Source organism: Arvicola amphibius, chromosome 10 (assembly GCF_903992535.2).
Source record: "Arvicola amphibius chromosome 10, mArvAmp1.2, whole genome shotgun sequence".
NCBI classification, from domain to species: domain Eukaryota; kingdom Metazoa; phylum Chordata; class Mammalia; order Rodentia; family Cricetidae; genus Arvicola; species Arvicola amphibius.
The window spans coordinates 40,390,180-40,462,268 of NC_052056.1; the positions used below are offsets into that span (position 1 = coordinate 40,390,180).

At 41.8% G+C, this 72,089-nt stretch overlaps 1 protein-coding gene across 1 annotated transcript; it reads left to right on the forward strand.

Moving 5' to 3' along the window:
- The first annotated feature begins 29,101 nt into the window (after window positions 1-29,101).
- Igsf11 (immunoglobulin superfamily member 11) lies at window positions 29,102-50,516 on the forward strand. Its single transcript, XM_042055810.1, has 8 exons — window positions 29,102-29,195; window positions 31,703-31,816; window positions 33,303-33,466; window positions 35,097-35,304; window positions 37,402-37,557; window positions 47,759-47,881; window positions 48,602-48,752; window positions 49,990-50,516. Exons 1-8 carry the CDS (start codon window positions 29,102-29,104, stop codon window positions 50,420-50,422), a joined length of 1,443 nt encoding a protein of 480 aa, XP_041911744.1. The 3' UTR covers window positions 50,423-50,516.
- The last annotated feature ends 21,573 nt before the right edge of the window (window positions 50,517-72,089 follow it).

The window sequence follows — 72,089 nt, forward strand, 5'->3', positions numbered from 1 at the left end:
ACAAGATTGCTGTAGGGTTTTATAACCTAATTTTATCAACTATTTTACAACATGATCAGTCGCGCTTTTCCCTAAGTGTTCTTTAAAAGCAGGATAAATAATAATCATGTGTTTATTTGTTTAATTCTTTTTGTTGCTGTTAGGTTATCTAAAATTTTTCATTTTGAAAAATGCTGTTATTATATATATGTTTATTTGTAATCCTGATGTGTTTGAGAATTTTCTTGGGATAAATTGAATGGAGTAGAATTACTAGGACAAAATATTACTGGAATATTTCCAATGTTCTTTTTAATTTTAGTGATCCTTTAGAAGCCTTGATTAAGGACTGAGGTATATTATCTGGAATTAATCTTTCTGTTCTTCAGTTTTTCATTTCCCCAAATCCACAGCAGGGCTGGGCAAATGGCTCAGTGGGTAAAGAGCTTGTTGTTCTATGGTGAGGCCCTCAGGTTTGATCCCAAGTGCCCAGGTGTGGCAGAGTGTTTTCACCCCAGTGCTGGGCGACAGAGACAGGCAGATCCTGGGGTTTAACTGGCCAGCCAGCCTAGTAGAAACAGCAGGCGTCAGGTTCAGGAAGAGACACTGCCTCAAAAATTAAAGAAGATATGCTAAAGACACCTGGCACTGACTGTAGCCTGCAGCATTGATGTTTCTCCCTGGATTGATTATTGCTGGCTCCTCCGTCAGGGGTGTGGTTCTGTGTCCTTATGGCTTGATTATCATTCTTCCTGGCTCTCCAGGTCTTACCCAGGCTTGGACCATCTGAAGTCTTGCTTTTGAACCAAGCCTGTCAAGCTCCTTCCTCTGTGACACCCAGCAGCATATGTAATCAGATTAGGCATCCTACTTATGAGCGTGTGTCTTTTCTAATCAAAGAGTTATAACTTACAGTTCCTTTAAAGGAACACCACAGTTGACTCCTACTTGCAGGAAGGTAGGGATCCTATTCGCGCTCCTTGCCCAGTCCAAATAATACCTCCAATAAATCCTTAATGTCTCACGCAACATGCTTTGTCTGGCTTGAGTTTTACCAAAACTACGAATATGTGCTAGAAGCCTTGAGCACATCAAATTAACTATAGGAAAAAAAAAAGATAGCCGTATGAAAAAAAAGGGAGAGCTATCACTTGGAATTAATTAAGATGACATTTCAGCTGGCAGGATGGCTCAGTGGATAAGGCACATGCCTCTGCACCTGCTAACCTGAGTTGGATATGGTGGAAAGAAGAGGCCCAACTCCTTTAAACAGTCCTCTGAGTGCCATGTTGTACTGTGGTACATGCACCACCCCACCACCACACAAGTTAATAAATAAGGGAATTTCTATCAGCTTTGATTATAAAGTCCAGAATCTCCTTTGCTGCTTTTGGGTTCCCTGTGATGCTTAACTCCGGGCTGTGGACAGAATATGCCCGTAGTAGCTTTCTGTGTTCATCTGCACTCCTGTTTCGTTATTATTGGGAGGTAATTAAATGTTGGAGAACATCCATCCGGGCATGCACAGATTAACCCTTCATGTTACAGGCCGACCTTGCCTTCTACTCACTGCAGTTGGGTCCAGTGTGCTTCAGATCTGAATCCGCTCCGACGGTCGCAGAAACAAGCATAGTTAACTACCAGATGTCACTACAGCGACCACACATGCATCATTTTGTCCCCCTTGTTTACACCATTGCCTGGAGCGAGCTGCAGATGAACACAGTGCATGAGAAGAATCCCACTGTCGCATGTGAGCCACTTTCGAGCCCAATGTGAGAGAGTAAGAAAGGGGGAATTCAGCTGTCAAGGATCACTATAAAAATGCCAGCCGTCCCCCCCCCCCCCCAAGCTGGAGTGGCAGCGGGTATCAGGCATGAAGCAGTGATGGTGGTACCCACACTTTTCTTTGTCATTCCCTCGTTTGTGAGCTCTCTCTCACTCCTGTTTTTCACAAAGGGACGGTAATGATGCTCATTAGTAGCAAGTTTCATTGTGACCTTTGACCTTTCCATCAAGGCAGTTGTGAATGTTCCTCATCTCCTGTGAAATGTCATGGAGAAAACTGAAGCACTAATGATGATTCTGAGCAATAAGGAAAGAGAGGGTCTGTGAGTGACTGCAGATAAGCCTCACAAATGGTTTGTCTTCTGCAATTCCTCTTCTGTGTTTTGGCACTCCTGAGTTTAGGAGGAAGACCCCTGCAGGTTTTGTAACCTAGTAGGTTGCTAATGCTTCTCGTTATAGTTTAACTGTGGAAAGGCCCCAATAAACCAATGTGTTTGAACACTGGTTCCCCAGCTGGTTGTGCCTGCTCAAACCTTTAGATGGAGTCTGGGGGGGGGGCAGGCTTTGAGAATTATAGGTGGGTCCCCCTTCTGGTCTAGTTTTCAGCTCCCTAACTGTGATGTAACCAGTGATCTCCAGGCCCTGGTGTCTGCTCCCTGCCACCGTGCCTTCCCTGCCACAGGGAACTGCACCTTCTCATCCCCTTAGCCAGAATCAATCCTTTCTCCTTTAAATTGCATCTTTGATGGATTTTTATCAGTGGCTAGCAAGGTAACTGATGTATGTCCAGTCAAAGTGAAAACACGTAACAGGCTGAGGAGCCTGGAGAAAGTAGGAAAGATAAAAGTTTGGTGACCAATGACCAAAAGAAGGAAATTCTGCTTACTCAACTGTTGTTCAAGTTGGGAGGAAAACCAGCTAGGTATTTCCTCAGTTTAGCCTGTAGATGAAGCACCTCTCCCTGAAGCTTGGGCTGGCATGTAGATGCTGTTTCCCAAGAGAAACTTGCCCTCCCTAGGACAAGGGTGAAGGAGTGATGGGTAATGGCATTGGGAAAACCATGTTTGCTGTGTGTTGCTTTTGAGAGTGATGACCATGGACATACGGCAGCCAAATGGAGGAGGAAGCGCCGGGACTAAAACACAGGGACCTCTGGAACCAGACTTCTCATACTTGAAATTTGGCTCCAATGAGGCATCACTAGGAAAGACTTTCGAAAACTTTAATCAGTTAATTTGAAGCATGAATTTCTTAACCTGCCAAACTTATATAAGAAATAGATATTATGAATAAGCTTATTCCTGATAATTAAATAAAAAACAATATTAGTAACTGATGGTTGATGTTATGTGTAAAGTTGAAAGTTGATTGAGCTTTGAGTACTCTTACTCTTACTTAGATTTATTTATTGTGTGTGTATTAGTGTTTTGTGTGTGTATATGTGTGTATAGTGTTTATGTATTAGTGCATGCGTGCCGTGTATGCCTGATGGCCATGGAGGTCAAAAGAGGGCATTGGGTCCCCTGAAACAGGACTTGAAGATGGTTGCCAGCCAACATGTGGGTCCTCTGCAAGAGCAGCAGGTCTCTTAAGCCATCTCTCCAGCCTCTGTATTGTTTTTCTGCATGTATGTATCTATGAGACTATTTCTAGATGAGATTGACATTTGAATTGATACCTCTTGTAGATCACCCTTTCCAGTGCAAGGAGGCATCCTCTGAACATTCATCGAGGGCCCAGATGAACAAGAGGAGGAGGAGGAGGAAGAGGGAGGGAAGGAAGGAGGGATTTGCCCTCCCATTTCCTTTCCTTATAGCCAGCGCTGGAACAGTTTATGTTCTGCCCTTGAACTTGGATGTACATAATCATTCCGGCTTCTCAGGCAAGTAGATGCGAAGTGAAAGACATCACCAGCTTTCTGGAGTCTCCAAATGGCAGCTGGAGAATCATGCTCCTCACCCTCTGTCAATCAGCTGAGCCAGTTCCTCACCCCACCACCACCTCTGTGTGCATGGATAGTGCCATGTGCTGAAAACAGAAGGTTCCAGGCCCAGGTGGATTCACTAGTAGAGTTCACCAAACATTTAAAGCATTTATAGCGATCACACACCATTTCTTTCAGAAGACACAAGCAGAAGAGTGCCGCGGTTCACTTTGGGAAGCCTGTCACTGTGACAGTAAAATGAGACAAGTTTAGAAGAAATAACGCTAACAGCTGATATCTCTCGTGGACATCTGTGTGAAATATAGAACCACTGAAAACTCCAACAGCGAATGAAAAGAATTGCATGCCATGGCCAAGTGAGGTTCATCCCTGCTGTGGGTAACTGACTTGGCATTTAAAAACCAGTTCACAGAATCACAGGAACAGACCAAATATGAAAACCGATGGCATATGAAACCTGCATGTGGCTGAGCTTATCTGTTATCGCAGGACTTCGGAAGCTGAAGCAGGAGAATTGCATGTTTGAGGTCAATTTGAGCCACATTGTGAGTACAGATCAGCTTGGGCTATCTGACGAGATTTTATCTCAAAGCTAAACCAACCAAACACAAGCATCAGAGGTGCTGGAGGAGCATTTGACTTCTCAGTTCTGTCATCTGTGAGCAGTTTTATTTCGGCCTTTCCAATCAATATTCACCTAAAGTCCTAATCTTATTTCACGGTGTTCTCTTTTACTGCCAGTTTAGTGTGGAAAGAAGTTGTAATCAGAGGAAAAAAAGATTCTTATTCATCCAAGCTTTAGTACATTTAGCGTTTGTGTAGAAAAATTTAAATGAATCCATAAAAGAATCCCTCCAGACACAAGTATAGGAAAGTTTCAGGAAACACAAAAGTCAGTTGTTCATTATGCACCAGCAAGGAAGAAGTGAATTATTACAGGAAGAATACACTAGATCAATATTAGTACCGTTAAAGTAAAACCTAAACAGTGTTAAAGAAGAAAACTATAGAATCGTAATAAAAGAAGTCAAAACCAAAGTAAGTGGAGGACTCTTCCCCAAACTCCTGGTTGGGAGATCAGGCGTTGCCAAGGCTACTCATACTCAATTTCAGCGAGACATTCAGTGCAGTCCCAATCCAAATCCTAGCAGGTTATTTTATGGGGGTTGAAAAACTCTTTTTGACATTTACATTGGAAGGCAAAGGACTCAGAATGGCCAGTGTAGTGTTGAAGAAGAAAAGCAAAACTGGGGGATTGATGCTCCTTGGCTTTGATTCAGTATGAAGTGCTCTTGGAAGAAAAGACTTGCTAGTGGAGCAGAATAGAGGACCAGAAACAAACCCATCTAAAAGAGCAGAGGAGTTCAGTGGGGAGAGGACATGTAACAGATGATACTGGGAACTCCACTTCCCCAGGAACAAAGCTAAGTAGACACGAGCCCAATACTGTTTAGTAAAATTAGCTCAGAGTGGGCCATTGGTAAAAGTTTAAAATGTCCTGGAAAATGACACAGGAGCACTAACTAGATGACTTTGGGTCTAACAGTGTCTCTTTAGACATGGCATCAAAAATCGATGAAATATCTGCCAAGTTTGGCATAGTTGAAAGTAAAATGTTTAGGGGTGGGGTGTGCCTCAGCAGTAGAACCTTTGCTGAGCTCCGGGGCTCAGGATTCTACCTTGACACTGAGAAAACAAAAACAACAATTTCTTCTCTGAAAGACTGTCAAGACTGTAAGGTGAGGGCAACAAGCTGAAGGGAGATGTTTCTTAAAAGCACCTCTAATAAACAACTGATATCCAAAAGGTGCAAAGAACCCCTAAACCTCAAAAGCAAATTGTTACCTGATGGAAAAATTGGCCAAAGGCATTAGACAGATGCTTCACTAAAGAACACACAGATGTCAAAAAGAAATATATGAAAACATTCTTGTGTTAACACAAGAAATGGAAGTAAAAGTGACCATGAGATCTCAGTATACACCTGTGTCAGGACACGGATAACCTCAGTTGCAGAACCAGATGCTTGCCTGAGTGTGGGGAAGCAGGAAATCTTGCCACTGCTGGTAGGAAATGCAGATGGCTGGCAATCTCTTACAAGATAACACACTCTTACTGTAGAATGAGCAGTCATAGGGGCTGAAAATGTACCCACAAAATGTGCACACATATTTGTAGTATCTTTGTTCATAATTGCTAAAACTTGCAAGAAGCCATATAGCCCTCAGGAGATGAGTAGGTAAATAGCTGAGATACTGCAAACAATCTACTATTTCTTTGGCTTACAGAGAAATGAGCCACCTTGCTGTGTGACTAGCCTGGCAGCCATTAGCCTCCTGTAGATATTTAAATAAAAAGGAATAAAAATTTAGTTTCTTAGTGACACTAACTACAATTCAGGTTCAGAATATCTATCTAGTAGATAGCATCTGGGCAGATTGGATAGTAGGGCATTACCATTTTCACAGAAAATTCTTATTGGCTTGAGTTAATCCACTGGTATATAAAACTATTCTTTAGTGTCTACTCTCATATCTCACCTTGGTGAGAAATAGTCAAGCCAGGGCCAATAGCCATGTGTCACACAGCTCTGTGAGTGGTTACAGTCCACTCATTTGGAGCAGTTTGTAAGTTTGAAAAAAAGATTGTTTATTTGAAGATTCATGGACATTTGACATTAGGTGACTTGCCAGTTTGAAGCAGCAAAGGCAGAGTGATTTTTATCCCAACAACATCAGAAGACACTTTATTTGTGCCTTTTCATGCTTGAGGGCAAAGTAGTCTGGGATATATGTTTATGCGTTTGCTTGCGTGTGTATTTTTTACCAACTAAGAAAAATAATAAATTGAGAAACCCAAACCTTCATTATTTGTTAACGAATATGCTTGCTTCCTTGGGCTGCTCTTTGAAAGTCTAACGGTGAACCTCATGGGGGCAATCAGTTCTTGCAATCCCTAGACATGTCACACTTAAATTCTGGGTGCACGCCTTTAATCCCAGCACTCAGAAGGCAGAGGCAGGCAGATCTCCAGGAGTTCGAGGGCAGCCTGGTCTACAGAACAAGTTCCAGGACTGCCAAGGCTATATAGAAAAAGTCTGTCTCTATATATTAACAATGATCTTTCCTCCCTCCGACTGAATGTAATTGTAGACTTTGGGCTGAAGGATGTACAGTTTCACTGGTGAATTGTTTCACACATTGCTTCCACATTAGAGTGAAGGCAGCCCTTTTCCTGAAAGGAAACCTACCTTGGACTGCTCTCTGCTGATTCCTTCCTCTTAGGATTGTGTGCTACAGTGGATAGAGAATGGATAGGATGAGGCTTGGATTGTAGTCTTGGTTTTGATGAATTTCTTGAATTACTTTATGTAAGCTCTTTAAGCCCTATGTCTTACTTTCTGAGTGTACAAAATGAAAAAAAGCTAGTACCAATGTCCATCTAACTCATAAAAGTATTGAAGATAGTGTATGAAAAACTGCCCAGAGTCTTTAAGAACAAAAATCGCAGATAAAAGATTCATTGTCCACATCTCAGCTACAGTTAGGGCATTGGAAAAGCCTTGGAGATTTATACACAGCTACAGTCTGCTTAGATCTCAGGAGACTCTTTCTTGCTCTTCAGTGGTATCTGCATCTGTGTAAATTGATTGATTGCCATCTTAGCTTTTTAAGCTTCTGACCAACTCAGGGTGCAATACTTTCCCTCCTGTGACTAAAGCAGTTCCAGCAAAGTTTTTGTTTGTTTGGTTGTTGTTGTTGTTGTGTATGTGTGTGTGTTTTCTTGCAATAGAATGTTAAAAAAATCTTTGTTCTTTTCCTTGTGGTAATTTAACAGATAGTTCTGGTTGATATTTTCCATTGACTCTGGTGGCCTGTGTGATCTACCTTACTTGAATGGGTACCAGAGGTTAGCCTCTTACCTACAAGTAATTTTGTAAGATTTTTCAGGGCATCTTTCCTTTTATTAATGTTCTCTATACCTAAAAATAAATGCATTGCATAACTAGCATCTTATGGTAAAAAAAAAAAAAAACACTTGATAGCCTCATTACATTTTTTTTTTCAAGAATACAGCATGTCTTCACTGACTGTAGTTACTCTGTTATACAGCACATCTCTTTCTTCTTCTTAACTGGGTCAGTGTTTCCTTTGACTAACATATTCTCAATCTTCTTCTTGACTTAGCTGTGTAGTAACTCTCTACTGATGTGGGAGTCCCCTCTGTGTGTGGTGATTACCATAAATGGATAAAGAAACTGCCTTGGCATGTTGATAGGGCAGAACAGCAGCGATGACAATATCTTAGTTTTAGTTCAAAAGACATCTACCTAGGCCCAGAACGTTGTCTTGCAAGCAAGAGATCATTTTCAACGTGCATAGAAAAAGTGTCAGTAAAGTACTTACCACAAATGAGGTATCTGCTTACCCAGTCCTCCAGGGCTCAGGAACAGAAGGATTATAAGAGCCAGTTGTTGAAGAGGACTTTTGGACATGACAGGACCTCTGTGCTCATCAGCTCATAGCAGTTGTGGTAGTCTGCACAAGACCTATACAAGAGCAAGCCAGTCAGCATACGAGCACTGACGGAAAGGGAGCTCATGAGCCCTAACCCCTCACTGAGGAGCTGTGAACACTGATGGAGAGAATGAGAAAATGATTGAGGGTAGGGCCTGGGTAGGTTGACAACACACCAGTGAGTGTCACCATACACAGGAGTGTATGGGCAGTACAAAGTAGACATAGTAGGTCATTTAAAACAACATCAAAGAGGACATGGATTTGGGTGGTGGGGAGGTGGGCAGACCTGGGAAGGGTTAGGGTGAAGAGTGTGGGTGAATATTATCAAAATACATTGTATGAAATTCTCAAGGAATTTTTGAAAATGTACAAAAAGATATTAATAACATACTTTACATTTTACCTCTAGTAAAGTAATTATTCCTTTGTTTTTACATTCACACACATGTGCATACATACACATGTATGCACACACACTTGCCAGGGTCTTCAAAGGACTTGCTGGTTGATAGTATTTGGATATATTTTCAAACCATATACGTGTTTTAGAGAAAGAAGGTACTTTGCCCTAGAGTTTACTTAGAAGTGTAAAACCCATTGGGTAGTGTTACAGTTCACACCTCCTATCCCCTCTGAGCACTAATTTGGATGGCTTCTCTTGTTCTGTCTTCAAGTTCGTTGGCTTTTATTTTTTTCTTCTGTAGTGTCAAACCTTCCCATAAGCCTATGCGGGGAATTTTTATTAGTGGTTTCATACTTTTTATTTCTTGATTTTCTAGCTTATTCCTTTTGTATGGGAACAACTGTCTGTTAAAAATCACATCACTCATTTAGTCTATTTTTCCCCATTGACTCCTATGCATATTTAAAATAGCTGTTGCGGAGCGCCTGTCTGTTAGCGCTAACTCATTTGCCGTCTACGCACGGGAATCTATTGATTTCCTCACACCCTTATTTTAGGTCACATTTGCTTGTCCTTGTAAGTCTGATAGTTTTTATTAAATGCAGACACCGTTGATACTGTTCCTGGGAGACCAGATTTAAATGTCAAAGTGCTGCGTTTTATTGCAGCAGAAAGATAATTAGCTGGAACATAAGCCTGATTGATTTGAAACTTGGTAGCTTTAGGTTATGTTAGGATTTGGAATCTGGTGGTTTTAGGTTATAGTATGGCAGTGCCCAGAGCTGCCTTTACTCTAGGGCTATAGACACTATTACTCAGACTGGGGCTTAATTAAACTTTTAGGGTTTTTCGGTGAGGCCCCTCCACTCTGCCGGCTCTGTTTCTTCCAGCAGTAGGAACCGCAGACCTGTCCATCTATCTCACAGTTCTCTCCCAGCTCGTCTGCACTGAGCTGCAATGGAAGCCTTGCCCTTTGCGCATGCCCAGTCTCCAGTCAGACCCAAGGGGAGCTTCATGTCCATTTCTGAAACTCCTTCCACACGTCCTACCTGAGTCCTTTATAGCTCACTCCATAGAGTCTGTGGACCTCACTTGTCCTAAAATTGAACCCCCTCCTGTCTTTGTTTCCGTGCCCCCTCGTCCTCCAGGAATGAAGCATGCCTCAGGGCCGATGGCTGGGGCAGAACTTCTGTTCACTTTGTGGTACTGCCTAGCCTTTTCTGTCTTCAGTCGCTTTGTGTGTTTTGCTCAGTTTCATAGCCATTTGCAATGGCAGGGATAGACTGAAGTCATCTGCTGGTGGCGGGCATTATAGTATACTTTTTACTAATATTTAGCAGTAATGTCAGTTTTGCTGACATTTAATAGTATCTTAGACTTAGCTTCATCTATATCCTCTTGAATAATTAATATTTTATCATGATCATATTTTAATTTTCATTTCTTAAATAGGAAGTTACTGTACATTTTCTACACAGTTCATACTTCATACTACCAGCTTTAATTATCTGTGGGTATAGTACATTTGCATATTCTTGCATTTTACTTATTTAATTCTACTATGTAACATTTCACTAATTAAAAGTCATATATGAGATTTTTGTATCATATAACTAGATGACCAGATAAAACCACTCTGGCAATAGTTGAAGCCAGATACTCTTAACACTTTATATAGGCATGGTGGTCAAGGTGAGGTGTGTCTTTTGAAGCTCTTATATTTTATTTAATACTAACATTTGACTTTCTGATGAGGCAATATTTGTTGAATTTTTACAGAGACTGTGGCCTAGTATGGTAGAAACTGGAGAGAGCATGAAATAAAAAAAAATAGGTAGCTGTAAAATTCCCCAGTTGCAATTTTTTTCCCATAAAATTGCAGCCCCACTTCATGCCCAGGCTTCAGAACAGCTGTCCTTTCTAGAAATCATTAGATGGATTGATTTCTGGGTCAGTGTCTTTCCCGTCTGGGGAACGACCGGACGAGTAGTGGCCCAAATCCCAGCGGACACAGAGAGAAGCGGAGACGTCAGCTTTCCTATGGAGACACTCCTGTGCTTTGCTCCCGTGTGTCTGAGTGCCAGTCCTCGGTGCAGTCAACCCGATAGCAGGGAAATCACACTCCACGGAAAATGAGGGCACAGCACTGGCATTTTATACACGTGACTGTTCCCTGTGGGGCCAAGGTTCTCATTTAAAAATGATCAGAGTTTTCTAACTTCATATTATGCGATTTGAAAATGTAATATATGCATATTAAAATGATACCCAAAGTATAGGGTTTACCTTAAGTGTTTATTTTTACATGAAAGAATATATATAATTGGTTCTGTAAGGAAACTCAAGGGTGATACATAAAACCATCCAAAACAATACCTCCAAAGAAACTTTGCAAACTCTGAAGTTGGTGGAAGTGGGGCAGGAGAGCAGCAGCTAGAGTGCCATCTGGCCGCCGTCTTGCTTTCTGGAGAGTTGGGTAACTGAGCCCTTTGTGACTGGCCTCTCATCGGAGGCGGAAACACTGTTCCCAGGGCACCCTGAAGTGGGTTTATCTTGGCAGTGAAAACTCCGATTAAAGTAAGATTTGTACAGTCAATAGACGGTGTGGTCTTTATAAACATTTCAGTCTGTAAGGTTGAGAAGCAGGGTAGTTACAGGATACTCTTTTAACTTATTTTATTTTATTTGAAAACTAACTCACTGAATATCCCCATTACCCTACATTGGTGATTAAATACCACTTTTAATTTCTGCTAACACTGGTGGATGACACCCCAATTGGTTGCTCATTCTGTTTATTTCCCCCCTCAAGCACACTCCTCTTTCCATTACAGATCCAGCCCAGATACACAGTTCGCTTAATGGTACTTGCCACTAGATATTGATGTGTGACCAACCATAGAAGGCTATTTTTATCAAATCCTAATTAAAACATTGGAAGTGACTATTTTTAAAGAAACAACTGCTGAATTTTAAAATGAGTGACTTTCTCGACTCAGCTAATGTTCTTAAAGTGTTTTAACTGTTAGTGTTATATATAAATATTATTGCATACATATATAACAAAATATACAGAGCATACATATTATGTATATATGTGCACACATTTTACTACACACATTAACTCATGGTTTAGAATGTCCATAAATACTATACGATCACTGGCCTGTCATTTCCTTGCTTATTGGTCAACTCTGGTCCTCCTTGGAGACTGCCTTCCAAGGAGAGGTGGGGGTGATCATGAAATGGGGATGGAAAGACCTGGCCTGTGATCTCCCATGTCTTAGGTTTCCTTTGTCAGTCTTATTGTCACAACCCTCCCTTTGAGACCTACTGTAAAATTTTATTTCAGTTTTCATTTCTGTGTATGCATATATGTGACCTTCTAAGTGGATTACACAGGTTTACCTGGGCATTGGGGCCTGTGCATGTGCAGAGGCCAGACAAGGGACTCCTGGAGCTGGTGTTACGGGTGTTTGGTGATCTGCTTGTTGTTGTTGTTCAGACACTGGGATTTGAACTCTGATCCTCATAAATATGCATCGAGCGCTCTTCACTACTAGGCAATTTCTGTGGCGCCAAGAACTGCCATGGACCTGTGTTCGTGCTCCTGTTCCATTGGTATCTAACCTAAGTAGCTGGCTGCTCTCTGCATTCTCAGACTGCACATCTGTACTTTTATTGGATGCTTCATGATTGTTAATTAATTGTAAGGTATTTTGTACCCAGTAGTATCTTTCTGGCTAAATCTCTTAAACTTGAGACAATTCTGAGGAGCTGTGGAACTGGGGAAGAATTGCACTGGAGTGTGGTGACGCTGTCCCGAGTTGGGTCAGGGTATCTCATGGTACACACAGAGGAAAGGTTCCATTGATGTCTGAGACATCCACTGTGTTCAATCTAACTAGCAAATGTCTGTTGAGCAGAGGAAAAAGAGAGAAGACATTCAGATTGCACGGAGGGAACATATTAAGTCATCATGGTACACTGGATCTGGTGGCGTTCTGCCATTTTCCTCCTAATTGGTGGACTCATTTTGATGCACCATGCATTTTCATCGTGAATTGGACAGTTCACAGTTATGGGATTATTCTTACTTTTAAATCATCACCTATATTGCTACTAAATTTCTGAGAAAAATACATGAACAACTATGTAGAAAGTTCTGTCTGTCCAGCCTGCTGCCTCCAGTTCTTCTCCTCCTCTTTTTCTTCTTTTTTTATGCCAAAGGAAATACCTCTCCCCCAGCTCTCTGCAGCAGTCTGAACTCTCTTGCATGGCTGAGGCAGTGTTGGCGGGGCTGGATAACTAGAATGCAAGCCCACAGACCCTGGTGCCAGGGATCACAGAGTCAGTGGACCCTAGGGGAGGGTTGACTCTGCTACGCCAGCTTAACTCAGGTTTCAGTGCTTTGTCTTTGCAGTATAGGGGAGTCTTGCTGGAAATGTGTGATTTCTTCTAAACCATTGGCTGAATTCAGTTTTGTAAGGTCTTTACCCCTACAAGTGTACATACACATTAGTCCCCTCCCTCCCTGGACCTGAAAAGAATCGAGTATATTCAAAACTTGAGTGCAAAGAAAAAAATAGAAAAGAAACATTAAAAAATGTTAGCAGGAAATACAAAAATTTAAATCTCTTACATATTTATTATATAAATTCATGGGACATACACATTTTTGATCTTTCCACCTATTTCTTGCCTCTGTGGTTGGTTCTATAGTTGCTATGGCGAAGGGAGGTCAGAACAGGGTTGCAAGTTCTCTGCAGCTGAGACAGAATTAACAGCCCCTAGCTGCAGGATGCATCATTCCATGCTCTCTGCCCTCGCAGGCAGATTGGCCTTGGATTGGCCTCTGCCCTGCTGGGCTGATGGCTAAGGGGAGGATGCTCGATGCTGCATTTGAAAACCTACAGAGAGGAACCGGTCCTCTTCATTTTACTTCTCTCAAGCCTGATCACTGTCATTTTAGTGGCCCTTCTACAGGATGGGAGGATACAAGAATGAACTTTCCATCTGGGCCATTTTTGCTTCACGTGGGTGTTTGGTTCCTTCTGTTTTATTTGTGTGCTTAAATTTTTATTTTTTTTCATGGATATGAGGGAGGAAGAGCTTAGAGACAGGACCTGATGTAGAACAGTTGGGATTTGGTTAATCTGCTTAGCAGCAATAGCACTAATCGGGGTACCAGACGCTGTGGATAACAGTGCCCCCACCTGCTTCTCCCGCAGGCACTTCTTGTCTTTTGATTTCATGGAGAGTTGTTGATTTCTTTCTGACTCAATTTTTGCTTTCTAATACTTTTCTCTTTTTGTGTATGCATTTCATTTTGAATTTTACTACTGCTGAAAGTAGTATTTAGCCTTTGACGTCTTTCTCAGGTGGGCCGAGGGCATAGGAATCTATTCAGTCATGAACCAAAGTGAGCTTTTCCTTAACATAATTAAGGGCAATTTTGTATTCCTTTTAGTAATTACAGTAAAACATATCTAAAGATTTTCATCAGAATGAGACTATGGCCATATTTTTTTTTTTGAGGGATCTTTTGCCATTAGGGCAGTTAGGGGGTGCACCCTCTCAATCAGTCAGTTTTCTGACTGGCAATGCTTACAACTTGATTTCACTTTTATGAGGTCAGAATCAGTTACTGGTAATTAAAACCCTCTTTGTGCCTGGAAAAGTTGAGGTGTACCCTCCAAGGTGATCATGGAAGGTAGATACTTTCATCTGTTAAAAATGCCACACCTAAGACTTACAGAAGTTAGGTATCATGTAAGGAACACACAGCCCACTGCCACACTGTCATGCGAAGTTCCTCTGCCCTTACTGGGGACCATGCGGCTTAGAGTTTGGAAGGATTCTGCAGTTATGTGAGGCATCTAACTAGGCCAGGCTCCATCTCTGTGCTTCTATGGCCTCATGTGTGAAATGTGATCAATGGCCACATGACCCGCCAGCCTTGTTACTGAGGTTTGTATGACGTGCTTACAGCATAGACATCCCTGATGACCTGCACACTGGATGCTCACTGTACTCTTTGCGCTCTGGGACCCGATATAGTTTCAGTATAGAATATATGTGAAAATGTCCTATGCTAAGAGAATCTGAATTGTCATGATAATCTCAAGAATACGTAGGGTGGCCAAGGGGGACATTCAAATGGGAGGTGTAGCCTGTTGTGGAGGTCACTAGGGTTTTGAAATCCAAAGGATGGGCAGAATTAGAAGTTCTGTGACGTGATTCAAGCCAAGCATATAGACCATGTAGAGAGAAAGGTGAGAGAGACAGGTGTGAGCTGAACCTGAGTAAACCTGCTGAGAAGACAGGCAAAGGGTAAGGTGAAGCAGGGCCAGGAGGCTGTGGAAAGAGTTTGGACTCATTATTGGGACTTGGTTCTCTTCTCATTGTATCTCTTTCTCCGCCAGCATTCCTAGATTTCTGTGAGTGTCTGAAAGGATTGATAACAGGTTCCCTCTTACCCCATCCCAAGCGCTATTTTCTCACATCGTTTATCCCCAAAGAATGTTCACTGCTTACAAGTTAAGCTGGAGCTGACACACACACATCAAGAGGGTCGAGAAGAGGAGTGAAAACTGGAGTTCCATTTGGAAGAGGCACGGTTGAGCTAGGCTTAGAAAAAGCCTCCTTCTGATGGTCTCAGATGGCTTCATTTGTCCATATTAACTCCACTTGTTGGTTCAGTCACTTCTGTCATATGAATGCCTCATTAAACAAAAGGAGCTTGCTCCCTGCCGCCAAGTGGGGATGCTCCACTGAGTGGTGAGGTTAGGAGGATGCTTGTGTCTAACAGCGAAGGCCACTGCTCTGGCGCTCTGCTCCTGGAAACGCTAGATAGCATTTCCCAATAGAAATAAATCTTCAGCCGGTAACCTGACAGAGAGGGACCTTCAACTACAGTTGGCCAGCTATATAAGTTATGCTGCCATTAAGGAAACCTATCCCAAGAAAGAAAAAGTACTTTCTTCATAGCCTTGTTTAGAAGATTGTGTTTTTCAACAGTTCCTAGAAAAATAAGCAGCACGAATTTTGGTCCCCCGCTCCCTCCTCTAAACCAAGTCTCTTGCAGGTTCACATTTGACTGGCGAGTTTACCCCAATTGGAATGAAAGGACATCCCCAGACACTGGAAACATAGCCCTTAGGTTCTTTCAATTTCTTAACCACCCCTGCCCTGGATATAAACGGTAGTTTTTGAGATTTGAAGACACGGAGATATAAACCTTTCATCTACTCATTGGTACATTAACATTTTCTTTAAAATAGTTATAATTCATCGTTCCTAGGCTGGCAATGGTTAGGGAGAAATGTTTGTCTCTCTTTTTTAAAAGTTGTTTTAATTTAAAATCTGAAGCTCTCTTTTTTGCCAGTTTGGTAGGGAATTTAATATCAGTTATTGAGGCTCCTTTTGTATGCTCTAATGTTGACAGAGGGTTTTCTGTCTTGCCTGGTTTCTGTCCTCCCACCAGGTCCCACAGCCGTTTAGCCCCCCCCCCCATCACACAGAGGTCTATATTAATGATAAATTGATTGGCCCATTAGCTCAGGCTTCTAATTAACTCTGTTTTTTTGGTTTTTCGAGACAGGGTTTCTCTGCAGCGTTTTTACAGCCTGTCCTGGAGCTAGCTTTTGTAGACCAGGCTGGTCTCAAACTCACAGAGATCCGCCTGCCTCTGCCTCCCAAGTGCTGGGATTAAAGGCGTGCTCCACCACCACCCGGCTCTTTAATTAACTCTTATAGCTTATATTAACCCATTATTCTTATCTATGTTAGCCACATGGCTCAGTACCTTTTTCAGCAGGGTAATTGCATCTTTCTTCTTTTGTGGTTGGGACAGGACTGGGGAGGAATGGGCTTCCTCCTTCCTAGAATTCTCCTGTTCTCATTGACCCACCTCTACTTCCTGTCTTGTTGTCCTGCCTATACTTCCTGCCTGGCTACTGGCCAACCAGCATTTATTTGAAACATATTTAACAGAATATAGACAATTGTCCTGCACTTTAAGGCCTTTTACAATGCTGGACTCTGAAGTAAGCCTCTTTTGTTTAGTTTTGTGTTATGTTTCTTTGAGGCAGGGTTTCTCTGGATAGCTGTCCTGGCTGACCTGGAACTCACTCTGTAGACCAGGCTGACCTGGAGCTCACAGATCCACCTGCCTCTGCCTCTTGAGGGCTGGGATTAAAGACATGCACCTGGCTAAAGTAACCCCCTTAACCTCCCATGGAATAACTACTGATGTTTACCTCCACGGTCAGTGAAGTTTGCTTTGTAACTGTTGTTGCCCCGTGATGACGAAACCCATTTCCAGGGATGGCCATCTTTTCCTGGTCCTGTCACTTCTTAGTTTCTTATGGACAACATAGAACTCAAGTCTCTTGTAGGGAACTTGGACAACTTCAGTTTTCCTGCCTCTGAACACTTTTCTCTGGCTTGGTGACATCTACTCCTACCACCTCAGTGGGCATAGAGCTCACACAGGATAAGAAGGCAGGTTTAGCTTTCCACCCTGCAAAGCCACGCAGTGAGTGATGTGGACAAGGGCTGGGCAAGAGCGAGCACGGAAGAGGTGAGGGAGGAAAGACAGACCAGGTTTTTGAAGTTGCATTCATGACTAGCTTTAATATACATGATTGCCCATCATATTTTGAATACTATTTCTCTTAAGTCCACATTAGGAGTAGATATTAAAGATGCCTTCTCAAGCTTCTCAGCTCACATTCAGAGAAATGGGTCTTCGGTTCAGATCTGTAGGTGACACATCACAGAGACAAGCCTATAGGAAAGAATGTGCTGTGTGGCCTCTGCAGCCCGCGGACACAGCCACGGAGCGGTGTGGCTTTGCAACATGCTCTCGCCGCTGATTAGAGAACTGACATCCATATTAGTTGCAGGGGTGCAGGGGGACTTGTCACATAACCTTTGGTTATAGGGGTCACTGCAGTGTTTTTTTTTTTTTTTATCAAACTAGTTTCTCTATGCTGGTTTTGGCTACTTTCCTGGAAAACTGGTCTTTGTTTCTTTGGTCATGTCACTGACTGTATTTTTCTAACACAACCCCCCCCCCCCAATTTCTCTATATTCAGGTCTTCTGTATTTGTACTGATACTTGTCTATTCTATGAGTTGATGTTAGAGAAGCCTGGAAATCTCTAACAGTATTATTTCCCTTTTATGTTTCATTTCTCTCAGTTTTTGCTTCTTGTGCTCTGAAGCACTCTTTAGGAATGAAGAGAGATGTGCACCTGTAGCACAAGGACCCATTCATTCTTAATGGGTGGCCCTTTTCTTCTTTAGCAGCCCCTTCTATCTCCATTTTAGTGATCTAGCTCTTCTCCTCACATCTGCTGATGTTTCCAGGCTCCAGCCAACAGGGAAGGTGACGTCGGGTTTGCCAGACACAATTATGCTTGCTGTGTCTCTTTTTCTCTCTGCTGTTGTAGATTGAGGTAGACCTTGAATATGCCAGGCAAGCGCTCTATTGAGGACCTACACCCCTAGCCTGCATTTGGTGTACCTTTAGATAAGACCCATCTCATAATAGCTGTCTAGCCTGGAGATGACTCTCTCTCTCTCTCTCTCTCTCTCTCTTTCCCTCCCTCTTTCCCTTCCTCTTTCCCTCTTTCCCTCCCTCCCTCCCTCCCTCCCTCCCTCCCTCCCTCTCTCTCTCTCTCCCTCTCTCTCTCTCTTTCCCTCCCTCTTTCCCTTCCTCTTTCCCTCTTTCCCTCCCTCCCTCTTTCCCTCCCTCCCTCTCCCTCCCCCCCCCTCTCTCTCTCTCTCTCTCTCTCTGTCAAGTTCTGATTCCTGGCAGTACAATTGCAGCTAGCCAGACTGTGAGTGGGTGAGAGTTTGTGTCTAAACTCTGGTGACCAGTATGTAAGGATTTATCATTTTCTCTGAAGGGAATTTCAGTATGCAATAGTTAACTTGCTTGTTACAGCTCCGGAAAGCTTGGCTCTGCTTTTCTGTCTGGTTACTTTACACTTTGACCACACACCTTATGTAAGCCTTAAGAAATGTTGCACAAATGCAAATGCCGGTAGGAATTAGGCAGCAGTCTGACTGCCTTAAGTGCTCTACTGAAGAGAGACAGGAAGTCATGGGGCTTGCTGTGTCTAAAGGCTCAGCTCTTGTGGCTTGCCATTCCAGATGGAGGCCCAGTGCTACTAGTTCTTCAAGATTAATTTGGTAATCTAGACCTGTTTTATTAACTTATAAATAATTCAAAAAACTCAGTGAGTCTTGCAATATTGGCAAAGCAAAATATGTGTATAAATTGTGTTGCTGGTCTGTGGTGCTGTGGTGACTAGGTTTTCTCCCATCGCTCTTAGGCATTCCCCTGCATCCGTCTTACCAGACTGTTGCAGCCACTGTGAACGGGCATTTCTAAGTGGAACAGAATGCTTCAACCCATAGCCTGATATGACCTCAGGAGAGCGTGACAGTGAAGTGTCATTACCCGGGATGATGTGCTGTGTTGTGAGGTGGATGTTCACACTCTGGTTGTCCACGGAGCTCCCTGGGTCTCTGCCTTGTCGCTCAGTACAGGCCTCAACGTCTCCTGGATCTCTGCTGCGTCTGTAGACCTGCTCTTTACCTCCTATGTCCGTGTTCCTGGCTGTTCTGTTTGCCCTGGAATGGGCTGGTAGTTAGAGGTGAAGTCAGTGGGAAGGCACTAAAATAACTCTCATACCATTAAAGTATAATGCCATGTCTGTATATTAAGTGTTCGATGCTTCAGCAAGAAAATTAGGATAGGAATTTTGTAGTAGCTGTTTCTGTCTACCAACAATAAAATGCGGTGTTAACTGGCATAAAGTAGAAATTCGGCAGTAATCCCATACATCGATTAATGAAGGTAACCAATGTACAAGAGAACCATCTGCATTCATAAAATTAACCAGATGTCTTGTTTATGGTCAAAATTTAATTGCAATTAATACAAACATATTTTAGTTCTTATAGCATTTTTAAAAGATCATATATTGAGTCTATAAATAATTTCATCAAATTAAATTTATTTAAAATACAGAGGAAAAAGTCATCTGTTTTTTAAAAATCTCAGTATCAAAAAATTGTAATATTTCCTCAGTTTCCTTCAGAAAATGTAGATTAGACGCTTAGTATGTTGAAACTTACTTAACTCTGCTGGAACTACACAACCCAACAGACTAGAGGAATTAGATGTATATGCTGTTGTACATGTGATAGACAACACCTGTAAGGTCATGTGTGAATAATGGAAACCGAAGAGCATCCTTTGGTTGTGACTCCTATTAAATGTCAGAGCAAGATGATAATGTAGGCTCCCCAAAGTGCCACAAACACAAGTTCCTGTTTGCTTCACCTTCTGCATTCTAGGGGAAGTGTTCTCATTCTAGGGGAAGTGTTCTTCAGGGAGGCTGACCCCCGAACAGAAGCACCTCCAATGACACCGGATGGTGCTCCATTTTAGAATGTCACTTGGGTTGCTTGGGCTGGTGCCCATTCTGAACGTCCATTGTGCTGGGTTTGCTAAAGACGTCATGTCATTTGCATCTGGCCCTGGACAGATGGCTGTAAAACACCCTTGGTCCCTTCTATTGACTGGGGATGGTCCTTAGGACTTCTCAGGATTCCTACTGGCAGCTTCTTTTTGGATGAATCATACTTCTTGATCTGACACACACACACACACACACACACACACACACACACACACATATAAAACTTCAAATCTTAGGAAATGAGTCTTTAGCCTTTAGAAAGAGGAAAGAAAACTTTAACTTTGACTCTCAACTCAGAGGAAACATGGCTGTGAACTTTATTCCTTTTTATTTAATTGCTGAGTCATTCAGAATTCATGAGGGGACTTTAGTTTCCGGGGAAACACTAAGAAAAGGTTGAACTCTGCAAAATGTTACTAATTCTGCCCATGAATTATGCATTTTACATGTAAATATTGCAAATTGTAGGATGTTGTAAGAGAATTTTTAGTCTAATATTTAGCATTAAAGTTTAAATCCTTGTCTAGAATTTTAAACATGGAAATATACTTTAAAAAAAGTTGGGTTTTCAGTTGATGTTTTAGAGATTGGGTAAAAACTGAGCATTTAAAATGTGAAACACTCACTTCTTTACCTTAGAGTAGCTAAGATTTTATTTTTAAACTGGATTTGCTGCACTGACTGTGCTGGAGTCCTGGGACGCTGCCGCAAAGCAGCAGTTTATTTTATTTTATTTTTACCTTCACACCCTTTGAATCTGTTCAAGACCAAGTTATGTTTAATTCAGAGATTAAAAATGAAAGCAGGCTATACACTTGTTTGATTATTCCAGATGAAAATTAATAGACAAAAATCTTAGCTCTTGCCGGATGGGTTGTCAGGCATGCCTTCTCTAGGCTCCATGGTGCTCCACAGCCTTCAGTCCCTGCAGCCAATCAGGAAGGCCCCTTGTGTAGAACTAAATAACACTGCACCAGCTCATGGATGTGTGATGTCAGCTGTCTTTGCCCGGATCATTAAATGAGTGGTTCCCAACCTTCCTAATGCTGTGATCCTTAAATACAGTTCTTCATGTTGTGGTGACCCCAACCATAAAATTATTTTTGTTGCTACTTCATATCTGTAGTTTTGCTTCTGTTATGAAACACAATGTAAATATTTGTTATGCAGGGTATCTAATATGTGATCCCTGTGAAAGGGTCCTTTGATCCCCCAAAGGGTTCATGACCCACAGGTTGAGAACCACTGATTTGAGGTGTGTAGGCCCTCTCTGAGATAGAAATGGGGTGGATGCTTTAGTGTCTCACAATTACAATTCAAAAATCATCTCCATAAGACTCCTCTATGTGATTTTCCTTAACTACATCTTCTTTGTAAAGATGTTTGTGCTAATGGAGAGTGACTTAGGTGACTTCAAAATTCCTGCTCTATAGAGCAAAAAAAATGTGTTGGCTAACTTTATGTCATCTTGACATCGGCTAGAGTCATCTGAGAGGAGTGGGCCCCATTTGAGAAACGCCTCCATAAGACTGGGCTATAGGCAAAGCTGTAGATCATTTTCTTAGTAGTGTCGATGTGGGAGGGCCCAGCATATTGTAGTTGGGCTCATCACTGGGCTAGTGGTCCTAGGTTCAAAAAAAAAAAAAAAAAAAAAAAAAAAAAAAAAAACCAACAAACACAAACAAACAAACAAAAAAACGGCTGAGGAAGCCGTGGGAAGCAAGCTAGTAAGCAGCCCCCTCCATGGCCTCTGCAACAGCTCCTGACTGCAGGTTCCTGCCCTGTCTGAGCTCCTATCCTGACTTCCTTCAGTGAAGGACCATGATGCGAAAGTGTAAGCCAAGTGAACCCTTTCCTCTCCCACTCGCTCCACAACTACAGCTGCCTGATTTTTGACAAACATGTCAAACACACACATCCCAGACGAGGCAGCAAAGATGCTGTTGACAAATGGCGTTGGGGAAAGTGGATTTTCCACGTGTGGAAGAATGAAAAGAGACCATGATCTCTCATCCTGTACTAAAAGCAATTCCACACAGATCAGAGACCGAATGTGAGACCTGTTACTTGGCAACTATGAGAGGAAAACTTAGGGAAAACATTGAAACATACGGACACAGATATGCATTTTTGTGGAAAAAAATAAATCCAGTAGTATAGACATAATCCCCAAGAATTGACAAATAGGATTGCACAAATCCAAAAAGCTTTTGAACAGCAAAGGAAAAGAACACCAGAGAGAAGAGGCAGCCTAAAGAGGGAAGAAAATCTTTTCCAACTGCACATCAGCTCGGAGGTGAATATCTAACACATGTGAATGAATGTCTCAATGCCAGGGGGTTCTGATCTGCTGCACAGTGAAGGAGAGCAGGGGTGGGCTCTTGCTCCGTGTCCAGCTAGTCTTTTCTTTGCCTTGCTTGTCTAGGGTTCAGCTGGATTCGAAACGGCTGGTGGTAAGACTGGAAAGGATTCTAAAAAAGCCAAGACCAGGATGATTTCCACCTGTAGTGATCTGGCTCGTGGGCGTCTTCAGTGACACCTGGTGGGGTCTGGTTCCTCAGAGAGCAGTGTGGCTGCACTGGAGTAGCCCACTGATGTCCTGCTTCAACTGTCAAGAAACATCAGAAGTCTTAAACTGTGTTACCTGTACATCACTTACAACTTGGTTTCCATGGAGATATAGAGCCAGACTCTCATCAGTGCTGCAGTTGCTGCTGCTGGTGCCATCCCACACATCTCCAAAATTCTGATTGGGAAGAAAGGGCAAGAGAAGAGTGTCTAAGGCTAGCTATATCCCTTATCCTTTTAGAACTCTATTTTTAAAGATTTCTTTTTGGTTTTTAAAATTGTATATACAAAATGCATGTCTCTGTGTGGGTGTTTGCAGGTGAGTGAAGAACAGAGGCTGCCTGGTCCCCTGGAGCTGTAGTTATAGGCAGAGATGAGCTGTCTGGTCCCTTGGAGCTGTAGCTATAGGCAGAGGTGAGCTGTCTGGTCCCCTGGAGCTGTAGCTACAGGCAGCGGTGAGCTGTCTGGTCCCCTGGAGCTGTAGCTATAGGCAGAGGTGAGCTGTCTGGTCCCCTGGAGCTGTAGCTATGGGCAGAGGTGAGCTGTCTGGTCCCCTGGAGCTGTAGCTACAGGCAGCGGTGAGCTGTCTGGCATGAGTGCGGGGACCTAAACTCAGCCGCTGCAAGAGCAGTATTTGCTCTTAACGCTGAACCATCTCTCCAGCCCCAGCCCCTGGAATATTCTCAGCTCCTAGTCAGTGTTGACTATTTCAGTAAACCATAATCTCTGGGAAAGACAGTTTGGAGAAAGGTGTTGATTCTGAAGCAGTGGGTTTTGGTTGAGTCGGATGTGGTGGTTTGGTTTGTTTGTTTTTGTTTTGTTTTTGAAGCCGTGGATTTTGTGATGCAGAAGTTATAGAAATGCACATTTGGTTTTGTATAGGCTTTATTTTCACTCTGGTGGATTAGCTCAATAAAAGGCATATACCCCAAACTAAGCAAACAGAAGCCAGCTAAATGGCAACAAAAGGCCTGAACACCCCATATAATCCCCCAACAATAATCAGTCTATTAATAGGCTAAGAACTGCATGTTCTAAAAAGAATGAATACACACGGCTGATAAAGGTTTGAAGACGTGTTCCTTGGACCCCAGGTAAAGGCAAGTTAAAACTGCTTTGAGAAAACAAATGAGAACAAATGCTGGTAAGGATATGCCGCTGACAGTGTGAACTTGTGACACCGCTGTCGAAATCGGCATGGCGTTTCCCCAAAGCCAGCAGTGTAACTACCGTGTCCCAGCTCTACCATTCTTTGGTACGTACTCAAAAGCTTTCTAAGTCAGCCTACTTGAGAGATACTTGCACACCCATGTCTATAGCTGCACTTTTCACAATAGCCAGGGGATGCAAGCAGCCTTGATGCCTATTAATAGAAAGATGGAGGGAGAAAACATGGTACATATATACATTGGAATTTTATTCAGCCACAAAGAAAAATAGAATCCTGACTTTGACAGGAAAATGGCTGCTATTAGAAACCATTATGTTAAAATGAAGCAAGATAGACTCAAATACTGCATATTATCTCATATTTAAACTTAATTTTGAAATAGAAAATATGGGTGTATCTGTAGCTCTGTGTACATGCATGCATGCATGTGTGTTTGAATGTGCACAGCATGCTTCCTGAAACTAAGGTGACTATGGGAGGGGAAGAGGAGAGTAATGGATATACATGTCATGAAAGCATGGAGCATAGAGAAAGGAGAGTATGGGGAAAGACAGAGAACCAGTCAGGGTGGGGTGTCTTAGGGTTTCTATTGCTGTGAAGAGATCTTGTGACTATGGCCATTCTTTTTATCATTATTATTTTAATTTTGTTTTACATTCTAACCACAGTTCTTCCTCCCACTTCTTCTCCCTCCAACCCTCCCTCAGCTCACCCCCCACCCACTCTTCCCAAAGGGTAAGTCCTCCCATAGGGAATCAACAAAGGCTGGCACATTAAATTGAGGTACAGCCAAGCCACTTCCATCAAGGCTAAGCAAGGCATTCTACTCTAGAGAATGGGCTACAAAAAGCTAGCTCATGCTCTAGGGATAAATCCTGGTCCCATTGCCATGGGTTCCCCAGATATACCAAACTGCACAGCTGTCTCCCATAAGCAGAAGGCCTAGTTCAATCCCAAGAAAGTTCTACAGCTATTAGTCTAGAGCCTGTGAATTCCCGGGAGCTTGGTTCAGCTGTCTCTGTAGGTTTCCCCTGTCGTGATCTTGACCTCCTTGTTCATATAATCCCTCTTCCCTCTCTTCAACTGATTCCCTGAGCTTGGTCTGGTGCTTAGCTGCATGTCTGCAACTGGTTCCATCAGTTACTGAGTGAAGGCTCTATAATGACAGTTGGGGTATTCATTAATCTGATTAAAGGGAAGGCCAGTTCAGGCTCCCTTTCTACTATTGCTAAAAGTCTTAGCTATGGTCATCCTTGTGGATTCCTGGGAATTTTTCTAGTACCAGGTTTCTCCCTACCCCATAATGGATCTCTCTATCAAGATACCTCTTTATTGCTCTCCCACTCTGTCTCTCCCCCAACTCGACCATCCTGTTCCCTCGTGTTTGTCCTTATCCCCGGCCATTTCCTCCCCTCATTCCCACCCTCTTGCTCCAGTTTACCCAGGAGATCTGATCTAATTCTCCTTCCCAGGGTGATCCATGTGTCCCTTTTAGGGTCCACCTTATTATCTAGCTTCTCTGGAGTTGTGGGTTATAGTCTGGTTATCCTTTGCTTTACACAGTATCCACGTATGAGTGAATACTTACCGTTTTTGTCTTTCTGAGTCTAGGTTACCTCATTCAGATTTTTTTCCCTAGTTCCATCCATTTGCATGCAAATTTTGTGATGTCATTGTGTTTTGTTTTGGTTTTGGTTTTTTGTTTTGTTTTTGGTTTTATAGATGAGTAACACTCCATTGTGTAAATGTACCACATTTTATTTATCCATTCTTTGGATGAGGGGCATCTAGGTTGTTTTCAGGTTCTGGCTATTATGAACAATGCTGCTGTGAATATTGTTGATCAACCATCTTTGTGGTATGATTGAGCATTCTTTGGATATATGCCCAAAAGTCATATCACTGGGTCTTTAGGTAGATTGATTTCCAGTTTCTGAGAAGTTGGAATACTGATTTCCAAAGTGACTATACAAGTTTGCACTCCCACCAGTAGTGGAGGGTGTTCCCCTTACTCTACATCCTAAGCTGTTTTTGATCTTAGCCATTCTGACAGGTATTAAAATGCTATCTCAGAGTTGTTTTGATTTGCATTTCCCTGATAACTAAGGATATTGAGCAATCCCTTAAATGTCTTTTAGCCATTTGAGATTCTTCTGTTGAGAATTCTCTGTTTAGATCTATACCCCCCTCCCCTTTAAATTGGATTATTTGGTATTTTGATGTCTAGTTTCTTGAGTTCTTCATTTATTTTGGAGATCAGTCCTCTATCAGATGTGGGATTGGTGAAGATCTTTTCCCATTCTGTAGGCTGTTGTTTTATCTTATTGACAGTGTCCTTTGCCTTCATAGGAGCTTTTCAGTTTCAGGAGGTCCATTTATTGATTGTTGCTCTCAGTGTCTGTGCTACTGGGGTTATATTTAGGAAGTGGTCTCCTGTGCTCATGCATTCAAGGCTACTTCCACTTTCTCTTCCATCAGGTTCAATGTAACTGGATTTTTGTTGAGGTCGTTGATCCACTTTGGACTTGAGTTTTGTGCATGGAGATAGACATGGATCTATGTGCAATCTTCTACAGGTTGACATCCAGTTATGCCAGCACCGTTTGTTAAAGATGCTTTCTTTTTTTTTTTCCATTGTACAATTTTGATGACTTTGTCAAAAATCAGGTGTTCATAGGTGTGTGTATTAATGCCAGGGTCTTCATTTTGATTGTGACTATGGCATTTCTTATAAAGGAAAACATTTAATTGGTAGCTTACAGTTTCGGAGGTTTATTCCATTATCCTTATGGTGGAACATGGTGGAATGTAGACAGACATGGTGCTGGAGAAGGAGCTGAGGACTCTTGATCTGCAGGCAACAGGAAATAAACTGTTTACCACATTGAGGGTATCTTGAGCAAAGATTGCAAAGCTTACTCCCACAGTGACACACCCCTCCAACAAGGTCACATCTAATACTGCCACTCCCTTTGGGAGCCAGCCATTTTCTTTCAAACTGCCACACAGTGAGAGAAGTCAGGGAGGGTAATTAATGAGAAAAAATGTATAATGCCACATGTATGAAAATGACAAAATAAAACACATTGTTTTGTAGACCAAGCTAAAAATGAATAAAAAAAGTTTTAAAAAGAAAGAAGCCTGGCATGGCAGGGATGACTTTGGTCATAGACACTGACTTGAGATGCCTTAGAGATATCAAATAGAAGTGTCTAGGAGGTTATGGACTGAGATTTGCATTTGAGAGAGATGTTTGGGAGCCATTTTTGTATAAATGAGAATCCAGTTCAAGATTGTAGATGTGATTCTGCAGGAAGAGTGTGGCGATCAAGAAGTCCTCTGAGGAATACAAACACTTGAAGCCACACAGAAAGGAGTGAAACTCCAGCCAGACCAAGAAACACTCCTGAAAGGGTGGTGGGGCAGAGTTCAAATTGTCTCCCTGAGGGAAGTAGATTTCAACAGCAAGCCTGCTCATCCTTGGTGTGTGCCCTTGAGGGTACGTAGAGATTACAAAGACTGTGTAGCCACGTGGTCTCTGGGAAGCTGGAGGAGCTGCATTTAGAAGTGGTGGGACAGGAGCAGACCAAAGCCAGAGGGAGAGAGTCATCAGTAGACAGCCAGTGTCAAGAGTTCTTCAAAAAGAGTCAACTGAAGACTCTGTAGCAGCAGATCCTGGGGAGGGTGGGATCTGGGATTGTTTTGGAACTGAATAACTGGAGAATGTTTAAACGCTACCAGGGAGTTCCTGTGCAGAGAGATGGCTTGAGAGACTGCAGTCTGTGGGAAGATTACTAAGGGGACCAAAGGGAGAGGAGTCAAAACTCTCCTGGTGGGAGGTGGGCTCTAAATAAACTTCTTTAACAATGGGGAGAGGGCATTGAGGCAGAGGCAGCTGACCTGTAGGTTTACAGTCAGGAGAATGGGGAGGTTTCCATGTAATGGGTTTTTGTAAAGGTCCATTATAGTTTTAAATATTTTTCTTTCTTAATGCAGTAATAATAAACATTTAGGAGATATTTTAGTGCATGTTTTCGATAAATAAACTGCCTGCTTTGAGTCCAGAGTGTACATTTTCTAACCTTATGATTATGTGTCTACAAGCTGATTTTAAGTTTTTCTGTGGGTCTCTATTTTCCCTTTTTGGGGGACAAATTTTATTAGAACAAACAGCTCCTAGCAGGGAGATCAGAAGGGCCCCAGCAGTGGGGATTCCCGCTTGATTCCTTAGAGAATTAAATGAGTGTATCTATATAGAGACTTTAGGCTTGGGTGGTCAGTGTGCCCCATTGCTTACCCAGCAAGAACAGTCATTGTGCTCACCATCATCTCTGACAGTCCTCCCGTCGTGAGAGGGTGGGAGCACAAACCCTTGTGTAGGTGGAGCACTGCTTTTACAGGAATTAAGTGACTACCTTGTGTTCCACAGCTGATTGGAAGCAAGAGCCAGATTTCCAGTCAGACCCATTCAGATTCACCTGCCCCTTGGCAAGCTCTAGAAGCCACCTGTCTAGAATGTTCCTTCTGCAGCTGTGCCAAAGTGTGAGATTCAAGAATCAGATCACGTGAGAATGTAAAATAAATCCAGTGAGTGCTGCAGGGGCTTTCTCTTGGTGGCAGGGTCCTCTTTCCTGACCCCACCCCTATCCCCATTCCTGCTGCATCCCTGCCCCATCTCTGCCCTCCTCTGCATTATCTGTTTGAGCAATTTCCACCATTTTTAGCTTTTGATTTCAGTTTGTTTATACTGGTGTGTGTGTGTGTGTGTGTGTGTGTGTGTAAATTATGTGAGTTTATCACGAAATTAGTATGTTTGCGACTGGATGATAAACATTGCCTTGCATAGATTAACAGGGCTATGTGCTTTCTCTCCTGCATTGGAGCAGTCTGAAGAATGCATTGGTGGAGCTTTTGTGGCTGCTTTGTTTTTTGTTTTGTGAGGCATGGTCTTGCCGTGTAGCCCAGGCTGTCCTGATTTCACAGTCCTCCTGCTGTAGTCTTCCCACTCGGGGAGCACGTGCCTCTGCCGTAGTGCTCAGCCCCTCCCCTCCCTGCCCATCCCTTCCCCTCTCTCTTTCTTTCCAGGACTTGAGCTCCTCCTGCCTGTAGGGCTGTACACCGCTGTTGTGGGATATTTGTACACTGTGAAGATGCATTGTTGTGAATGACTTAATAAAGAACTGAATGGCCAATAGCTAGGCAGGAGGCATTCATGGGACTCCCGAAGATGAATCTAGGGATGCCAGAAGACATGGAAGAAGCAGGCTGGGTAGTACATGGCAGTTTGAAGATTAGTAGAAATGAGTTAAGTTCTACAGCTAGTTTGACACAAACCTAAGCTATAGGCTGAGCTTTCATCATTAATAAGTCTGTGTATCATTACTTGCATGCTGGCAGCAAATGCGAAACTACTGCTGCATACCACCATGCCTACCCTAACACTTAACCGTGACAGTCTCTAATGGCATTATGTTATCAGGTCTTTGTAATGTGCATTATTTTAATGGTCCATACCTGTCCTATGAGGCAACTATTATATTTACTACCCTTAGCTTGTTTCAAACCTCTCCTTTTCCTTGTCTAACCCCTGAGGTTCTTTGAACTTTCCAAAACTGAAGAATTTCGCCTATGCTTATTTAACTTAGACATTTTCCATGCTGTTATCTGGGACTTTACATTTTGTTGCAGATGGCTTATCTTATGAAACATTTTATACTGAAAAGGTAACTCCCTAGAATATCATGTGAAGAGCATGCAGTTCCGTAGAGGGAAGGTGTTATCCATGGTTTAAAAAAACCCATTGAAATAATAGCACCATCTCATTGTGTTGCTTTTGGGGGAGGGGAGTAAGGTAACATCATTGCCAAATAAAACAGGATGCTATCATGGACTTGATGTACTCTACGTGACTTAGAAAAGCTGTTTAGGGTCTCTGTGACCTGTTTAATCTGCTCTTTTTTCCACACTGTTCTACCATGCAAGGGGTAGGGCTTGTCAAAAAGAGAACAGTTGTTTTAATTTCTAGTGAGTTGATTCTGATGAGTCTCTGCTTCTGTATTTTAATTTTTATAGTTTTATAGAAGTATAATTTCCATCCTATGAATTCACTCATTTAAAGTCCAACTTGTATTGATTTCTACTGAATGTATAGAGTTGTACAACTATGACAACAATCTATAAAACCCAAAAAGCCCTCTTGAGCTTGCCTATACTGTCCTCAACTTGTCCCCTCCAGGCCTGCACAGCCTGCAGGCTGCTTCAGGTCTGTTGTGAGTTGCCTTTTCCACACATTTCTAGCTTATGGAATAATGTGCCTTCAGCATTTTACTTCTAGATTGGTTTTACTAATGAAACATGTGTTAGCGGTTTGATGCCTGTATTTCTAAGCAGCATCCCATTGTATATGATGTGTGTGTGTGTGTGTGTGTGTGTGTGTGTGTGTATGGACACACATGCACATACACACAGATTCATTTCATAAGTTCTGTCACTTTATTATATTTCCATTTTTCTTGGAGTAGAGTTCTAAGATAGGTTGTTATAATATGTTTAAGTATGACTTTTTTTTAAGAAATAAACTATTTTCCAAGGATCCTGTGCTATTTTATGTTCTTACTAGCAATACATGAGCCTCTCTGTTCTCTAAGTCTCATTGCACCTCATGTGGTTTTGATGGTAGCTGTTCCAGTAAATGTGCACTAGTGTTGTGATTTAGATATTGTCTTATCAGTGTTCTGTTGCTTTGAAGAGACATGGTGAGCACAGAACTCTTTTAAAAGAAAATATTTAATTGAGCAATCACTTAAAGTTTAAGAGGGTCAGCCCACTGTCCTCCTGACAGGGAAGGTGGGGCTAGCATGACGTGGGATAGCAGCTGAGAGCTACATTCTGATCCTCAAGCAGAGAGATGGGCTTCAGGGGCGGAGAGGAGAGAGACTGGGTCTGGTATGGGCCTTTGAAACCTCAAAGCCCACCCCCAGGGACATACTTTTAACAAAGTCATGCCTACTCAAACAAGTCATACCTCCTGATCCTTCCCAAATAGTGCCACTCTCTGGAGACTAGGACTTCAAATATATGAACCTGTTAGGGCCATTCTTATTCAAACTACCACAGATGTATATATCCCTTTAAAATTAGATTATCTTAAGCTGGGTGGCAGTGGTGCACGCCTTTAATTCCAGCACTTGGGAGGTAGAGGCAGGCCGATCTCTGTGAGTTTGAGGCCAGCCTGATCTACAAGAGCTAGTTCCAGGACATGAGCCAAAGCTAGAGAGAAACCCTGTCTCAAAACACCAAAAAAGAAAGAAAGAAAGAAAGAGATTATCTTTTAAATTGAATTGTCATAGGTCTTCCTATATTTTAGCTATAAACCCTTTATAAAATGTATGATTTATATTATTTCTATCAGGCTATATATTGAAATTTTAATTTTCTTAAATTGTTGATAGCAATAAAGATTTTTAATATTTTTAGAGTAAACTCTGTGTGTGTTTGTGTGTGTGTGTGTCTGTCTGTCTGTCTGTCTGTCTGTGTATGCACATGCGAGCACAGGGGCCAGAAGAGAGCAGAAGAAGGTGTGTGTCTGTGTGTCTCTGTGTGTGTGTATGCACATGTGAGCACAGGGGCCAGAAGAGAGCAGAAGAAGGTGTGTGTCTGTGTGTGTGTATGCACATGTGAGCACAGAGGCCAGAAGAGAGCAGAAGAAGGTGTGTGTCTGTGTGTGTGTGTGTGTATGCACATGTGAGCACAGGGGCCAGAAGGGAGCAGAAGAAGGTGTGTGTGTGTGTGTGTGTGTGTGTGTGTGTGTATGCACATGTGAGCACAGGGGCCAAAAGCGAGCAGAAGAAGGTGCTGGGTGTCACTCGGGAGTCAGAGGCCATCGTGACCAACCTCTTCACATATGGGTACCAGGAACCCAACCTGGGTCTTCCACAGAGCAGTGTGTGTGCTTTTAACCACTGGGCCATCTAAGATACCTCTGATAGCCAGGTGGTGGTGGCACACGCCTTTAATACCAGACCATGGAAGACAGAGGCAGGCAGATCTCTTTGAGTTCGAGGCCAGCCTGGTCTACAAGAGCTAGTTCCAGGACAGGCTCCTAAGCTAAGAGGAACCCTGTCTCAAAAAAAATCTCTCTGATTAGAGGAAAGTAACTTTAAGTTTTCTTTATGTTTATTTGTAAATGGACAGTAAGTTTAGCTTTTTCTGTTTAAGCTTAGAAGATTGGAGTCAGTATTTGCATATTGTGTATGAGGTATGGGTTCAAATTCTATTTTTCTCTTTTTGAGTTACTGTAGTATTGCCATATTGTTCCCACACCACGTGGTAGATAGGAAATCCTGTTTTTTTTCTCCCTTTGTTTGTACCTTGTTGGAAAGTGTCTAGCCATGAACACCAGGTGCCCTCAATCCTGTGTGATTTGTCTGTATGTCATTCCTCACACTAACACTTAACTGTCTTGGTTGTTAGAGCTCTATAGAAAATTTTGAAATCAGATCGTATGAACATCATTTAAAAATTAATCTGTTTTATGTGTATGAGTGTATTGCCTACATATGTATTTGTAATTTGTGTGTGCAGTGCCTGCAGAACTAGAGTTAACAGGTTGTGAGCAACATGTGGGTGCTGGGCATCAAACCTGAGCCCTCTGCAGGAGCGGCCAGTGCTCTTAACTGCTGGGCCAGATCTTGAGCCTTTTACCATTATTTTTTTTTATTATGTTCTTTTATTTCTTTTAACTCTTTGTGATTCTTCCTTTGTCATGTGTCGTGACCAACCCCTTCACACACGGGTACCAGGAACCCAACCCGGGTTTTCCACAGAGCAGTGTGTGTGCTTTTAACCACTGGGCCATCTAAGATACCTCTGATAGCCAGGCTGAAATTAATTCAGTGCCATGTGCTTAAAAAAGCCTGGTGGAGTTTTAATTGGATTTGCTCTGAATTTTATCATTGGGAAGATTAATTGACCTCTTATTGATATTGAATCTCCCATCTCATGAACACTGTGTATCTTTCCACTTGTGTGATCTGATTACTTCTTTCATTAATGTTCCATATGTGGCTGTGAGCATAAAGACATGCACATACTTTGGAAGATTTGCAGACGAGCACGAGGTTTTATGGTGCAGTAGGGTGTCCTACTACTCTAATGGTGCTTTCAAGATTCAGTTCATGGCTTTTTCAGGATTTATCAGTTTCTGTTCAGACCGCCATGGTGTATCTGACTTTAAAATTATTTTCTCAGATGCAACGGAGTGAGCTTCTTCCTTTCTTATTTTGGCTCAGTGAGCGATGAGTCATTGTCTGGTTAGAGCATTCCCTCGATGTGTTCACAGCTCTAACTGTATGTGATGTGATGCCGTGATACTCACAGGGCTGTTAGGAAAGGACACGCACAGGACCAAATTATTCCTTTCTCTGCAGGTGTCACAGTGTCCCTGGAAGTGTCCGAGAGCCCTGGCAGTATCCAGGTGGCCCGGGGCCAGACTGCAGTCCTCCCGTGTGCCTTCTCTACCAGTGCTGCTCTCATTAACCTCAATGTCATCTGGATGGTCATTCCTCTCTCGAATGCAAACCAGCCTGAACAGGTAGGTACCTCTGTCCCCACCCCCCAAAACTGTGGATCTTTATGGAAGACAGTGTGAGGGAAGCATCGTGGGAATGTTTGATTTCTAGAGTAAGGACATGGTCAGTGTGCCCTCTCCACTACATGATTAGTTAATATTCTGAAGGCTGTCCTCCTTTTACAAGGATGTCATCATTATCCACTAGCAGATGCTAAGGAGAGTCTTCTGCGGGTTTTGTGTAGGACTTTGGAGTATTGAGAAGAAAACACTGCTGTAACGCAAATACTAAGAAGGCAAAGTCTGTCTTTCAGGAAGAGATTGACGCTAACTTAGGTGACTTAGAATGATCTCTAAAGAGTGATGAGAGTAAGAAGCTGTAGGCAGGAGTTTACTTTGCTGAGTTACTTATGTACCCTAACACAGTAGGCTTGCCAGCCGGCATGCATCCTAACACAGTAGGCTTGCCAGCCAACATGCATCCTAACACAGTAGGCTTGCCAGCCAACATGCATGTAAACACAGTAGGCTTACCAGCCAACATGCATGTAAACACAGTAGGCTGACCAGCCAACATGCATCCTAACACAGTAGGCTTACCAGCCAGCATGCATGTAAACACAGTAGGCTGACCAGCCAACATGCATCCAAACCTTACTAGCCATCTCAGATTCTCATACAAATGAGAGTATGCCACATGGAAAGACACATGTAAAAATGGAAGCTGCCCTCAGAAATTTCTATCAGTTCTAGGAAATAAATTAATAATCTCAGATCCCTACTATAAAATTAATTAACTGTGGTAGTCACCACAGTTTTATTTACAAAGATGACATTCATTTTCTGAAGCTCTTCTGATTTCATCTTACTCTCTAGCCAATTTAGTGAAGTAAAATTTCTAGTACAAAATTCAATAGAAACTTCTGTAAAAATAATTGATTTTGAATTTCTTATTTGAAAATTGCACACAGGGATGCAGTGCATCTTCAAACCATGAAACGTTTGCCGTAGACTAAGTTTGGGGGTTCATTTTATTAAATCACATCATTTTAATCATCAGTTATGGGGTTAAACATGTTAAAAAAAGAATCAGTGGAAGGTTTCCCACACATGCACAGGAAGATCCTGAAAGGCCCTCATCATTCTCAGGGCACGGAGCGTTCTGCCATGCTATATGCCGTGTTTCTCCCGGGAATAGTTAGCTCTGATAACTGTTGGCCCTGAGAGTTGGCAGGCGACAGTAGTCATGGACTTGCAATGTTCCCTTCCTTTTATAATGTTGATATCCAGCCTGTGAGTGTTCAGAATTCTGTGGCCTAATTAGTATGAGAACAGCAATGCAAATACCTTTTGGATTTCATCTCACCATTAACCTTTGCACTGGTAGAAATATTTATGTGCTGATAGTAGCATTCAAAATATTTTTTTAATGTTCTGATAAATTAAGGAAGGGAACTAGTTACTCGAATTATGCACACGAGAGTTTAGAGTCCTAAGATACTCATAGATGGGGCGGTTACAGAAAGTTGCCGACAGCCCTGAGAAATTAGAATTTCCACTCTTGGTTGCAGGTCCGTTTGGTTCTGTCCACCAGGTTATGTGCTGAGGAGGGGCTACCATGGCCGGTGTTCTGACATATTGCTTCCTTTCGCAGGTCATTCTCTACCAGGGTGGACAGATGTTTGATGGCGCCCCCAGGTTCCATGGGAGGGTAGGATTTACAGGCACCATGCCTGCTACCAATGTCTCCATCTTCATCAATAACACTCAACTCTCAGATACAGGCACCTACCAGTGCTTGGTGAACAACCTTCCAGACAGAGGGGGCAGGAACATTGGGGTCGCTGGCCTCACTGTGTTAGGTGAGTGACAGACAAGTCCCACTACCTTAGGCTTCACTTACAAATCTACTTGAAACCATGCTTACTTCTGTACTTCACATTTCCTTCTCTGCTCCATCCCTATGATCTGAGCGCCCCACCCCCCTCCTGCCTTCTCACCCACAATGTCCCTGGACTTTTTTATGCTTCTTTTACCTAATGCTGTTTTCTGACAGTGGATGAAGGGTGACATAAAAGTCATTTTTAAGATCCTGGAGAGCAGGAACTTTCTGCTGTGGTAAAACTCAATCATGAATAATTTGCTGTAAGCAAAAAGTAGAGGTGTCGCTTGTGTGAGGATAATAGTTACTTTCACAGGAAGTGGACCTGGCGTAGTTTTAACTCCACCTCCTTATGCAAGACATCCTTGTTTCTAGTATACCAGATCATCACCTTAGAAGTGAGATCAAACCGATTTAGGGTCTGGTCCTTTAAGACAGCAAATGAACCAAGTTTAGATTGAAACTGGAGGGGCTCATTCAAGCCAGCACTCTGCATACTGTATAATGTGGCTAGACTCTGCACTATAAAATTATATTCCCTGCAGCTGTTTGAAGTCTCAGTCCTCATGTCTCTCAGACAGGTTACTTGTAGAAGTGGCTTCCAGGCAGATTATCGTGGAAGGAGGGATGCATTCATCATTTGGGCAGAAGAGGAAGTACTCAGGAAGGCCCTTCCTCCCCCCGCTCAGCTCCCAGTATCTGTCTCCCTAGTCCTGTCCAGCCCGCTCCTCACCCCTTTTCTCCCTTCCCACTGCTAAGCTATTTCAGGATACTGATGTTTTTCTCAATCAAGGAGAAAATACTTTAATCCTTGGTGCCCTGTTCTTCCAGCCTTCTAACAGTTCTGAAAGCTAAGGACCAGGTTGCAGACATATCTTCTGAAGATAATATTCATTATATTAAAGCTATATAGAGTTCTGAGGACTCTGAGTACAGTAATGACTCCTAAAGGAAATAGATGCCATTCTAATGTTTACGTGATAGTTGAGCAACTGGCTGCTTGCAGTATCCGTCTTAAAAGAATTCCTAAGGTGAAACAAAATCCTTTATTTTATAGTGAATGCCACCTTAAAATAATCACTTTAGGTTTAGCTTCACAATAGCACAGTGGTAATGTCGAAGGCGTCCAGGAGGCTGGCTCACCCCAGCACAGCAGACCGTTATTCAGATACCACCCCCGCCCCCCGCCGCCTTTGTGGTAGTTCTGGACCCTATGCATGCCAGGCAAGCATTCTGCCAGTGAGCTACCTTCCCAGACCCCTCCACCCTCAGCTTACTTAAGTCTCTCTTCCACTCCCTGGCTTTCTGATTGCTCTGTCTGTCCCTAACTTATTCTGTGCTTCCGGTTTTTGTGTCTCTGAAGGGGTGAACTCATTTACTGAGAAGGCGTTAGGATTAAGAACATCATCACCTGTACATAAACTCAGTCGAGTCTACCAATCTGGAACTCCATGTCGTGGGTTTTGTTCATATGTTCACTCTTTTGTGCCAGTGGGAGCCATCCATTTCCTCCCTTTGGTGTTGCTTTGGTGATTTTTGTATCCTGGTTGCCGGTGTCCTTGTTAGTCATTAATGAGTATAGTTTTGGATTTTGAAACACCCCCTGCCTTATAGTTAACATTCTTTAACTTGAGCCTCACTGGAAGCTGAAGAACCATAAAGCTGGTTCTGCTACAAATCCAGCCCATCTAGTCTTCGTAAAATAGCGGAGGACCTGACTACAGTGGGCTTTGTTAGCGGACAGAAGGGGGAGTCAGTTTCTGCTCTGGAAATGGGTTTGAATGTGTCTTTTCAGCAATGTCTTTAAAGGCAGTGTGTTGACCTGAAGGCTCTTAAGAATCCTTTAGAGGGAGCATTCAAACCAAAGCTCTAAGATACCTTAAAATGTAACCGAAAGCCATGGCTCCTTTTGCTCCCTCCTCTCACATGCAAGCCTTGTGCCGTCCCCTGGCGTCAGCCATGAGGCCATCTCCCTCAGTGATCCACAGTTGTTGCCTGTGGCTCCCCAGTGATGGGCATTCCTGTCTCATTGCCCGCAGTAACAGTGAACTTGTGTTACCCATCCTTCCCTTGCCAGTCCCCCCTTCTGCTCCACACTGCCAAATCCAAGGATCCCAGGACATCGGCAGCGACGTCATCCTCCTGTGTAGTTCCGAGGAAGGCATCCCTCGGCCCACTTATCTTTGGGAGAAGTTAGATAATACGCTCAAGCTACCTCCAACCGCCACTCAGGGTATGTACAGTGCCGTGAAACCTGTTTGATTAGCACCTGAGGAAAGTAAGGCACTTTAATAGTTTGTAACTGCAGAGAAGAATATGCTTTCAAGTTTAAGGTGAGTATGACATTTTCTCTCTCGTTCCTACATGACTTTTAAGAATGTATCTGGTAGGATGAAAACTTTATTTCTCCAGTGGAGCTTTAAAGTAGCGTACCTGTAGTGCCATTGAGTTAACATAACACTGGGGCAGTTCTTGACACCTCTGCGAACTCACTTTCTGCCCATTTTAGCGTAAGAGAGATCTGTGTAAACATAAGGGGATTAGTTCTCCTGTTTCAGCCTCAAGTCTACTTAGAGGATGAGGATGAAAAAGAACAGGGAAGGGGCCCGTGACCTAAGCTCACACCAGACAGGTAAAGGTGAGGAGCCATGCATGCATGCCATTGGTGGTTCTGGATCTGAACCCTTCATTTGGATTTGATAGTGAAGAAAGTACCTTTGAAACTCTCAGATGTTATTAAATAAGATGAGAGGAAGTGATAGGTTTGTGTAAAGTCTTGTGTTTCAAGAAAATCCAATTCCGCGCCCTTGAGTACAGTGATATCTTTAATACAGACTGGTTTCCTCGTCTCATTCTTGGGCTAGATGATCAACTCTTTAGTGAGAGCTAGCCCTTAACAAAAAGGCCCCCGATGGATCAGCTGCGCCTCAGTTTGAATCATCCTGGTGATCTGTGCCTGCCCCAAGAAAGGAAAGCCTTGGGCTGCTGGGTGACATTAGGTGTAATTAGGAACCAGGGTGACATCCTCTAAAAAGCCTGCAAGTAAACTCCCTCTAGAATCAGAGGAACACTGATGGACTCTCCCGGCCTTTTAGTTCATAGAGCCCCAAATTCATTAGTTTTTAAACCTTCTTTCCAGCTCAGTAGCTTTTAGGTCACTTTTGTAGTGACTGGTGCAGTTCCATTGTCCATGTGCCCCACCTTCTTCCCCACCCTCACTGCCTCTTCATTGCTAAATGCTTGGGCTACACTGTGGGATAAATAGCTGTCTTGTGGACTGACTTGTTAATCTCACCATTGTAAGTGGCAGGCTTAAAATAGCGCGTGTTGAAATGCTGAAAACTGAAGTCCAGCGTTTCCAGTAACTCTGTCTACAACAGTTCACTTCTCCAGTCCTGTGTTAACCGTTCTGTAAGATGAGGGGTTTGGCGGTATCATCTAGAACCTCTGAAACACTGAGGATCTGAACTTCATATCCGTATTCATATTCTCTGTGGAACACTGGGTAAAGGGTGAAATTTGGGTGAACATCTGACAATCCCATGTATGTTGGCTGAGAGGTACATGTAGCAAGGGCTCCTGTATCTCTCTGTTTTTGATAAGTCTATATTTGCAACTTGAGAATTCTTTGGTATTTCGGGATAAAGGTGAATGAACATGAATGCCAATGATGACGATGGTGGACTTTTGTAATTCAGCCTTTGGATAAATTCTCAGAAGTACTTCAGATAAACTTACTTGCTCAATTAAATGTGCATGGTTTTTCTTCAGTTTCACCTCTTGATACCTATATGAACAAAGTAGATCTTAACATACATCCCCAAAACAATTTAAATAACTTTTTTTACTAGAAGATTTAACTCATTGATTATATGTACAGTACTTTAAAATTTGAACTCCTAAAGAATTTTCTGAGGAAATACTATTTAGGTAGGGCATCCTATGAGTCTGGCCAGTAACAGAACATTATTTCGCAATAAGTAGTTTGTGGGGCCCTACTGTGAAACTCTAAGAGTCTGTTATTCCGCAGCCTTTTGCTTATGACCTGGCATCAACAGTGCCGCTGTTATCACTGTGTCATTTCTTCAGTGTCCGTTAGTCAGCCTTCTTCTGTGAGGCAGTGCTTCACCTACACTTAGCATTCCATTCGATACATTATGTTTCCATGAACTCACCACAGATTAGCCAGAGGGAGCTCCTTCAAGCCCCATACCATAAACATTCATTTCACAAAATTCTTTTTTTTTTTTCGAGACAGGGTTTCCCTGTAGTTTCTAGAGCCTGTCCTGGAACTAGCTCTTGTAGACCAGGCTGGCCTCGAACTCAGAGATCCGCCTGCCTCTGCCTCCCGAGTGCTGGGATTAAAGGCGTGCGCCACCACCGCCTGGCTCACTTCACAAAATTCTTTTTGGGGTTGTGCTTTAGATTTTAATCTCCCATTACTGTATGCTTAAACTGCTTTGAAATTGTGACTTTTTTTTTTTTGGCCCAGTATATTTTAGGATATCGTTTTGTAACTTGTGTTAAGCCGTAAGAAGTTTTCTTAGAAATATATCTTTATATTTGTTCTGCTTGGCGTGCCCAACCTTTTGATTTTTGTGACCTGATATAACAAAATAAAAAAGTATAATGTTTTAAGGAAAAAATTCATAATGTTTTAAGTAATTTTATGAGATTGTGTTGGGCAACATTTACAGCTATTTCTGACCATATGCCACAAACTGAACATTCCTGGCAGACTTTTAAATCCCATGTAAGATATTTTGAAAAATACATATATTTGCCAGACGCTGTAATTTGTAGTACATGTTCTAATGCAACTGTCTATATCTAACTGTACATAAAAATTACCCATCAGTCTTTACTGCATGTCGATTCTCCATGACCCTCTCCAAATATTCTGATTCCATTGGTTTATAGTAGACTCTAGCATTGATATCTTAAATGTGTCTAATATACAGTTAGAAAAATCACTTAACAACTCATTGCCACACCTAGAAGGATACATCTCATATTGCACAGGGTGACTGATTTCAGGAGTGACACCTCTTCCCTTTTCAGCCTCTTGGTCATCAAGGGCTTTGGTAAACATGGTGGCTCTTCTCAGTAGCTCAGTAAAATCTGAACTCAACAAGGAAAGCTGTGAGATATAACTGGGATATAATTAGGACTGCACTCCTTTGTTCTAACTCAAAGAGGAAGAAAAAACCCTCACAAACACAAAACTTGGAGAGCCCTAAGATACCTTTCTTTAAAAAAATTATGGCAAATAATGACAATTAATTTCTGATAATCTTTCCATTGGAAAATAGAAAATTAAAACTTTATTTATCAACCGTCCACAGTTTCCAAAGCTAATTTATACATCTTTTCTTATATTTCTAAGAACAACTTGGTCGACCCCATTTTTCCATAATTGATCACAGGGAAGGAATGTAAAGGTCTTGTCAGCTTGCTTGAGACCTCTGTGCAGAGCTTTGTTAGAAACAGCACAGTTGGAACAGGGGAAAATCTTAAAAAGCACCATAGCCTAATGCTGTTTTATTACAAAGTTTGAAATCTAAATGAACCAAGTCAGAAATGAAAAGGGGTCATCAACAGTACACACAGAGGAAATCTAGAGAATCAAACCCCGTAGTCCACCAAAGTGTACTAATTTGGAAAATCTAAAAGAGGTGGATGATTTTCTCAGTACATACCATTAACTAAAGTTAAATCATAATCACGTGGGCAATTTAAACAGACCTGTAATCCCTAATGAAATAGAAGCAGTCATTAAAAGTCACCCAATCAAAAAGGTCCAGGGCCAGATGGTTATAGTGTAGAATTCTGTTCAAAGAAGAGGTAATGCCAGTGCTCCTCAAATTATTCCATAACACATAAACAGATCATTGCCAAACTCATTTTATGAGGTCACAATTAACCCTGATACCCAAACTACATGAAGAACCAACAAAGAAAGAGAATTACATACTTCTGTGTGACAAAACTTTTTGTAGCAAAATACACATCTACTTACCACAACTAGGGGTCCCACAACAGAACAAAGGATATTGCTGAAGCCAACTTGATAAGCCAATAAGTTTTTTTCTTTTTTTGGGGGGGCGGGGGTTACTTACAGGTATGTGGATCAGGGGTTACTTTTAAAATTCAAAATGATGCCCTGGCAATGCTGAAGCATGCATGGGCAGCTTGTATATGGCAGTTCTGTTGACCTCGTCCATATTGGGTTTCATGGTCTCATTTGATGAGGACGACTGACCAGGTCTCCTCCTTAAGAGGGCACCAGATCTCATTAAAGATGGTTCTGAGCCACGATGTGATTGCTGGGAATTGATTCAGGACCTTTGGAAGAGCAGGCAGTGCTCTTAACCTCTGAGCCATCTCTCCAGCTTACCAGAAAATAAAAGCGTCAAAGGCAGCTGAATTTTCAGTGTCTACACCAGCAAGGGTGACAGCTAACGAAACTGGGAACCTGGAGCCGGTAGGCAGCTCAACAGAATAGAGAGTGTCTTTTCCAGGTACCTCAGGAGTGTGAAGCCTTCTAGGCAGCTCGACTGGTTCCTGCTTCTTCAAGGCAGCTGTTTTGGTCTCAGGTTCTCCTTTGTGGCTTTTCTTCTCTGGGAGCATTCTTTGAAGTGCAGCTTCCTTCCCTATAAAATGGACTCACAACTTCTATGTTTATTTTTACTGGTGGGGACCTAGTAAGTCTGATGAATTTCAGGCACTTCCTGAAGCTATCTTGAGTTGTGTACCTTCCTGTTTAAAGAACTTCCCTACAGAGAAGGAATCTATTCAATCTTGGAGGAAGCTGTAAAGACATAATAGACCATTTTCCCATATTATCACAGATGTAAAAATTCTCATATAAAATCCTGAAAACTGAATCCAAGAACACATAAAAAAGATGGCCCGCCTTGGTCAAATAGGCTTTATTCCACAGATGCAGGATTGGTTCAACATATAAATAACTTGAAAGACGAAAAACAAAAATGCATGACCCTGTCATTAGATGCAGAAAAGGCCTTTGACAAAATTCCAACACCCCTTCATGATAGAACTCCTGTAGACTTTAGGGATTCAAGGTACATAACCTCAACATAATAAAGTCAATTTACAGAAAGTTCATAGTCAACATCTTAATGGAGAGAAACTCAAAGGAATTCTACTGAAATCAGGAACAAGACAAGGTTGTCTACTCTCTCCATACCTATTCAATATAGCACATAAAATATATTTTAAATAAAAAGAACCATAACTATTTTCTTACCCAGTCTGAGTATTATGTGACCCTCATGGAAGAAGAAAAGTTTTCATTAACTTAAACTGTTGAATAACTAGGTGTTTTTTATCCCTTGCTTCATGACAAATATCATATTATTCACTCATAAGTGGCTTTTACACATAAAACAAAGAAAACTAGCCTAAAATTCACAATCTGTGAGAACCCAGACAACAATAAGGACACTAAGAGAGACATACATGGATGTAATCTACATGGGAAGTAGAAAAAGACAAGATCTCCTGAGTAAATTCGGAGCATGGGGACCATGGGAGAGGGTTGAAGGAGAGGGGAGAGGCAGGGAGAGGACAAAAGAAAAATGTATAGCTCAATAAAATCAATAAAAAACACTAGATATTATTACTTAAAGCACCACACACAGATTGTAAAAAGCATTGTGTAATATTTGAGGAGTCTGGATGTTCTTGCTGACATTCTGAGTATTTCCAGATGTGTAACCAGAAAAGTTAGCAAGAGGTACATTTTAGAAGAAGTGTAAGAAACCAGGGTGAAAGTGAGCATCCAGGTCGTAAATGGGAGACTTTGATGGATGAAGACGCTCGAAGAAAGTGATGGGGTAGAGAAGAAATGGGGAAGATTAGCATTCAGAATGAGTAAAGATAAAATCATCAGCATCTTAGCTCAGCCAACAGCAACACAAAAATGATACATACTCCATTCATGTGTCTCCTGAGCAGAGATCAAACCTCCTCCTGAGTAGTATACAAAATGTCACATTGCATTTAAATTTTCTCTTTAAGAGTGGTAGTTACAGTGTTAACTATTTGTATTATTATTTTTTATTTCTATTAAGAGTTTTTTTCATGTGTCTGTGTATGATTAGATGTACTTGAGTTCAGGTGCCTGTTGAAGCTACCTATGGAGTTGGATCCCCTGGAACTGGAGTTCCAGGCATTTGTGAGCAGCTGACATGGATTGTGGGTACCTAACGTAGGTCCTGCAAGAACTGCAAAACAGTTTTTGTTCTTAACCACTGCACTGCACTTCCAGCCCCGTGTTCATGCTTTTAAATAGATTTTTTTTATCTGGCCTTTATTTGGTGTTAATATTCCCTTTGGTTTTATATTTACCATTAAATATTTGTTTCAAGGAGAGATCATGTTTGCATATAATTTTACCTAAGTAATAGTAAACCATTTATCTATCATTATATTTTAAACAGAACTTCTGATTCCTTTATATAAGAAATTATTCACTGTTATTGTGATCCTTCTTTTAAGATGTATAAATCATAAAAATACAGACTGATTTATGGTATTTGACATTCTTATTACTCCTGTAAAATCCCAAATATTGACATCTACTGAGAATTTAAGATACTAGAGGCTTTTCTACATTTCTCAACCAAGTTTTTAAGGATTTTAAATATGTGTGTGTGTGTGTGTGTGTGTGTGTGTGTGTGTGTGTGTTTGTGTGTGTAGTCCCAAGAAATACCGGTGTAGATACAGCAGCAGAGAGCATCCTGGTCAGGTTAACATGCAGGGTCATTCGGTTCTCATAGGTCGAGGGACTTTTCTAGTTACAGATGAGGAAGCTAAAACACACATCACCAAGCAGGTCCTCATCGCTAGTAGGAGGCAGAGCAGACTTGAGCACAAGCAGTCTGCCTCCCAAACACACCCTCAGCTAATGCACTCTTGACCCAGCCCAGTGTGGGCTCTGGAACTAAGAATCGCAGATAAAATTGGGAAGAATCATGTGTACTTGTTTCTGTGATCCTGAAGGGCCCGCTAGGCCGCATGTACCGCCTGTGTGTGACCCAGTGCATGCGCAAACCCAGACTGTGTTTGCTGCCTTCTCACCTTCCCACACTGTAGTTCCCCAAACCACATGTCCATGTTTGGAAGAAGGAAGATCAGAGGGACAGCTCCCCTCATCCTTCATGTCAGCAAATTGTTCCTGTCCCAACACAGGCCTGACCGGTATCAGGGTGGGACATGTGCTTGTCTGCTGCAGTCTGGTGTTTGCTGAGGGCTGGTTCCTAGCTCAGCTTTCCTGATTTGCTGCTTCTTAATCCTTCCTTATCAGTGTGTGTGGTGTGTGTCCTATCTGTCACCTTATTACATCTGAGTGAGCTGTACCATGGCACGTCAGCCCCATTGAGCCACGTTTTCTTATGGCAAATGCTCACCGTGTCTGTATCTGGAGACAAAAAAAAAAAAAAAAAAAAAAAAAAAAAAGGAGGATGGGTGGCCTCAGCTTTTTAAGAGTGACTTTATAGCGGCATCCCTTGGAGTTGGCTGCTGTGTGCATGCCCAAGTGCCGCTCAAAGCAGCTGTTGAAAATCCCCCTAGTTGTCTCTGGGGATGTCAACAAAATTAGTGGTTTGATGTGAACTGATTGAATTTTTAGAATCTTGGGAGGAAAAGTGGAAGAAAACCAGTAGCAGGCAGTATGTGGGATTGTAGGGTTGGTTACCCCGGAGCTGCTGCGTCTGTTGCCTGGAAGCTTTGGGATGACTGAAGGCGGAGTTCTGCAGATGGTTGGTTTGTTATTCCAGCAGCGCTGGCCCATGAATGGTGAGGTGCTGTGTACAGATACATCTGTGTAGCTTTAAGTCCCTCACTGGAAGGCAGGTGTCCTTGTGATCTCTGGACTTGGGCAGGTCTGATTTGAGAGACTACTGTACTTGCATTCATATGTTGTCAAGGCTACTCTGAGATGGCTCAGTTCTGGAAAGCAGAGAACACAGAACCTAAGCATGTTATGAAGATTAAATCAGGCCTACTTAAGGCTTACATACACACACATGCACACACACACACCCCAGAAAAGGAAATAATGAGTGCAAACCTAGCAACCATTAAGTACATTGACTTTGCTATGTACAATCCAATCCATGTAAGATATCAATGTAATATGGAGTTCACCTATTCTTTCCATAGAAAGGCGTCAGAGTGCTCTACGTAGCATGGGTCCTGCTACCACACAGGTCTTAAAATGTCCTCTGGAAGTGCCTTCTTTCTTCAACCAACCCGCGCTACACAGTGCATTCCAACAGAAATGGAAAATACCAAGTCTCCCTCCTTAATCTGGCCTGTGATACTGATGACACCCCAAATATGTTGGATGATTCCAGCTTTCATGAACACATCCCACTGCATTGTATTTGAAGGCTTAGACAACCCTGACAGCCTTGGTATATGGGGACCTGTATATACTCCACACCTATATTCTATTCAATTTTCAGTGTTCTTTAGGTGGCCCTCCCTTGCGCACCCTTAAGCAACCTGAGGTCTGTAGCTCTGACTGGCTGGCATTTAAACCACTCACTGAGACTCCTTGCCTTGTTAGGGTCTGTCCTGTTGATCTTCCTGGCACTGATCTCTGGATTACCCAGCACAGAGAGAGGGTCTCCATACGTATTTATGCAGTAAATGAAGGAACTGATAAAACCAGGCCCCTCTGGCTTTGCTGCAGATAAAGATGAAAGCCACTAGCAGATAACCAAATCGTAGTTCCATATAAACGTCAAGCCAGGGTAGGGATAGTTCCCAGGGCAGGCTCAGGAATTCTTGGACCTTGTGCCTGGTACTTTTCACATATGTCGTTAAGAGCTTTCTCCATTGACGTCTAAGTTTGCACTGTTTTGGATGGTTCTGATGACAGGTGTGTTTTCTTTCCAGCTAAAGGGAGGCAGTGAGGTCCAGAGCAAAGGTCTTAGATGGCCAGCCATACAGTTGCAGTTTCAGGCCATCAGCTGTGTGCCCTTTCTTAGCCAGCCATCTAAAATTACAGTGTCTTTATTTGTTCAGTAGGCTAATAATAAAAATATCTCAAAGGGTCATTAGAAAAATATCTATATATATGACTGTACCCAATGATTGGCATATTTTTGTTACTCTGGTAAGTCATTTCAATGATGTGGGCACAAATGACTAAACTGTGTTGGTACTGTGGAGTTGCTCAAGTGTTGCCAGTTAGAGCATTTCTTAATATACCTGTGTGGGGGCTTTGAAAATAAAACACAGGGCAAAACCTCCTCATGTGGGGAGCAACACCCACTGGCTACTCTGGCTTTTTCTACTCTGGATCCACCGCTGCTTCACATCAAGGCCAAGCTTCCCTGAGCTGTTCCTATAGGGTTAAGGACACAATGGAGCCACTATTGTAGGACCATTCCTGCAAGGGTATGGAGTGTCTTCAGCAGATGACTTTGGCTCATGAATGCTCCATGTGCCTGGTGGGAAATTCTGTGCTCCATGTGCCTGATGGGAAATTCTGTGAAATGGTACTGTGGTCTCAAGCTCCTCTTTTCCAGACTCACTTCTGCTCTCCTTCCAACTTTTTGTGATACTTAGAATTAGAGCATAGAATCGATTCTTTCTCTGTCATGTATAAACCAAACTGTATGGGTTCTAACCTTTTACTGCATTTCTATATAGTTACAGTGTGATGGTGCGGGAGAATTGTCTGTATTCTGTCAATCATGTTTTAAATAAACGCTGATTGGCCAGGCAGGAGGTAAAGGTGGGAAAACCAGACAGGAAGGAGAAATGATGTCATGAGAACAGGAGAATTCTGGGGAGGAAGAAGTTGATTCCTCCCATTCTTGCCCAGATCACCGAAGCAGCAGGATGTGATCTGTCCCACTGAAAAAAGGTACTGAGCCACATGGCTAACATAGATCAGAAAAATGGGTTAATTAATATGTGAGAGTTAGCCAGTGAGAGGCTAGAGCTAATGGGCCAATCAGCTTTATAACTTACAGAGATCTCTGTGTGATTTTCTTTGGGGCTTGTTGGCTGTGGGGTACAGGGCGGGACAGAAACCCCAACAAACAAGCAGGCCTGGCCCCTTCATGTTCCAGTGTGATCTTCTGATCACAGTCTCCCAAGGACAAGCCAGACCTCCCCAGTCAGGAGAGACCACTAACATTAGGTCATGATTCACTAGTCTGGATCTTGAGTTTCAAGATTGTCCTCATTTAGGACAATCCTTAATAGGTCTGTCTTTAATATGCTGTCATGATTTTCTTTAACATTTGTGAGCCAACAATTTCTCCTCTCATTATAAAAAGGAAGAAAACTGGCGACTCTCCAGTGTGGGTATAATGTCATCTTTGTTCTGATGTCTTTGTTTTCCTTCTTCGTTCCATCAAGCTGTCACTTGATTATTGTCTTTGTGACAGACCAGGTCCAGGGAACAGTCACCATCCGGAATATCAGTGTCCTGTCTTCAGGTCTGTACCAGTGTGTGGCTTCTAACGCCATCGGGACAAGCACCTGTCTCCTGGATCTTCAGGTGATCTCACGTAAGTACATGACTCAAGACTCAAATGCCCAGACTTTGGTTAAGTCACAAAATGCAGAGTTCTTTATAAGTGTTCTGAGATTATGTGAAGAGTAAACAAATTCTTTTAAATCATTGTTGAAAATATTTTATAAAAATTTTACTATTTAAGCCTCCTTGATATGCCGATCCTGTGACAGAGTGTCTTCTCAGGACCATCAAAACCAAACTAATCTTCATGTCATGGCGCTGTGGATATGACATTAGTCTGCAGTCACAGTAGTATGCAGTCTCGTGATACTCCTTTGCTTTCCCCCTAATCTCTTGGGTCTTCTGGGTGTTCAGTTATCAACAAGCAGTTTGGAACACTTCTTTTTGGTAGGGGAAATCTAGATGATTTTTATTTTGGTTGTGGAAGGACATCATGTGACTGGGATGAGGCCATAAACAATCTGAGATCCAAAGCTCTCTGGGACACCAAGGCAGGTTGAGTAGGCTCTGTCTCCTGCCCTATTCCAGCTGTGCTCTTCTGCGGCCTTGGGAGGTTGTGGTGGTTTTACTCGTCCAACAGTTGCTGTAAGCCTACTGGGAATGCCAAAGGTTAGTCAAGATCTGATTTCATGTGGATGGGATGCTTTGGGCAGCTTTGTACATTTTAATCAGACTTACTGGTGTGAATATAGCTGTATGGCATGTACATTTCTCTCTTGTTTATTTAATCTCCCTTAAATATGTTTTGCAGCCCAGCCCCGAAGCGTTGGAGTCATCGCTGGAGCTGTCGGCACCGGGGTAGTCCTCATCATTATTTGTATTGCACTAATTTCAGGGGCATTCTTTTACTGGAGAAGCAAAAATAAAGAGGAGGAGGAGGAAGAAATCCCTAATGAAATCAGGTTAGTCTGTCAGATTGCTCATCTTGCAGAGTCAGTGTGCATTTCTCTTCATTGTGGAGTCAAGGTTTCTTGGCCAGTCTTACAACTCTATGGTCAAGGTAATGCAAATGTCTAAATGCCATTTTCTTGTTATGTTTATTACTTTTCCTCATGGTCATACTCATTTTTATTCACGAAGATCCTTCATGAATCTAAGTAGGATGAAGAGCTCCCCTGTGCCACCACAGCTGCAGGGTAGACCGTGAATGTCACACCAAACAGTGAGCCTGTGAGACCTGTGTTTCATGTTGGCCGCTGTAATAGATGGGAACATGTAGAGGCAAAGGGGTTGACCACAAACATACCAGTTTCTCTACCTACTTAAGCACGACTGCTCTGTGGCTTGGTATGAAGGAGCATATTAATCATATTTCAACATGATAATAATATACACCAGGCATCCTGCGTTATGTAAAAGCACTTTGATGCTTCTGGAGGAGCTATGTCTAGGGCTTGTCAACTGGTGGTGGCTTCCTGCCCGAATCACATACAGAGAGATGGGAGTTGTGTATCTGTTAGCTCTTTCTTTTCTTTCAAAGCAGCTTGGATCCAGCCATTGTGCCCTATCCTGCTGGCTTTATCTAGTCCTAAACACCAGCCAGTGCTCCTGCTTCTCAATGCCATAGCTGATTACATTTCACCCTCAAAAAGTACCCCTCAATGGAGATCAGTTTTCAATCCTTAATTTCTTAATGGAATTCCCAAGACATAAGAAATATAGCAGGCAGTTTATATAAGAATAAAAATGTTTTAAGGAAAAAAAGTCAAGATGGTGTTTAAAGAAAGCTAGATCCTGGGATGTGGGGGTCCAGACTGTCTCAGACTTGACTACATTATTTCCCTGTTAATATGCTTTAATGATCCAGGTCTTCTCAGTTTTTCTGAATTTGTTCTCCTTCCTTCTCTGGTCTTCCTCTCTGCTGCCAGCTCTCCTTGTTCACCTCCTGTAGCTTATCAGCACACCACAGGGGTTCTTCAGATTCTGTTAGCAGTTCAGTCTTGATAGTATGAATGACTTTTTCAACTTCTTGATGTTCTTAGCCTGCTTACCTGGATGTTTTATGATGACTAATTCAGTGGGTTTCTTTGTAGGTTGTCTTCCTCATAGTTAAAAGAGATGTGTGTCTGTGTATGTGTGCTTATGTATTTGTATATGTGTGTTTCAGTTATGAATAACTTTATCTTTGTTTCATTTCAGAGAGGATGATCTTCCACCTAAATGCTCTTCTGCCAAAGCATTTCACACAGAGATATCCTCCTCGGAAAATAACACATTGACCTCTTCCAATACCTACAACAGTCGATACTGGAACAACAATCCCAAAACCCACAGAAACACAGAGTCGTTCAACCACTTCAGTGACTTACGCCAGTCTTTCTCTGGCAATGCCGTTATCCCCTCCATCTATGCAAATGGGAGCCATCTGGTCTCTGGCCCACATAAGACCCTGGTAGTGACAGCCAACAGAGAGTCCTCACCACAGGTCATGCCCAGGAACAATGGTTCAGTCAGCAGGAAGCCTTGGCCTCAGCACACACACTCCTACACTGTCAGCCAAGTGACTCTGGAGCGCATTGGTGCAGTACCTGTCATGGTGCCTGCCCAGAGTCGGGCGGGATCCCTCGTGTAGGATGTTTGAGGATGCTGTGTTTAGAAGAGAAAAAATGGAATGCCTCCTGACAAGGGGGAGAGCGGGGGGTGGGTGAGTGCTGGAAAGATAGACTTTTGTTACCATTACATTAGTGAAAAGCACCAAGAAGACAGTGCTCTTGCCTGGCCGCTGCAGTGTGTGAAGTGACCAGGAATATTCCATCATGAAGACTCAAGAAGACTGTTTCCTCACCACAGTTGTCCTGGGATTCAGTTAAAAAAAAAAAAAAAACAAAAACGCTGCATCTCAAGTGACGTGCCAAGCCAAGGAGAATGCTAGAAGCAGAATAGCGCTTACGACCCAAACCGTGGTCCAGGTGGACCTGTTCTTTAATTCTTGCCTAACTTAATAATTTTCAGGAGACTTAAGTGCCAGGTGGAGTTTAAATAATGAAATTATTTTTTAAAATATGTATATTTACAAAACAAACAGGAGAAAGCTTGTGGCCTGTTCTGCCTCTCCCATTCCCCTTTAATGGCAAGGCCTTAATGGTACTAGCGATGCATTCCAACTGGGCTGGATCTTTATCATAAAGGTGAAACTTTGTACAGAACACAATTTGGCTAGAAATGGGGGAAAATAAGGAAACTTCTTGTGAACACCCCACACTCTTATTTATTTACCTCTTCCTGAACCGTGAACTTCCGTATTTGGGATTTTGCTATGTTGACAAATTCTTGTCTGTGTTTCTCTGGGATCTCTTACAGGTCCATGGCAATTACTGTTCATGATTTCCTAAAAAAAAAAAAAATATTTTTTTAAAAGAAAACTATTTTTTTTAATACTTGAAAGACAGTGAACTAGGAAGGCATGAACTTAACACCTTGTCCAGTGATTGTGCTCAGCAGCTCAGCAGAAACCTGTCACAGTTCCGGGAAATGAGGGAGCTGTCTGGAAAACAAGCTGGAGGCAGGTGGGAGGGGCCTCTGCGCAGGTGGGTGGGGCCTCTGCCTTGCTAGCAGGGCCCCAAAGAAGCAAGATTGTGCCTGTCAACCCTGCCACTTGTAATGTGGGCAGCATCTGATGTCTTTTGTACGGAGGAGGATGACTCCCTCTTGTTTGACAAGTAGAGGTTAGTAGGCTGTTGCAGAAAGGGCAGGAGTTGGTTTGTTTCTTTCAAAATAATTCCCTTTTTTTGCAGAAGAATAATGAGGGTTAGACAAACGGGCGATCGCCCAGTGTGCTCTTGGGCTTCGCTCAGCATCTGAAAATGTGCGTGTGCAATTTTGCCTGAATGCATTGCACACCCGTGTAAAAAGACACCTTCCCCCATTTTTTTTCTTTTTTGGCTCATTACTTGGCTTGCTAGCCTTGCAATTGACCAGATTCATTTATAGACTCTCTGTGTTGTGCTATACTTGTATGGTTGACTGTCTTGCCTTAACTACACTTTAGGCAACTTATGGTGATTTCTTCCAAGACTTGTTTTTTTTTAAATTGTTTGTACTGAGCCCACAATTTTCAAAGAATATCTCTCTTTTCTTCTTCCTTTCCCTCTGTCCCTCTTCTACCAATCTTCTTGCCTTCTTTGCCTATGGCATAGTCTGCACGGGGAGTGGCCTCCTGACTTCACATTTGACTGAGTGGAAACCGCCAGTGATTCTCTACACTGGTTTTCCGAGAGGGGCACACTCAGAACTTCACTATTGTGACCATTTCAGTGTTGATAGATGGATTTATTATAGTGTCACTCTTTCTTCCCCATTTGATGGTTCTTGACTTTGTAAAAATTTAAATAAGTGAATGTCTATACTTTTTAAAGAAAAGCGAAAATACCATGCCACAGAAGAGATAATACTATCAGATGCTGTTTAGAAAGCATTTGTCTTGCATTTCTTTATTCTTTCTAATTACCTAAAATTCAATAAAAGTTTATTCATATAAAAACGTGTTGTGGTTAATTGTCATAGTAGTAATGGATACATGAACATTAGTATCCCTTGGTGTTATATGCATTTCTCTGTTCTGTTAAATAATATCCATGAACATTTTAATGGACATATGGTATTTTTAAAATGACTTAACTTTTCTTATATTAGACGTTTAAATGAATTCTAGTTGTCCTCATAGGACTGTGTATATAATGACCCTTTTTGACCATCTAGCTTTTTCTATAGCGTTAATCTGAAAGTTCCTGAAAATAGGTGTTACACAGAGGTTAACCTATAATCCCCACCTGCCCAAGGACCAGATAACTTCCTGGGATTCTAGGAATTATAGTTCTTAAAAGATAGCACCTGCCCAAGGGCCAAGTCATTCCTGAGATTCTGGGAGTTGGAGATCTTGGAAAATGACAACCAAGCCTCATGGGAAAGTATAGTGCCCTATGGGGTTTGCCTGTCTAAACTCCACCAGCACGTGTCTCAAGACCACAGAATTTCCAGGTGATGTCCTGACCCAAATTCCATCTTGGTCAGTATTTAATATTTTTAATAAAAGCTTGCATAAATTGGGTCAAAATGGTAGACCTGGTTTGTTTTCTGGCAAAATTCAGCATTATCACAGGATTCTGGCTGTTCTTGCTACTAAATCCCCCACCACCTACCAAGTGAGTACTGTGAGCATTGCATGAATAAATAACTGAGGATTTCCGAGCTGAAACTGATGAATCAAACTAGGGGCATGATTGAATAGTGATTTTGAAATATATTGGAACACATTTTTCTGTGATGGAGGAGGGTCATCTGTCTATGTGTTACTTTTATTGGTTAATAAAGAAACTGCCTTGGCCCTTTAATAGGACAGAAAATTAGGTAGGCGGAGTAAACAGGACAGAATTGTGGGAGAAAGAAAGCAGAATCAGACAGATGCCTCAGACAGATGCCATAGTTCTCCTCTCCGAAGAGGGATGCAGGCTAAGATCCTTCCCGGTAGGACACCACCTCTTGGTGCTACACAGATTACTAAATATAGGTTAAAGCAAGATATGAGAATTAGCCAATAAGAGGCTAAAACTAATGGGCCTGGCAATGTTTAAATGAATACAGTTTCCGTATAATTATTTCGTGTAAAGTTAGCTGGGTGGCAGGAAGCGGCCCGCCATTCCATCTACATTTCTGAAATAAATATGAGACTTTGTTTTTCAGTTGTATATTGAGTTAACAACAGTACATTTGCAGGAAGATGTAAAGAATATAGAAACCACAAGTTCCTTTGATTTCTCTGCCCAGAGGTGTCTTGAGTAGTTATGATATATCACAAATGAACATTAATAAGCTCACTAGTCTCATTCAGAATTCAATTCCTGCACTTTCATTCAGTTTGGGTACTTTTAATTTGTGAGGTAGGGTCTCACTGTATAGTTCAGTTGGTCTTGAACTTGTGATCTTTCTGTGTCTGAGTCTCAACTGTTGGGATTACAGCCTTGCCCCATCCTACCTGCCTCTAGTTACATACAATTTGTCATGTGTAGTGTAGATTCATTTGACCATCACAACAGCTGAGATATAGAATTCTATGTGCTGCTCTTTCATAGTTACAGCCATATCCCTGTTCTCAGGCCCCTGATATTTGAAAAACTAATGCCCTGTGTTGCATCTCTGCCATTTTGTCATTTTGATAATCCTGTATAAATGGAATAAAGTATGCCACTTTTAGGAATTGGCTTTTTCTCAGGACCATCCATGTTGTTACATATATGAGTATTTTCTTCCACGTTATTGCTGAATAACAGCCAATGGTACTAATATACCCCAGTTCACTTAACAACATATCCATTGAAAGATGGAAAAGACATTTGGCTTATTTCTACATTTGTATATCATGAAAAAATCTGCAAATTTTATATACAGATTTTCATATGACCCTAAGTTCTATCTCTGAAGAAAATGAAGAGTGCAGTTTCTGGCTTGTGTGCTGTAAACATATGCTTGGCTTTGCAATAAGAATGCATTCATATTCTTTCAGAGTAAACAGTCACACATTTCTTCTAGCAAAATGGATAATCCAGTTATCTGCATCTACTACATATCTAGATATTACTGACAGTTTACTATTACTGACAGTATTACTAACAGTTTTAGTGTTAGCTGTATTGGTGGGTATTTATTGCTATCCTACAGTGGTTCCATGATTTTAACTTGCACATTCCAGTGGCTAATGATCCTGATTGTGAATATATTTTAATGTGTTTGTCATCTCTATATATTCTTCAGGGAAATGTCTGCTATATATTCTGTCTGTTTTGGAGGTGCTTTTTATTTTTTATTGTATATGAAAGGTTTTTGTTGATATTTGCAGTTTCTCAAAATCCATAGGTAATATTTTAATTCTTCACAGAACCTTCCACAGAACAAGTTTTAAGTATAATAGGGTCCTACTGGGTGTAGCACCTGCACCATGTATTACCAGCTACTCCAGTGTCTAAGGCATGAATATTGTGAGCTCTCAGACCAGGTCGGGCAGACACACTCTTTCTTACTTTTAGCCAAAATTCAGAGAAGTGATGTAAACAATGTAAGAACCTACTAAAACCAAAATTATATAAAGTCCAAATGACCAGTGATTCCTTTTTTTTTTTTTTTTTTTTTTTTTTTTTTTTTTTTTTTTTCCGAGACAGGATTTCCCTGTAGTTTCTAGAGCCTGTCCTGGAACTAGCTCTTGTAGACCAGGCTGGCCTCGAACTCAGAGATCCGCCTGCCTCTGCCTCCCAAGTGCTGGGAAGAAACAGAAACACACGGACCCGGAGTTTGAACTTGGGACCTCACTCGCACCAGCGCCACGCTCGTTTTTTTTTTTTTGTTGTTGTTGTTTTTTTTTTTGGTTTTTCGAGACAGGGTTTCTCTGTGGCTTTGGAGCCTGTCCTGGAACTAGCTCTTGTAGACCAGGCTGGTCTCGAACTCAGTGCTCGTTTTTAAATATACATATTTATTTTTGTAATTACAAATGGTTTTTAATTGTTTTTATTGAGCTATACACTTATATTGAGCTCTGTTCCCCTTAATTCCTCTCCCTTCCTTCCTCTCCTCTCCCCTTCAACCCTCTCCCATGGTCCCCATGCTCCCAGTTTACTCAGGAGATCTTGTCTTTTTTCTACTTCCCATGTAGATTAGATCTATGTATGTCTCTCTTAGTGTCCTTATTGTTATCTAGGTTCTCAGGGATTGTGAATTGTAGGCTGCTTTTCTTTGCTTTATGTCTAAAAGCCACTTATAAGTGAATACATAGGATATTTGTCTTCTGGGTCTGGGCTACTTCATTTAATATGATGTTTTCTAGATCCATCCATTTGCCCACAAATTTCAAGATGTCTTTTTTTCTGCTGTGTATTACTTCATTGTGTAAATGTATCACATTTTCCTTATCTATTCTTCAGTTGAGGGGCATTTAGGTTGTTTCCAGGTTCTGGCCATGACAAACAATGCTGATTTGAACGTAGTTGAGCACATGCCTTGTGGCACGATTGAGCATACTTTGGATATAAACCCAAAAGTGGCCTTGCTGGGTCTTGAGGAAGGCTGTTTTCTAATTTTCTGAGAAATCCCCACACTGATATCTAAAGGGGCTGTACCAATTTGCACTCCACTCCCACCAGCCATGCAGGAGTGTTCTCTTTACCCCACAACCTCTCCAGCATAAGTTGTCATCAGTGTTTTCGATCTTGGCCATTCTTACAGGTGTAAGATGGAATCTCAGAGTTGTTTTGATTTGCATTTTTCTGATGGCTAAGGATGTTGAATATTTCCTTAAGTGTCTTTCAGCCATTTTAAATTTCTCTGTTGAGAGTTCTCTATTTAGGTCTGTACCCTGTTGTAGGAAGGCAACTTGGTCATTCCAGTTGCTTGGCAACTCAGACCCGAAATAACCACACAGAATCTGTATTGATTAAATCACCACTTGACCCATTAGCTCTAGCTTCTTATTGACTAACATTTACTTATTAATTTAACCCATTTCTATTAATCTGTGTATCACCACAAGGCTGTGGCTTACTGGCTAAAGTTCCTGTGTCTGTCTACAGTGAGGCTACATGGCTTCTTCCTCTCAGCATTCAGTTTAGTTCCCCCCCCCCCCCCCCCCATCTATCTCTGTTTTACCCTATCAGGCCAAGCCAGTTTTCTTTATTCATTAATGGTAATCGTAGAATACAGAGGGGAATCCCACAACAGTACTCCATTTTTATTGGATTATTTATTCTTTTGATGACCAATTTCATGAGTTCTTTGTATATTTTAGAGATCAATCCTCTGTCTGATGTGGGGTTGGTAAAGATCTTTTCCCATTTTGTAGGCTGCCATTTTGTCTTGTTGACCATGTCCTTTGCTTTACAGAAGCCTCTCAGTTTCAGGAGGTTCAATTTAGTAATTGTTTCTCTCAGTGTCTGTGCTATTGGTGTTATATTTAGGAAGTAATCTCCTGTGCCAATGCATTCAAGTGTACTTCCCACTTTCTCTTCTATGAGGTTCAGTGTGATTGGCTTTATGTTGAGGTCTTTGATCCATTTGTGCTTGAGTTTTGTACATGGCAATAGATATGGATCTATTTTCATTCTTCTATATTTTGATATCCAGTTGTGTTAGCACCATTTGTTAAATATGCTTTTTATACATTTTGGTTTTTTTTTTTTGCTTCATTGTAAAAAGTCAGGTGTTTGTAGGTGTGTGGATTGATATCCGAGTCTTCGATTCAGTTCCATTGGTCCTCCTGTCTATTTTTATGCTAATACCAGGCTGTTTTCAGTACTGTAGGTCTGTAGTAGAATGTGAAGTCAGGAATTGTGATGCCTCCAGAAGTTCCTTTATTGTACAGGATTGTTTTTGCTATCCTAGCTTTTTTGCTTTTCCATATAAAGTTGAGTATTGTTCTTTCAAGGTCTGTGAAGAATTTTGCTGGGATTTTGATGGACCTTACATTCATTTTGTAGATTGCCATTTTTACTATGTTAATTCTACCCACTAAGAGTATGGGAGATCTCTCCATTTTCTGGTGTCTTCCTCAATTTCTTTCTTCAAAGATTTAAAGTTCTTGTCATACAGGTATTCCACTTTTTTGGCTAGAGTTACTCTGAGATATGCTATTTGTGGCTATTGTGAAGGTTGATGCTTCTCTGATTTCTTTCTCAGCCCATTTAAAACCTGTGTAAAGGAGAGCTACTGAGTTTTTTGAGTTAATCTTGCACCCTGCTACATTGTTGAAGGTGTTTATGAGTTGTAGAAGTTCCTTGACAGAATTTTGGGGGTTGCTTATGTAAACTATCATATCATCAGCAAATAGAGTTTGACTTCTTTTTTGATTTGTATCCCCTTGATCTCCTTTGGTTGTCTTATTGCTCTAGCTAGAACCTCAAGAACTATATTGAATAGATATGGACAGAGTGGACAACCTTGTCTTGTTCCTGATTTCAGTGGGATTGCTGAATGAGTTTCCATTTAGTTTGATGTTGGTTGTTGGCTTGCTGTATATTGCCTTTATTATGTTTAGGTATGTCCCTTGTATCCCTGCTCTCTCCAAGACCTTTATCATGAAGGGATGTTGTATTTTGTCAAAGACTTTTTCAGCATCTAATGAGATGATCATGTGGCTTTTTTTCCAGTTTGTTTATTTGGTGGATTACATTGACAGATTTTCATATGTTGAACCATCCTGGGATGGTTCTCTTCATCCCTGCATCTCTGGGATGAAGCCGACTTGATCATGGTGGATGATTTTTCTGATGTCTTCTTGGATTTGGGTTTGCCAGTATTTTATTGAGTATTTTTGCATCAATGTTCGTGAGTAAGATTGGTCTGTAGTTCTCTTTCTTAGTAATGTCTTTGTATGGCTTAGGTATCAGGATATTTGTAGCCTCATAAAAAGAGTTTGCCAATGTTCCTTCTATTTCTATTGTGTGGAACAATTTGAGGAGTATTGGTATTAGTTCTTCTTTAAAATCTTGAGCTGAAACCATCTGGTCCTGGGCTTTTATTGATAGGGAAACTTTGATGACTGTTTCTATTTCTTTAGCAGTTAATAGGTCTAATTTGGTTTTTTTGGTCTTGATTTAATTTTGGTAAGTGATATTTATTCAGAAAGTTGTCCATTTCTTTAAGTTTTCCAATTTTGTAAAGTATTGTGTTTCTTTTTTAAGAAAATTGTTTTATTTGTGTGTGCGCACACATGTGTGTACGTGATACATGCACATGATATGGCCTACATGCAAAATTCACAGACAACTTGTAGGACTCAAGTCTCTCTTTCCATCAGGTGGATCCCAAGCCTTAAACTCAGGTCATCAGCTTGGTGGCAAGCACCTTCCCTGCTGAGATATCTCACTGGCATATTTTTTCCTTTTATGAACTGTGCTTTTTGCATCAAGTCTAAACTCTTCAATTAAACCCAGTTTTCCCTAAATTGTTCTATGTTTTCACATGAAATTCTCTAAGTAGTTTTTGAGTATTTTGTTTTGTGTTGTGGTTGTCTTTTAAATAGTAGGTGAAGCTTTGGTTGTGATTTATTATTTTGATGTGTGCGTCTCCTTGCTATCTGTCCTCAAGTAAATTGCTTTCCACTTTTGTGAAATGGGCTAGACCCTCCCACATTCATGGCAATTAATAAAGTGCCCTACAGGCTTGCCTACAGCCCTGTCTTAGGCATTTCATAGAGGCAGCATACAGGGGCCTACATGGGTCTGCACCATATGCGAGTCCTGAACTGCTAAACATAGACACATGTCCTATCCATAACCAGAATCTATCTCCAATAGACAGCAACTTGAAAATGAAAAATTAGCTATCTTCAAGGGAGTATCACTGGAAAATCAAACCATTCTTAAGGGCAGACCCCATGCCCAATGGCAGATAGCCAACACAAAACAAAACAGCAGCATTGGAGGATTTTTTTTTTTTGTCTCGTGTTAAGTCAGGGCATTTTTTTTCTACCTTACAAATCCTTTGTATAGATACTATGGCTTCCAGTTTTGGGTTTTTGTGGGATTCCTCTGTGCAAATGTTTCTACGTCTATAGGCATTTTCTTTTTTCTTTCTTTTTTGCTTTTTCTTTGATTCTTTTTCTTAATTGATTTTACCATATTTCAATTTGTTTTTTTTATCTACTTTATTTTATATTACCTTATTATTATTCCTTAGAAGCCTGTTTGTTTTCTAATGAAAGACACAAAGGGGTGAATCCTGATTGGAGGGGAGGTGTGGAGGGAACAGAAACTTTAATCAGAATACATTGTATGAAAACATTTATTTTCAATAAAAGAAAAATGATGTTTCCCTCATTTCCTTATTGTCTCTGAATTGAACAGGATCTGAAATGATGTCCCTATTCTGCTCCTGTTGTTGGTGTCTTCTACAGTTTTTTGTCTTATTATGAATTTGTTGGGTTTTTTGACACTTTCTCCCCAAAGAAATGGTGTTTTTGTTCGCTGACCTGTCTTTATTATTTATTTTCTTTAGATTGCATTGACTTCAAGTTGTTATCACTTTCATTATTATTTTGGGAGTGAAGAAATAGTTTTGTGTGAAACTTTTGTTGTCATGTAATGCTACTAATTCATTAATAAGGGCACTAAAGTCAACTTTATCTGATGCTCATTTACCTACTTTGACATTACTGAAGTTGGGTGGTAATGTAATTAATATTCACCTCCTTATTCTCAGCATTTCTATACTACCATATTTTAAATGAGTTTCTTGTAGGTAGCATACTCTGTGACATTTCATATCTACTCCATTAGTATCTACTAATTGCTATTTCTTGAACACTGCCATTTAAGGTAATTATTGACATTTGTACTCAGAATTGATAATTTTATTTTCAATATCACTCCCATTCCCAGCTTCTCATAATTTGTTTTACCCTCCTCACTTTTTTTACACCTTTTAAAAAGTATTCCATTTGGATTTATTTATAGTGCTTCCCTGTATAATGCTTTATATAGTTTTCTTGCTTTAGGTTTTAAATGTTGCATATAAAACATACCACAGTCTATTTATATCAACATTTTAGCAATTTCATTAAAGAAACTATTCTATTTATATCTAACTATCTCCTCTTGAGCATAAGGTTTTGTATACTTTTAGTTTCAATAATGAAAAAATAGAAAATTATAAAACTCAAGAAGAGAAAAGTCATTGTACATACTCAGGCTTTTTCTTCTTTTTTTCTTTCTTCCTTTCTTTTGTAACATCTTCCTTGCATGGTCAAAGATACTTTTAAAAATAATTTCATTTTTTTGGAAAAACTCTTTAGCTAGTCTTCAGAATAGATCTTAAAGTATCAACAAATTCTTATTAGTTTTTCTTTGTCTAAAATGTCTTTGTCTCCCATTCAATCCCCACTGGGTGCTACATTGACAACTCAACCCCTATGCAATGTAGGAAGTGTTCAGCCATTGACTCCCAGAATCATTCCTGACTCATTCTCTCTCAGGTGTCTTTTGGAACTCTGATGGAAGAACACTGCCGTTTTCCTCTAGTTTTTCCTCTCTGTGTAAATCCTGCTACTCTGTCTTCTCGTTTATTCCCCATTTGCTGTTCTGCCACTTCTTCTCCACTACTGAGATTCTCCAGCATGCTTTTCTTTGTACTACTGTATTTTTTATGTTTGATTTCTTTTTCAAAACAAACTTCAGGTAATACAGATTTAAGTGCCCTGAGATATAGTTTACAGATTAGAAATTTCACTCATGTTAAGTACACATGAATTTTGTTTTGCTTTTGAAGTTAAATAAACATCATTGTATAACTTTAGATTTTTATTATCCTAAAGAGAAGCCCACACTGATGATCACCCTCATTTTACCCCATCTTTGGCCCTAGACAGTCAGTAAATATAGTCTGTTTTTATAGATATTTTTCTTCTGGAATCTCCTATAAATGGTATATAGTACATAGTCTATGGGGCTTTGTGTGTAGCTAGCTTATTGCACTTGCAGTGGTTTTTAAGTTCAATCATGTCAGGGCATGCATTATCCCTGCATTCTTGTTTCTTTCCTAAGATTTTCTAAGTTTTAAATTGCTTTTAATAGAATTTATAATTGCCTATTGGATCCTTTTTTTTAAAAAAAAAAAAACTATGGCTGTTTTAAAATTCAGATATTTCTAACATTGACTTCATTTTGGTGGTGACATGTACTGTCTTTTCACATTCAAGTTGTAATTTTCCAGGTTCTTAGGGTGTCAAGTAATGAATAAGTTACTGTTTTCACTTGGACATTTTGAGTATTCTGAAACTCTGTATTCTCTTAATATATTTTTAAATTTATTTTTAAAAATATGTATGTGTGTGGGAATATGTGCAAGTGAGTTAAGGAGTTTAAGGAGTCCAAAAGAGGGCACCAGATCCCCTTGAGTTAGAGTCACAGGCAGTTGTGAGCTGCCCAAAGTGGCTGCTGAGAGCCAGACTCAGGCCCTTGGCAAGACTAATATGTGTTCTTGACTACTGAGCCATCCACCAATTGCTCAAATTATTTTTAGGACACACAGTTACCCCTTTATAAGGTATGACATTAGAGCCAGCTGGGCCTCACTGGCAGGTCCCTGTCCAAAGAGGCCTTCACACTGTCTTCTCTAAAGGAGTCATGTGGAGGAGAGCTCCTCACCTTGGCTCTTGCTTGCACCTTCTTGGTCAAAGTGCAGTACCAAGTTGTACCATGTGACCTCCAAGTGTGAAATCAGCTGTGCTGTAGTGACACTCAGATACCACATGTCACTAAAGGGCTGGACTATGATCTCAGTCCCAAGCTTCTCTGCTGACATTAAAGAGGGAAGGGAAAGAGGTGGAGTCTCACCTCATGGAAGCTTGCTGACATTAGGTGGGAATGAATGCCTGTCTCCTCACAGGCTCAAACAAGGGGAAGAGAGAGGCAGTGTGTCAGCAACCCTGCGTGACTCTACCTTTTGCTGCCGTGTTGATCCTGAGTGAGTGTTCAGCACCCCAATGGGAGGATCTCAGGGTTCCAGTAAACCCACCTTCTTTCCTTGCAAGGGTCTTTCTGTGATAGCTTGTTGTGTGATGGCCAGAACTTTTGTTGTTTATTGATTTTTTTTCTCTTCAGTTGGGAGAAGACTGTCTTACAATGGAGTCGGCAATGGAACTACTCCATCTTTGCTGGAGCCAGAACTTTGAGAGCCTTACTACAGGGTAAGCATTAGTTACACAAACCTGATAGGTTCTATCTGGAAGTTTTAAGATATGTATGTCCTGGCTGGACTCGCTCAGTTCCTGCCATAATTGGCAGCTTTCTTTCCACTTTCAGCTTCCAATGCTCATTTAAACACCTTCACCTCTGTGGAACTGACTTCTCCTGATATCTATCTCCCTTCTCTCTCTCCCCTTGCCCTCTTTACCTTCCCTTTTCCTGTACCTCCCACCTGTCATCACCACCTGTTCCCGCGCTACAAGTCAAATCCGAATAGCATGTCCTCTGTGAGTCCTGGCTTTTCCAGCAGAGTGAGAAGTGACTGTTGCCACTCATGGTCCCTAGCAGGTTACACCTCTAACGGGAATCACCACAGTGTCAATTGCATCCCTGTCTCTTGTGTGCATGATGGCTCTCCGATTGAACCGTAGACTGAGTTATTCTGCGGGAATTTTTGTCTCTTAACCCTTGTGAAAGATGCACCATTCTAGGAGACAAAACAGGAGAGTGATCTGTAATCTTTATCCCCAAGGCGTTCAGAGTACAAGAGGGGGCAGCAGACTTGCGAGCAAACAGTTACAGTAAAACGGTGTACAGGCAGATGTTGGAGGGGACTAGACAGGCTCTAGGTCTCGATTATGGCCATGACACTTAGCATGTTACTTAATCCAGAGAAAGTACTTGATGTGCTAAATTCGAGAAAGTGGAAATATAAATGTCTTCACCTGTGTTAAAAATAGGAGTTGAATATGAGAAATCTCTCAAACAGGGCCACATCAGAAGTGTTTACACGGGTGCCCAATGGTGGTGCCAGCTCTCTTGATGGCCTTTGATGTGACATTAGAGAGTGGGTAGTCTTTGGGAAAGCTGTAGGGATAATGTACTAATGCAGTGGTTGGAATAAATCCTATGTTAAAGTGTTGTGAAGTGTTTCATTTAGAAATAGTATATATCATTTTGTGCTTATACAGAAGACATTTTTAAAAAGTGTGTCTGGTACTAACTTATTTAATCTTTTTAGATCCCTACCTGAAAAGGTCATCACCCAAATTTTACAAAACTAAAGTGAACGGGGAAACAGTTTGCCTAAACTAGTAAGCTGGCAGGTGGTTTTTCCCAATAACTATCCCTACAGGACTAAAAAAATAATCCCTAAAAAGAAAGCTCTGGGACCCTCATCATTTTACCTTCTAATAGCATTATTTCGGACACTTCATTTAACTAATGTCACACAGTCATCTGCTTCCCCCAGAAAATGCTAAATGCAGTGCACAGCGAAGGTGACTTGTAGCTTCTGTGTGTATATGAGCATTTGTAGCATCCCCTAACCTCTTCCCTTATAAGGAAGTATTCCTGCACTATGCTAGGGAAAGGCAGGGCACGGAATTCTGACTTCAGCAGAAGACAGTAACACAAGAGACAATCATCAGGCAGAATTAAAGTGCCAGCTTCCCATTTAACCCTGTATTTGCTTGGCTTCAGTAACTGTGTCCGGTGGGAAGGTTAGGGGGGTCATGTCCGTGTAGGGATTGCTCATGAGCTCACATTCCTTTCCATCCATCAGTTGTTCCCCAAGTTCAAGAGATACTGTTTTTTCTTTGGAAGCTTAGGAAAAAAATAACACGTCCATTTATGTTATATTGGATCTCAGCAACTTGTATTGGACAAGTTAGAAAGCTCCCAAGAGCTAGCAAGAGCTCACTAGTTATCACCAGAGCGTCAAGGTTTTCTAACCGAGTGTCCAGGTTTGCACACTTCTTTCCAGCTTAATTCCATTTACAAATACAGGCAATAGCAGGTACCTTTGAGGCTGTGTGGACTAAATAAAATAATGCTACAAAACGAAGAGCTTGGTGTGTGGTCATTCTTTATTGTTTATTCGTTCTTTCTTTATTGGTCATTCTTTATTGTGTGGTTATTCTTTATTGTTAGTAATCGCTGAGGAACTAAACTCCCTGTCGTAGCCGAATCACTTACAGCTATTCAGTGTTCCAAGTCTTCTGGTCAGAGATACTGTTTGACTGCTATTCCGTGTAAAGGAGCACTCTGAGACTCTGTTAAGAAGAGAGAGGTCTTGGTGATTACTATCTGTCTGCCCAAATAGTCCCTTGTTACATTTTTCCCTTCACATTTTATTTCAGAATAGCACATTCATATTCTGATCATGACTAATTCGAATCACCCAGGAGAATGAGAGGGTAGGCGAGCATTGATATTTACACAGAACCCACCACATGGCAGAAGGCATGTCCACCACTGTGTGCAAAACATTTAATCCTTATGGCATCTAAATTCAATATTATGCTAGCTTCACATGCGAGGAAGTAGGCTTAAATTGGCTCAAGTCAAGCTCACAAAGTCTGTAGGTTATGAAACCAGTGTATGGCCGTCTGACATCAGAAGCAAGCCCTCCTTTAAGAAAGCTAACATTAAAGGCATGGCATGGCCGGAACACTGGTTCATTCTAGTCTTTCATTGCACACTTTAAAAAAATTACTGAAGAAAATTTCCATCTCCAGCTAGACCATTAGGGTAATTTTTTCCATGCTGTCAAGTGTTTCTGAGTCTACCTTTTTAAGTGTCTACGCATTAGGGAGCCTCACAGCCTTTTAATTCTTTCTCATCAGTTTCTCAGGGCATCTGTGATTCACATAAAACACTAAATCCCATCGCCATCTTTAGCTCTGCAGAGAGCTGTATCCACAGAACTGTAGTCAGAAATAGAGCTCCAGGAGGGTGAATCTGCCACTTTACCTCAGCAGGGAGTTCTAAGGGGAAAAAGGTCTGAGTGGGAAAGAAGATGCTCCCTGGAAGGAGGCTGTGCCTCACCCTGGACCCAAGTGTTAGTGCCAGTTCCCTCTCACTGGTAGGCAAGCTCCTCAATCTCCCTGAAGCTGGATAATGGGGCTGTGGTGTGTATTATAGACTAAAATAGTCTAGTTTTGTAAATACTCTTTAAAATTTTATTTTTAACTCCTTTGATTCTATTGTCTTCTCTATTTTTCATCCTTCTACATAGTGAGCTGACAAAACCCACCTTACCAACCACCACCCCTGCGATAGTCCCTCTGTCGTGTGTGCTCTGAAAGGCCGTTCAAGGCAGCCGTGAATGAATAGCTTAGTCTGGCCCCAGTAGCAACTAGCCCAAAAGTAAGGTGTAGCTTTCTCTTAAATCTATCATGGTATTTTTGAAAGCATGTGACCTTAGAGATCATAAAATATGTGCCAAGTACTAAATATTCTTTATTCGCTACTACACATAAACTACACTAAAATGACCTTTCACAAATAAAGGGCAGCGTTTTAGATACAAGGAATTCTAGTTTAATTGCCATAGTCCTAACCAAAATCATAAAATAGATTTATTTTCTTTATGCACTGCCCACAGGGACTCATGAACAGTAATAGAAACAAAGGCAAGTCTTGTTTGATTCTGAGACCGAGAAATAATGTTCCCTAGGACCTCGTTGTGGTTTGAATGAAAATAGTCCCCATTGTCTCAGAGGGAGTAGCTATGAGGACGTGTGGCCTTGTTGGGGTAGGTGCAGCTTTGTTGGAGGAAGTGTGTCACTGGCGGTGGACTTTGCGGTCTCATATGTTCAAGCCAGGCCTAGTGGCTCACTCTCTTCCTGCTGCCTGCTGATATGGATATAGAACTCTTAGCCACTTCTCCAGCGCCATGTCTGCCTGCATGATGCCATGCTTGCCACCATGATGACAGTGGATTGCAACTTCTGAACTATAAGCCAGCCCCAGGTGAATGCTTTCCTTTATAAGTGTCTTTATTCTGTGGTCATGGTGTCTCTTCACAGCAATAGAAACCCTAACCAAGACCGACATCAACATAACCAGATCTATAAAACCAGTCTTAAATAGGTTTGAAATGGCTTTCTCTGTCTTTGAAAATGATGGGGACATTACTAAGTCCAGTAATATTTTTAGAAAGTGAAAAGTTATTTATTGACTGAATGGTAGATACTATTAAAAAAAAGATCATAACTGTCTACAGGTCAGTTTTATTTAAAATAGGACTATCTACCTAAGAGTCCTATTGGTCATTCATGACCTGAATTCTGGTATATGAGGTCAGTTGAATTACTAACATCATAAGCATGAGGCATAGCTGTTTTGTAATATATATGGTAGTGGCTGTTACTTAATTATCCTTCTTGAGATAACTGTCAGGTCTGCCTTTCCTCCCTTCTTTTCGATGACAGCCAAGATAGTGTTTGTTCCTGGATGAACTCTTGGGGATTCTCCCAACACCCCATCCGTGTCTCTTCTCACCAGAGCATGCCTTTGTTCTTGCTGTAATTCACGTAACAGAACCCTGCCTGATCTTCGTCTTCTTCCAGACCAGGCCCTGGCGGTCTGACCCAGACTTGTGCTAACCTCTGTTTTCTACCTTGCTTTCCTTGTGTACTCGATCTTACACGAAAGGCAGAGAAGTCATTGGTGCAGTTCTGAACAAAACTCTTGCTGCCCATCTTAACATCACTCACTGAAAGCCTCATTTTACTTCTTGTGTTCAGAGGTAGCGGTGGGGTGGGTGCGATTGGAGGACTCAGGGCAGTTGGTTCTCTTTGTTCACTGTGTGGGGTCTGGGAATCTAACTTAGGTTATCAGGCTTCTTGGCAAGCACCTCTGCCAGCAGAGCCATCTCCCTGGCCAAACCCATGTTTAATTTGCCCTTTAGTCACTGACACAAAGGAATGTCCCTGATTGGAAGTTAGACTTTCCACTCTGTCATCTAGCTGTAGTCAACAGTAGCTGTTGTCAGCTGGAGCTGGAGCTGGTTTCCCAGGTATGTTTGAATTTTATTAGGGAAAACAATCTCTAGTCTCATACAATCAGCCAGTTTTTCATACCCCAGTAAGTCAGAAGTCAAGCCCTAGTTCCCCCGCTGACTGTACAGAACAAACACATTTTGTTTGTCTGAGAGAGAGAGTCTTTCTATGTATCCCAGACTGGCCTTGAATTCAAAATCCTACTGCCTTAGCCTCCTGAGTGCTGGGATTTACAGCCATGGGCTGCCACACTTAGCCAGTGCCATTCCTTTATAGACATGTAGCGGTGAACTGTGACTTTCTCAGCCCCTATCCTTCTGGTATCGAGGTTACAGCCTCCAAAACCTAGAGAGGTTAGGTAAGAGAACTGGGCCAGGTAGTGAGTCTGCTGCCTTCAAAGAATTCAGTAGCTGCTGAAGTGTTGCCAGTACAGTCCAGTATGATCCAGTGTGGTCAGATTCACAGAGAGAATTCACAGGTTCAGAGAGAAGCCGAAGATGCTGATTTGAATATCTCATAGATTGCTTGTATAAGAAATGAGCTAAAGGTAAACAAGTTAACCTTGGTTGCCATTACCTCTGTCTGTCCATGCTCTCCTTGGCCTATGGCCCAGTTTTTACAGATGATTTTATAGAGCAGAAGTCTTTTTATTGATCTAGCCAGAAGCTTCCTCCTTAGCATCATATATAGTGACCAGAATCTGGGTGCCGGGACACTGTTTCTAGAACTATGTGAAGTCAGGCTTCTGGCTCTGTGGAAGGTGCTATGATTCCACTTTATAGACGAGGACACAGGCCGAAGAGCTTAAGTTAGACTAGTGGAGACAGAGCAGGATGCAGGCTCAGATGGAGACAGAGCGGTCCTTTCCTGTTGCAGTACGGTGCTCTCTGCTGTGTGTGTTTCTGGAAGAGAAAATGGTGTGTGCCGTTTTGATCAGTTTAAGATTTAGATGTGGCTGAGAACCACTTGGCTCTCTGCTCACCCTTCCTAACAAGAGTGAAGGCTGGTTCGCCCGTCTGGCTGCTTCACAAGGCCCTTCTGAATTAGGGAGCTGAAAGCCCCCTTTGTTAGCCCAGAAGTCATGAGGGCATCTCAAACCCCAGCATCGCTCCAGAAGCCAAGGGAGGAAAACTCATTAACAACGCATTGATCTCTGACTGCGCTTTTCTAAAGAGAGCAGCTTTACTGGAGGCCTTGGCAGCCTTTCTCCTTTTTATAAAGTCTAGTGTTTTTAGTTCCTTGCAAGGCACTGAAGAGGAATTAACTTTTAGATGGGTCCAAGGAATCCTCAGATGTGTTGCTGCTATCACTTGGCACTACCTTCCATTTGAATTAAGGGTAAAAAGAAAGTTAAATTTCGGGACAGATTAGAAGACAAGAGAGCTTCTTCTGAGTTAATGGAACACAGCCCAAAGGGGGAAATCTTTCACCCAGCTCTGACTTTAATTATCCTATACGAGGAAGAGAAATTCCTTTATCTTGTCCGAGAAGAAAGTGCAAACCTGCCATATTAATCTTTCACTAGAGCGCTTATGAATATGTTTATGAGAGGGGAAGGGAGCAGGCAGGGAGGGTTCGGCTTCAGTTTTTCTCTTGCGTGAAAGGGGGAACCTACTTGAGGCCTGCCCTGTGCTAAACGGCCTGTGCATCATCTGCTTCATCCTGCTTCTCATCCAGAAGGTGTGGGACAGGCAGGGACTCTAAGATCCCCTCCAACTCCATGTCCCCCTTCCTGTGCCCAGACATAGTGTGGATCCAGGAGAAACTGCATAGAAGAGCCATCTCCTGGAACATGGACAGGGTGAAGTGGAGGGTGGAATATTATCATCCACCCACTTGAATTCTCTTAAGACAGAGATCTGTCTTTTTGCTTCACTTGCTTCTCTATCAACACTGCCTCCATAAAGACTCTGGCTGTATAGACCTGACATTTCAGTAACCTCCTTCCCTGCCCCAGCTGCTTTCCTTTCGGCTTCTGCATCTGCCCTCTTCACCCAGACAATCTCTGTGATCTCTGTGTGTCCTTTAATTGCACTTCCTGTCATTAATCTCTCCCACTTCAGACCACGCGCCACACACAGATTGAAGATACGCTATTACACCTTGCTTATTGCACTTTCTAATTGTTCCTTGTTGCCTACAGAAAGAGGTTGGGCAAATAAATAAAAAAAGAATGACTGTTGCCAAAGTCCACCTAATCAGTGTGTGTGTGTGTGTGTGTGTGTGTGTGTGTGTGTGTGTGTTTGTGTGTGTGTGTGTGTGTGTGTGTGAGAGAGAGAGAGAGAGAGAGAGAGAGGGGGGGGGGCACTGTAACCTTTAGAACTGCACAATGTGTGTTAAGAATCTGTGACCCAAAGAGTCCAGGCTTCTCGGTATGCATGAGGCCCTCCATGATTTCACCCATGCTTAGGTTTCCAGCCTCACTGCTCAACCCGCCCCTACCCTGCCTTTTTCCCCCCAGCCTACCAGGGCCTTCTACTTGGCTCAGCATTCATCACTCCCGGCCTGGGCTCCATCTTGCTTGTCAGGAAAGTTCTTTCCCTCCTCAACCTCTTGAGGTGAATACATTCTTAATCTCAGCTTGGGGAATTTGCCTTCTACCAGAACTTTCTCTCATATTATAGTGCATCCCATGTTCATCAACCGCAATGTGGGTATATTAATTTGTTGAGCTGTTTGCCTTCTCCTGATAGGTTGGGGCCACCTTTTCATGTTGGGCACTGAGAACATAGTATTTATTTCCAATAAACATTTAAAGAATAAAAAGAATACATGATTAACTCGAGATTACCTAGGACTCTCAGGCTATCTGCGTCTTAGGCTCTTTCTCATCTGCTCCCTGTGATAAACTGCAACATAGAAATATTAAGCCCATGTTTTGTGGATATTCATGGGGTACCTCGCTTTTCCTGAACAGAAATGGAGGGGGAGGGATTGGAGGTGGGAACAGAGTTAGGGTGGGGAAGAGGAAGTTGGAGGAGTGGAAGGAGGGGAAACTGAGGCTAGGATGTAATATCTCTATCTATCTATCTATCTATCTATCTATCTATCTATCTATCTATCTATGATATCTGAAATAGTAGGCAACAGAAGCACTCTGTCTATTTGGAATGATCCCAGAAAACTATTCCAATTCAAACAACAGTAAAATCAGGCTCCAGAGAGAATTGGTATCTTGATTATGATAACAGTACATAAATATTTCATGGAATTATTATTTCAAATATTTTTATAGCTAAGGAGTATTTCATTATACTGTAACCATAGCTTAATTTGACTATTTTTTCAAACTGTGGCTTACAATAGTACTTAGTGGTAGGTTTTTAGTTGGTGGCAGTCACTACTTTAAGAGACGGAATCGGGCTGGTGAGGTGATTTCCTACCCAAACATGATGACAAGGGTTTGGATTTCTGGAGCCCACAGATGTGCTGGGTGGTAATGGCAGTCCACTTGTAATTCCAGAGGTCAGAAGGATTACCAGAGCAAGCTGGCAAGACTAGCCAAATCAGTGAGCTCTAGGTTCAGCTCAGAGATGCTGCCTCAAGGAATAAGATACAGAGTGATGGAGGAGGACTTGTGTGCACGCCCCTCCCCCACACCCACACATCTGCACACACATATGGCAACAACTGTGAACACGAACATATCCACACATTGTACTCATGCACACACAAACAGCAATGGTAAGTTTTACAAGCCTTGTATTTATCTATCTAAACACACATGCGCGTGTGTTCGGTATGTAAATATATTAGATCATGTTATAATGCACTTTGTTTTTCTTTTCGACTAAATCCAAAAGCTGTTTTAGAAACTCATCATGGAGGACAGTTAGGACACATACAGTTTTTACTATTCTAAGTAGTAGGTCGTGGATTACTGTGTAAGATATTTTGGAGTTTTGCTTGGCACAGTCCTTCTTTCCAGAGAAGCACTGTCCTAAATCCCTGTTTGCCATACTCAAATGTACTGGCCACTTTGCTTGGCACACGCAGGTGAAAGTTCAGAACTAGGCTCTGGCTCACAGGCACTTCCAGGCATTGAAGGAGAGGGGCATGCTCCAGGCAGAAACCCAGTGTGTGAGGATTTTGATTTGGAGGTGCTTGCTCCCTTGAGAAATGGCAGTTAGCATTATGTATGCACACAGCTGAGGAAGATGTCTTGGGATTCTAAGGTTCCACAAACTTAAAATTTCAGGTTTTGTTCCTTAAGAACTGGAACCCAATGGATCTTGGAAATAGAAAATGGTGTGGCGAGCTGTGCTCTATGCAATTGGCACCACGGAAGAGCTCTCTGCTTTGCGTGTCTACGCGTGTCTACAGTTTACATTTAAGAGGCATAGTCTTTCCTGCAGTCAGGCATGTAACCTAGGAGGCTCGCCAGAGCTGGCCCCCGTTCTACTTTTCTAGCATGAGCGTTGTGGCATCTGCTCTACCCTTTTTGTAGTTCCAAGTGAAGTTACACGTGTGGAGAGTATTCTCCAGACAAGTGACAGATACGTAATGATTGTACCACATTCTATTGTATAAACCTGAAAATCATTTGTCCAAGTCTAACTGGATTTACCATGCCCGTGAGTCTGAGCAGAGCAAAGCAGGCAGGAAGAGGAGAGTGTACTACTAGGGACAACATTGCCCTGGGATGACCTTAAGTCCAAGCATTGATAATAAGGTCTAAGGGGTTGTTAAAATAGGATGGAACAGGGGCCATTTTAATCGTCTGCCATCCCCGCCCCCCATGATTGGCATATAGCTGTTGTTCCAAATACACATCCTCACTGGGGGACAGTCA

Coding starts and splice junctions, on each gene's coding strand:
- Igsf11 (XM_042055810.1), top strand. CDS start 29,102: ATGAATCTAGGGATGCCAGAAGACATGGAAGAAGCAGGCTGGGTAGTA. Junction 35,305..37,401: donor CGCTGGCCTCACTGTGTTAG/GTGAGTGACAGA, acceptor TTCCCTTGCCAG/TCCCCCCTTCTGCTCCACAC. Junction 37,558..47,758: donor ACCTCCAACCGCCACTCAGG/GTATGTACAGTG, acceptor TCTTTGTGACAG/ACCAGGTCCAGGGAACAGTC.